The sequence below is a fragment of the Urocitellus parryii genome, chromosome 5 (assembly GCF_045843805.1).
Source record: "Urocitellus parryii isolate mUroPar1 chromosome 5, mUroPar1.hap1, whole genome shotgun sequence".
Classification (NCBI taxonomy): domain Eukaryota; kingdom Metazoa; phylum Chordata; class Mammalia; order Rodentia; family Sciuridae; genus Urocitellus; species Urocitellus parryii.
The window spans coordinates 127,382,774-127,443,721 of NC_135535.1; the positions used below are offsets into that span (position 1 = coordinate 127,382,774).

The window sequence follows — 60,948 nt, forward strand, 5'->3', positions numbered from 1 at the left end:
ATTCATTTCCAGGATTTCTGTTTGTTTTGTTTTGTATAACATCTGTCTCCCTGTAGAGTTGATCTTTTGCTTATTGGATTTGTTAACGTAATTCCTTGTCAAAATGATCTTTCATTGTCTTCTTTTGTTGTCTAATGTCTTCCCTGAGACTCCAGAACATCTGACCTATGTATATCCTGAAATCTTTATCTGACATTCTTTCTGCTGTAGATGTTACCTCTTCTAATGTTGTATTATCTTGCATTGTTTGTGGTCCTTTCTTTCCTTGTCTTTTCATGTTGCTCACTTTTCTTTCCAGCTCTGTTAGACTGTTGTGTTATTGTTTTTTCCCTATATATTTATATTGATCTTGTATATTTCCAAAATCTCTCCTTTGTGGGGAAAGACAATGATAACATTTCCCAATATCAACAATTCATCATCTATGAGCAAATTTTCATTATTAATACATTTATAGTTAGTCTCTATGTCTAGAAATGTTGTATTCAATTATTATTTAAAATATAGTCATTAGTTTCATAAAAGGCATACCGTTTCTATTGACATTTAGAGAACTGAGGATTGGGCGTAGGACATTATGTTAAGGGGAAAAGGTGTGAGGATATGGGGTTAGTCTATCTTAGCAACTTTGGAGGAGAACTCTAATGAATAAACAGAAGATATTTTATGAAAGAATGCATAAAATCAAACTCCTATATGTATTTAGAAAATTATCCAAAGTAAAAATAGTATAAGTTAGGAGGTTGAAAGTGGAAGGAAAAAAAATAAAAAGAAAAGAAAAGCAGAGAAAAAAGAGAGAGGGAGAAAGAGGGAAAAAAGGGGGAGGGGCATATGCAATTCCTCTATATTATATTATTCTGGTGATTCAGTTCTTAAAGTACGATTTCATGCAAAGTTCTTGGTTTCACATATGTTGGGGTTGTGAGGACCAGAGCGGGAAGGGTAGAGGAGAATGGATGAGAAAAGAGAGAGAGAGAGAGAGAGAGAGAGAGAGAGAGAGAGAGAGAGAGAGAAAAGTAAGTCTCTTAGAATTCTGTTTTCTTTTCTTTCAGTAGGTGGCATTGTCTATTCCAAGCTTGAGTCTCTGCGCTCAGGGTGGTGGAGGTAACCAGTGTGAGAGGGCCTGAGCTTCTGCCTGGAGCCTCCCTGCTCTTAGTCTCTCTGAGTTGGAAACCAGGTGCCTGAACAATTACAGCTCCACATTGATAGCCATGCCCCCCCACCCAATAAAAAAAGATTGTGAGAAAAGTTTTGAGTTATCACAGTTGGAGGTAGGGGAGATGGAAACCAGGTACCTGATCAGCCTCGGGAACCCACAGGTAGCCACATCCACCAATAGATGGCGAGTAAGGTTTTCTAAGATGGATTCTGTCGGGTGTTTGGTAAAGTAGGGGTGCTGGGGTGACCTTGTGCTGTGGCCAGAGCTTGGTCTGGTGACTGGCAAGCAAAGCCTCTGCATTCTGCACTGCCACCCTCAACTCTGCTGCTCACTCTTCCACTGATCAGTATTCTAATTTTCTATATAAGTATAATGAATCAGTTAGAAACTGCAAAAAAAAAAAAAAAAAAAAATATATATATATATATATATATATATATATATATATATATATCCAAGAGAAACATATATCCAAGAGAAACAAGATCAGGGAGAAGGAGGGAGGGAAGGATGGGGGAACTACTGGGGATTGAATTGGAGAAAACTGTGTTGCATGCATTTATGAATATGTCAAAATAAACCCCACTATTAGGTATATCACTAAAAATAATAACAATTTTAAAATTCACATCAAACCAAAAGGGACCATGAAAAACCAAGATAATCTCAAAAATTAACAAAACATCCTATTTCAAAGTATATTACAAAGTTTTGGTAATTAAATCATACAATACTGTAACTGAAAACTCGATCCTTGTCCCAGATGCCAATTCAATAGCAACAGCACAGTTTTGAGAATAAATAAAAAGAAGTTTTATTGCTTTACTAGCAAAGGAGAAACACAGGGGTCTCCTGTCCCAGGGGCTGTGATTCTGCTCATCAAGAGGTTCAGGGGGATTTTTAAAGAAGCTCTTCAAAGGCTACATTCCAGGTGTGCCCTGACAGGGAGTCCCAGGGTGCCCTGATGGTCCATTAGGATTCACTTGTTAATTTGGGAGATATTCACTTCCTAGATCCTCTGGCAGACATCTCCTTCTGGTGGAGCACAGATAACTCAAGGTAATTTTGATCACAGGTTGCGGGGCAGGAGAGGGAGAAGAGGCAAAGGAAAACATGTCCCTTTTAAAAGGAAGCCTCAGAGCTATATTCAAAAAACTCAAAAAATTAAACAATAAGATAACAAATAACCCAATCAACAAATGGGCCAAGGACCTGAACAGACACTTTTCAGAGGAGGACATACAATCAATCAACAAGTACATGAAAAAATGCTCACCATCTCTAGCAGTCAAAGAAATGCAAATCAAAACCACCCTAAGATACCATCTCACTCCAGTAAGATTGGCAGCCATTATGAAGTCAAACAACAACAAGTGCTGGCGAGGATGTGGGGAAAGGGTACACTTGTTCATTGCTGGTGGGACTGCAAATAGGTGCGGCCAATTTGGAAAGCAGTATGGAGATTCCTTGGAAAGCTGGGAATGGAACCACCATTTGACCCAGCTATTCCCCTTCTTGGACTATTCCCTAAAGACCTTAAAAGAGTGTACTATAGGGATACTGCTACAACGGTGTTCATAGCAGAACAATTCACAATAGGTAGACTGTGGAACCAACCTAGATGCCCTTCAATAGACGAATGGATAAAAAAAAAAAATGTGGCATTTATACACAATGGAGTATTACTCTGCACTAAAAATATGACAAAATCATGGAATTTGCAGGGAAATGGATGGCACTAGAGCAGATTATGCTAAGTGAAGCTAGCCAATCCCTAAAAAATAAATGCCAAATGTTATCTTTGATATAAGGAGAGCAACTAAGAACAGAATAGGGAGGAAGAGCATGAGAAGAAGATCACCACTAAACAGGGACGAGAGGGGGGAGGGAAAGAGAGAGAGAAGGGAAATTGCATGGTAAAGGAAGGAGACCCTCATTGTTATACAAAATTACATATAAGAGGAAGTGAGGGGAAAGGGGGAAAAAAACAAGAGAGAGAAATGAATTACAGTAGATGGGGTAGAGAGAGAAGAGGGGAGGGGAGGGGAGGGGAGGGAAGGGGAGGGGAGGGGGGATAGTAGAGGATAGGAAAGGCAGCAGAATACAACAGACACTAGTATGGCAGTAAGTAAAAAAGTGGATGTGTAACCGATGTGAGTCTGCAATATGTATATTGGGTAAAATTGGGAGTTCATAATCCGCTTGAATCAAATGTATGAAATATGATATGTCAAGAGCTTTGTAATGTTTTGAAAACTAATAATTAAAAAAGGTTAAGTGAACCACTGTTATAATACTATCAAAAAATTGAGATGTGTTACAGTAGCTGGTGCAAATCTCCACAAGATTTACAGTTCTGAATTCAAGTAAAGCCTTATCAACAGAGAATGTCTCCCGGGCTGTCTTCTGCAAGGCACAGCAGGGCTGCCTTCTGCAAGGCATAGCAGTCTGCTGGAAAAAACTTTTTAACTATATTTCTGGTCCTGTGATTATTATTTGGCTTCTTTGCTGTGGTTTTGTTAGTTAGGGACTGTTTTCAGGGCAGGCCTAATGCAAAGGTCATGCCTGGGTGGGCAGGTGCTGATTTTCAAAATGGAGTTACTTTGGCCTAAGGACCTAACAGTAAGAACCAATGCAGATGTAAAAACCAAAATACAGATGTAAAAATATAATGGGGAAACTCGAAATATGTAGCCAACTTATGTTAAAAAAAGGGTTCCCAAAACAATGGAGAAAATGTGAAGTCTTCAATGAATGGTGCTGGAAAACTGAATATCAACACAAAAGAATGAAATTGAACTTTTATATCAGATAAACTCAAGATGGATTCAAAACTTTAATGTAAGACCTAAAAAAATACTCCTAGAAGAAAACAGTGGAAATATCAACAACACTGGTGTTGGCAATGGTTTCTTGGATACGATAGCAAAAGCCCAAATAACAACAGAAAAAATAAAAAAAGAGGAATTACATTAAAACTAAAATTTTCTTCACAGTAAACAACAAAGTGAAAAGACAACATATATTATAGAAGAAAAATTTTCAAACTATCTGTATGATAAGGAGTTAATATACGACCTATTAAAAGAAATGCCTGAAAGTCAATAGCGAAATAAAAACTAAATTCATCCAAAAAACCAACACAAATAAGAAAAGGCCAGATTACTTAAAAAAAATCTCTAAGGAAGACATCAAATTGGTGAATGAGCTTAATATCTTCCAGGAAAATGAAAATCAAAACCACAATGAGATAATCATGTCACACCTGTTAGAATTGCTATGCTATTTTAAAAAACAAGTGTTAACAAGAATGTGGAAGAATTGCCACCACTGTTTACATTGTTGAAAGTAAAATGGCATAGCCACTAAGGAAAGTAGCATGATGATTTCTCAAGAAATACCAGATAATCTAAAAATCCCATCCTTGGGATTTATCCAAAATAATTTAAATAGGTTCTTGAAGAGATATTTGCCCTCTTATGTTCATGACAGTATTATTTACAGTAGCCAAGATAAGAAAACAACCTAAATATACATAAAAAGTTGAATGGATAAGAAAATACAGTATTTATATAATGGAATATTATGTAGCCTTAGAAAATAAGGAAATCTTGTAATATTTAACAATATAGGCAAAACGTGAAGATAATATACTAAATGAAATGAGCCAGGCACACAAGGACAAATAATGCGTGAATCCACTTTTTAGTTTCAACTCTGTTATAAACTCTACTGGTTGCCAAGGGTTAGAATGAAGGGGAAGTAAAAGATTGTTATTGTTCCAGTTATGTAAGATGATTAAGTCCTAGAGATTTGTTGTACAATATTGCACAGATACATAATATAACAACATTTTGGTTAACAATGAACTGCCTATACGACAATGATCCCATAAGATTACATTGCCTAGTGATAGCCTAGCTCAGTTGGACAGATAGATGCTATGATGTTTTCATAATGATGAAAATGTCTAACAAAACTTTTCTCAAAGAGTATCCTGATCATTGAGCTGGGAATGTGGTTTAGTAGTAAGGTGCTTTCCTAGTATGTGCAAGGTCTTGGGTTTGATCTCAAGCACTGGGAAAAAATATATCTGGATTATTAAATAGTATATAATGAAGCATGTATTAACAGTACCGTATCATACAATTCTGTATATTTTTGTAAGATATAAATTTATTTAAATCACTTGTCAAATCTTATGACAATTTAAAAAATTGAACCAATAAAGTAAGAAGAAACTTTTTCTGTGATTGAAATGTTCTAAATGTAGATTGTGATATTTGTACAGCTCTGTACATTGACAAAATATCAATGAGTTGAATATTATTTAAAAGGGTAAATTTTAGACATATCAAATATCTCAATAAAGCTGTTTCAAAAAGTGTTTAAATATATACCTGGAGAAAGTGCAGTATCTTGAACAGATGGTGCTGGATAAACTGGATTTCCACATGTAAAAGAATGGAATTCATTATCTAGGTACCAACACAGAACTTCTAGTTCCTGTGGCAGTAAAACACATTTATAGAAATAGAACATCATTATACAAAATACATGTATGAAGATGTGAAAAAAAATTAAAAATTTTTAAAAAAGGAATAGAACATGTGCATGAACATCTACATCTTTGGTCTTAATAGTGCACATTTAAACAATACAAATGTTCATCAATATATTTCATAATATATTCATTCCAATGCCAAATTACTCAATATCATCTTGCCAGATCTCAAAGTAAACATTGTGATTTATTTTATTTCTCTGCTATTCACAAAGCAGTGAAGATGATGTATGTAAATAGAAACAAAAATAGAGGCTGCATATGGTAGGTATTGATTGGAACTTATAGGGGATTCTTTTTTTTTTTGTCAATGGACATGATTTGTGTACTCATAGGGGTGTTAGAAGGTGAGGAGGGCATTGTTTTAAACATTTGTCAAGTCACAGACTTAAGATTAAGACATTTGCATTTTAATCTGAATAAGTTTTTATGTTGATGCAACAATAAAAAGGAGGAGATGAGTAAGAATCCGTGGCTCAATGGAGAGCAATTGCCTAGCATGTGTGAGGCACTGGGTTCGATCCCCAGCATCACATAAAAAACAACAACAAAAAACCACTAAATAAACAAAATAAATCTGTTGTGCCCATTTACAACTAAAAAAAAAAAAAAGATCATTAGTAATAGAAACAGGCATATTTTTCAAAATTTCCCCTATACCACCAATCAAGTAACTGACTAACCCAAGGTTCCAGTTTCTGGCTGGGTTTCCAGGTAGAATCTTGGAGTATTCTCCAGGTTCTATTGTAGCTCTGGATCCCTGGTTACTGGGCAGATGCCTGCTGTGGTGGCTGCAGCACCATGGAATGGGTCCGATCTTCTGTGGAGCTTGGCTTTATGCTTTTCCTGGAGAAGCTAAATAAGGTGGTGGTTGAGCTGTTGCCCAGTGACCTGAATCCACAACTCAAAAGTTCACAGCCTCCATGGAGAGATACTTGTATGTCTTCCCATCATTGTTTTAGTGGTGGGTCTCTTATTTTTATTCAGAGTTGTTCAGTTTGTTAAAAGTCGACTTTATGTCAGAATGTAAGGATCCAGCAAAACGTCGGAGTAAGAGACCGCAAGAGACTGTCTTATGCAAAAGCAGAAGGGTGGGTTTATTTGGAGACCAGCATGCTAGGGCTCCCTCTATAGCAAATAGAGATAGAGCCCTGAGAACAGCTTGAGCAGAGCTTATATACTTTCCCTGGAGAGGGTAGTGAGAGAAGTTACATTTTGTAGTTTGGCAGTTGGGGACAGCTCATTCTGGGAACAAGATTAGCAGACAGTCCACAGTTAGGGACAGCACATTCTGAGAACAAGATTAGCAAACAGTTCTTAAGATTTCAACAGTGTTTTGTTAAGCATATAGAGAAACGGAGTGACAAGTACCTATTTTATTAACCTTTCAAGATATGAAAAGCAACTGGCAGAAGCACTGGCTGCAAGTATAGAGGAGAGATGTCAACTCATTAACAAACTTAGTGCTGCTAAAAAGGAGCTTGCAGAGATTGAGTCATCCTTAGAGAAGACCAGGGCAGAGAAAGACTCTCAATATATCTAGCCTAATAGATGATTACAGGAAGGCAAAGAGTACCAACTTGAAGCTGATGGAAGAAGTAATTTTATTGGTTCAAGAGCTGAAGGAGGAAAGATCCAAACTCTCCAGAAATCAAAAGGAGATGATGGAGTTACAAAACAGGCTAGAGTTTCTGAAAAAGACCCTGAGAATCAGCAAGCACATCAAGGGACTTTTCCAAACTTGCCAGGGGGCCAGTCCCCCAAGAGTGGAACCAGGTCCTAAGGCAGCAGTGTTCCCTTCTGTCCACCCAGATCTCTCAAGCTGCCAGGCTACATTCATCCATTTGACTCTATCTGTGGATCATTGAGGCCAAAAAGTCCAAAGAAGCAATTTAGATCCTCCACCTTCACATGCTGGACACAACAGTCATACTTCAAAGTGAATTCCTCCAAATCTAAGGGGGGTATTGGACTTCCTGAAACACACTAAGAAATGTGGACTTCCTTTTTATAGAAAGTTTAGATTTTCTCTTACTACAAGTGAAATAAATGTTGTACTTATGATACTGACCTTTTTAAAAAAAATTTTATTGATGTATAATAATTATGCATAACAGTGGGATTGTGACCTGTTTAATATGGATATGATTTGGTCAAATTCACCCCCTAGTACTTCCCTCTTCTCATTCGTCCTCCTGTGCTTCTTTCCTTTCCATTCTAGTCTCTCTCCTATTTTTATGAGATCTCTTTTTTTTTTCCTTTACTTTCTCTGGCTTCTGCATATAAGAGAAATCATATGGGCCGGGGTTGTGGCTCAGTGGTAGAGCACTTGCCTTGCATGTGTGAGGCATGGGGTTCAATTTCTAGAACCACATAAAAATAAATAAAGGTGTTTTGTGTGTGTGTGTGTGTGTGTGTGTGTGTGTGTGTGTGTATATATACACACACACACATATATATATATCCCTTTACTTTCTGAGTCTGGCATATTTCACTTAATAAAATCTCTCCAGTTCCATCCATCTTTCTTCAACTGACATAATTTTGTTCTTTATTACTGAATAAAACTTCATTTTTTACATGTATTTGTACATATTATATATTATATATATTATATACACACATATTTTCTTTAACTTTTGACAGACACCTAGATTGGTTTCATAATTTGGCAATTGTAAATTGTGCTGCTATAAAAAGTGGTGTTCATGTATGAATATAATATGCTAACTTTAATTCTTTTGGATAAATGCTGAGGAGAGGTCTAGCAGGGTCATATCATAATTCCAATCCTAGTCTTTGGAGGATACTCCATACTGATTGATGTCCAGTGGTTGCCTTAATTTACAATCCCACCAATAGCATATAAGAGTTCCTTCTTCCCTACAACCTCACCAGTACTTATTTTTATTATTATATGTATTTTTGATGATTGTCATCCTAACTGGAATGAGAGAAAAACTCAATGCAGTTTTAATATGCATTTCCTGGATTGCTAAAGGTGTTGAACATTTTTAATATATTTGTTAACCAATTATGCTTTTTTTGAAGTGTCTGGTTTTTTTATTTGCCTATTTATTTAATACGGGTTTTTTTGTTTTAAATATTATATATATATATATATATGGGGGAAGAGAATAGCTGGCAAATATGTTCTCCAATTCATAGGCTCTCTCTTTATGCTGTTATTTCCTTTGCTATACAGATACTTTTTAATTTGATGCTATTCCATTTATTAATTCTTGGTATTATTTCCTGAGCCTTAAGAATCTTATCAAGGAAATTTTTGCTTACTTATGTATACATATTGGAGTGTTGACTATATGTTTTCTTGTAGCAGTTGAAAAGTTTCTGATCTAATTGCTGGCTACCACTGATCTACATCCCCAATACAATCTCTGCCTTTCAATTGGTAAATTTAGGCCATTTCTATTCAATGTGATCATTGACATACTTGCCTTTAGGTTTACAACTTTGTTAGTTCTTTAATGTGTCTTTGTTGTGGGTTTTTAAACTATATTTTCTTGTGTAGTTTTTTAACTAGTAACTTTGGAAAACCATATTTATATATTTATCTTTTCATAGTCTAGATAGAATCAATATTTTATCATTTAAATGGAGTAGAGAAAACTTCTGGATTTTCTATAGCACATGGGTATTTACGTTCTTCCCTTTATGCTATAGATATCTTATGTATTACATTTAAATACATGGAAAAACTACTTTCAGACAATGTATCATTTTTTACTTTCAACTATTAAATATATTTTTAAAAACACAAGAGGATAATACTAATCTATTATATTTACCAATATATTTGTCACTTTCATGCCTATTATCTCTGATATACCATTTTCTTCTGGTAGAATTTCCATTACATCTGAAAAACTTCATTTAGCAATTCATTTTCATCAGCTCTCTTAGCAAAAAATGCTCTTATTTTACTTACATCTTCATTCTTAATAGTTCTTCTAAATATCGGCAATTGAAAAATTTTATGCTATTTCCTTCTGAAGTTTCTGGCGAGAAATCTACAGTTATTAAAAATCTTTCATTACAAGCAATGTGCCCTTTTTGTGGGGGGGTTACTATCAATATTTTTCTTTGTTGTAAGCTTTAAAGAGTTTGATTATGATTTGAGCTTGAAATTTCTTTTTTACTCTGTTTGGTTTAATTCAGCTTCTTGAATCTGTAGGCTTGAATGGTTTGCCAAGTTTAGGAAGTTTTCTGCTATTATTTCTTAAATGTATTTTTTTTTAGTACCAAGTGCTTTCTGCTGTCTGAGATTGTGATGACAAGAAGGTTATATCTTTTTGTTATTTTCAAAAGCCCACAAAGCTATGTTACTTTGCATTAAATCTTTTTCCTTTTCTGATTTCCAAGTTGGATAATTTCTACTGATTTATTTTCAATTTCACTCATGTTTTAACATTATCTTCATTATGCTTTTGAGTGCATTCAGTGAGTCATTTCAGTCATTGTATCTTTCAGATCTGTCATTTATATCTCATTCTACTTTATATACCATGACTGAGACCTACATATTTTTTTAATAATTTTAAGAGTATTTTCAGTTGCTTGTCAAAAATTTTAAATATCTGATTCAAGATCTATGTCAGATAATTCCAACATCTGTGCATTTCAGTGTTTGTGTCTATTGATCATCTTTTGGTTTTCATTTCTAATGAATGTTTGGATTGGGATGCAATCTTTGAGACTTGGAATCTGTTTTAAATCTTTTGAAAAATTTTGGCAAAAATTTACCTGGTTAATGTCAGGTCATTGTTTTATCCCATCATCTCTAGAAAGAGGTTTCAACATCAGTTATCAGAATCTTTGCTTAGCTACGCAGATCTATCCTATGTGTGCATTACCCAGTGGCAGTCCAGTCTAGCCAGAAATTTTTTTGTTAGTTAAATTTTCCAAGTCTTTATTATGCCAATCAATATGAATTCTAATTCTGTGCAGTTTTACGGTAACCCTTTAGTTTATTTAATAATTTAATGGAATTTCTTTCCTGAGGTCCAGACTCATCAAAATTCCCCCTCAGCATATTTCATTTCCTGGGTGCTCCTATTTTAGGTACTATAGCCAGAGAAATGGGGCCTCAGTTACTATTTTCTGTAACTCAATTTTCTGATTGCACCTTACTCTTGGACCAAAGGATGAAAACCATGATTAACTGACCACTGATTTGGTGGTACTTTAGATTATGGTCTTTCAGTCACCTTGCTACTATTTTTTTTCAGACTTCAAATATTATGTTGCAGAGCTGTATGTATGATAGAGATAGGGTAGGATGTGTTTTTTCATATACCTGGAACTAATTTTATAATTACTTAGTTTTTATTTTCAAATAAAATATTTATTTTCAAATAACACATTTAGTTTACCCAATCTCATACCTCCATTTTTGAACATCTTCTGTGTTGCTTAACCTTCCATTTTCTCCGGTCATGGCCCAATACTCAGTTTATACTATGTATAGTGTTAGTAATAAATAGTATGATAATCGTGTGTGTGTGTGTGTGTGTGTGTGTGTGTGCACTATATAATATATATTGTTATTACTAATGCTTCTTATGGTGTGACTGCCTTGCATAATTCAAAGGCAGATTCCCTGAGACAGTTTAGGGAACACCTGATAACAACTGTACTGCAATAATTACTTAGTATATCAGCAAGATAATGAAAGCAAGCTCTATAATTCCCCAAAGGTATGTGTGTTTTACAGAAGACATTTTTCAAGTTGAACTAAACAATGGAGAAACTATTCCACAAAGGACTAATTATCTTCAAATTTATCCCCAGTGGAGTGATGAATAGGCTAGAAAATGAACTTATTACCTTCTACCTCAAGTCCAAATGTGCTGAAAAATTTTGTGTGGCAGACTCCTTTTAGGGTTCAGGGATGACAGGGGACTTAGGCAGCCCTAGAGAATTCTCTCACAGCCCTAAAAGTGTTCTATCACAATTACCACTAACTGACTTCAGAAGCCACTTCTGCTCAAAGCTTTCAGAGCCAATTGGCACAAAGTTGACAAAAATAAATCAGTTAACTCCTCACCTCTCTCTCCTGTCTTCCCTTCTTTCTATCCGATTTTCTACAAGCAGCTCAATTCTAATTAGCACCTCGTTTAAACCTATTACTTGCTATATGGATTTACTTATTTCCTGCATTGTTCCTAGATGTAAGACAGCTTAGTATCTCCTCAGCTTCATTTCCCTTACAGTTAATCTTGAAAGACTAATTTATACTTTAGATAAATAAGATGGATGTCAAAGCAATATATAATATGACACTGTTTTCAAAATGTGGTCCCTAGATCAGTACCAATTTGTCACTCAGGAGTTTGTTATATATGGAAACTCTCAGGTTCAACCTACAGAATAAGGAACTCTTGGAGAGCAACTCATCAATCTGTGATTTAACACACCCTCCAGGTGATGCAAGACCAAGACAAAGCTTGAGAACCATTGCATATAGGAAACTAATAATCATGTGACAGTGGAATAATGAGCAAGAAAAGTATGTTCTAGATATGGATTGCTTGTCAAATTTTTAGGACATATTTAACAATTTTTTTCTCCATGCTTAGAAAGCAAGCTGTCTTTAGCAACAAATGGTTGGGTAGAGTGGATAGAGCAGGTAAAACATACATGCTGGGTATGATAGGCTAATAAGGCCAAAACCTCCATTCTCTCTGTGCCTACTACTTCTATTATTTTTATCTCTTCAGTCTCCTGATAACACTTTGATAGTTATCCCCAGTGGCATTTTTGTAATAAGAATCCACTTATCCTTCTTCCTTATTTTATCCTCTTTCAGTAGGGCTAAGAACACTTGGAAAACACATTTTTAAAGATCAGATTTTACAAATAAGGTGCCACCCCGTTATCTCTGTATTATTTCAATAACTCACAGAGACTCCTTGCCTGCTTCTTTAATAGTTCTTATTGTTGTAAGATTCCATCCAAAATAGACATTGTTATTATAATATTGTCAGATTATTATAAATAATCTGAATCATTATGCTTTGTAATGGAAACAATTATAGGCTACACTATAATTTGTAATGAAACTAAGTTTGTTCTTATTTACAAAGCGCTATGGTTTGGATATGGTTGGGAGTGCACTTCACAAAGGTTTGTGTGTTGAAAGCTGGATTCCAAGTATGGCAATGTTGTCGGCTAATGGTACCAACTTAAGAGGCGGGGTCTACTGGAAGGCTGTTAGATCATTGGGGATGCTCCCCTCAGAATGGATTAAGACAGTTCTCGTGGGACCCCAGTTGGTTCTCACAAGGGTGGATCATTAGAGCAACTCTGCTGTGAAAAAAAGATCTGACAAGAGCAATTTTAGAGGAGGAAAAGCTTATTTGGTGCTCATGGTTTCAGAGATCTCATTCCATAGACAGTGGACTCCATTGGTCTAGACCCAGGATGAGCCACAATACCATGATGAAAGAATAAGGTGGAGGAAAACAGTTCAGGGCATGGCAATCAGGAAGCAATGTGAGTGTTCTGCTCACTAGGGACAGAATATATACCCCAAAGACATGTGTTCAATGACCTATCTCCTCCAGCCACATTCTACCTTCATTCAGTTAACCACCAGTTAATCCCTAGTGGATTAATACACTGATTAGATTTAGTTTCTCACAACACAAACATTTCACCTCTGAACTTTCTTGTACTGTTTCACACATGAGCTTTTGGGAAACACAGCTAAACTATAATGCTGAGGGCCATTGCCAAGTAGGAATGACGCATCGAAATTTCCTTGCCAGCGTACCCCATGTTAAATGGACTTGCCTTGGAAATTTGCTGTGACATTGCATGTGTGTTTGAGAAAGGTGACCCTGCTCAAGGACAAGGGTGGATCCAGGTTTAGGGTGTATCCTGTAGGTTTTAGGAAGTATCTCGGTTTAAGACAATTTGGGTTTAGGGCATTCCCGGTTTAAGACAATCTGGGTTTAGGGAAATTCCAGGTTTAAGGTTATTGCTGCTGGGAATAGGGCGTTCCTGCTGCCTGAGTTCCCGTTGAGTTCTCCTGGAATTGAGAATTGTGCGGGCAGAACTTGAATTTCCCCAGGACGTGTGTGTAAAGGCCGGTGTGAGTTCGGGAATAAAGAATTGCTGTTTGAATCTACTAAGTGTGGTGGCTCCTGATCTTGTGCCCAGCCAAGACTGCGGCACTATATTGGTATGACTCAATTTCTGAAGAATAAATCACTTGTAAAGTTCTTTGTTTTGAGAAAATTTTATCTTTCTAATTTATAATGATAATATTAGGTTGTATTTAATATTGATTTTTATCTATTTCTCTGTTTTAGGTGTGTGATTTATATTTAACAAGAAGCATAATTCATAAGTTTAAAGTATGAATAGTTTAATAAATGTATATTTTCAGGTAACTACTACCTTAATAAACACACATATCATTCTATAATTCCAAAATGTTCCCTTCTCTCTTTTCCCAATTATTGGTTTTTACCTTCCAGAATAAATCAGTTTTGTTTTCATTATCCTATAATTGTTTTTAGCTATTTTAAATTTTATGTAATGTAATCATGGAATAGATACATTTTGTATCTAGCTACTTCCTTCTGAATGTTTTTGAGATTTCTGCATATTGTTATCAATAGTTGGTTTCATTTAATCACCAAAAAGTAACTCAGTTCCATAATGACTAGTAATTTTGGCCATCTTTTTGCTTACTGGCCTTCCATATATCTTCTTCTTTTTTGGGGGGCGGGGAGGGTATCAGGGATTGAACTCAGGGGTACTTGACTACTGAGCCACTAGTGATCTTCCTATCTCAGCCTCCAGAGCTGCTGGGATTTTAGTTGTATGCCACCATGCCTCGCCATATATCTTCTTTAATGAAGAACTGATACAAATATTTTCCCATTTAAAAAAATAGATTGTCTTCTAATTAAATTGTATTTATGGGCCAGGCTATATGGGCAATGACCAAACAGACTCCATTTTACCCTGAGACTCCATATCATGTAAGAAATGCTTCTCCTGTGGGAAAACCTCACCTCTGTACCTGGCAACACAAAATAGCAATTCTTAGACAATGTAAAATTGTTCTCTTTGGTTTCCATTTTTCTTGGGTGATGTACCTTGTCAGAGACTGATTGTCTAGACGTTAGTAACCATTCTCTAACTTCTACTGAATTAGGATTATTTTGACTCATTTCCCTTCTGCTTGCTTGCTGTTATGCCAACCTGGAAAGTCCTGTGCAAAATACCAATGTACCCATTGTATTGTCTCACTAACTGCCCAGTCCAGCTTCTGTACCTGCTTGCTTATAGCTACATCAGCCCAGATGTAGTTTTTGCCTTTAAATATCCTAAAATGCTCAGGCTTGGGGCTGTTACTTGCAGAGACAGTTGTGGTCCTGTAGGGAGCATTCACCTGCTAAATAAAGACTCTTCAATTTGGACAAAATTGGGACTTAGAGTGTTTTCTGAGTGACCTTCCCCACAATGGTAAGCAGTCTTCATATATTTTGGATACAAGTCCTTTCACAGGTATGTGTTTTGAAGTATTTTTTCAATCTACATCTCATCTGTTTCTTCATCCTTCTTTCCTTCCTTCCTTCCTTCCTTCCTTCCTTCCTTCCTTCCTTCCTTCCTTCCTTCCTTCCTTCCTTCCTTCCTTCCTTCCCTCTTTCCTTTCCTTTCCCCTCCCTCCCCTCCCCTTCTCTTCTCTTCCCTTCCCTTCAGCTGTAGTAGGAATTGAACCCAGTGGTGCTTTCCACTGAGATATATCAGCGGCTCCTTTTTATTTATTATTTTGAAACAGGATCTCTCTAAGTTGCTTAGGGCCTTACTAAGTGCCTCAGACTGGCTTTGAACTTGCAATATTCCTGCCTCAGCCTCCCAGGCCTCTGGGATTACAGGCATATGCCACCATGTCTGACACATCTTTATTTTCTTAAGAAAATTTTAATACAGACTTAAGACAAGAAATATTTATTATTTATAATTAATTCTGTTGGTTTGCATTCTGGTTGGTTTTCTTGCTGGTCTTATCTGGGATTGTTCATATGGCTACAGGTAGGCATCTTTGGGTCTGACTGGAATTAGAAACCCCCAAATGACCTTACTTACATGTCTAGAAGTTGCTACTGGCTGTCATCTTGGAGTTTTCTTCCACTAGGAGGCCTCTCATCCCAAGTTAGCTGTTCTAGACTTCTTCACAACGTGGAGGCCTCCAGGTTCCTAGAGACTGACAACAGCAGTTCTGATGCCTTTTACATCAGAGTCTCAGAAAGAAGAGCTCAAGTCCATGTTTTTATTTTTTCATTGTTCTTTTTTCATTAATGATATCATTAATGGTATCATTTATCTTCTGTCTGAAGAAGTTCCTTTCACAATTTTTTTTAGAGTGTGTTAGCTGGTAATAAAAATCTCTTAGTTTTCCCTTAGTCAAGAACATCCTGATTTCATCTTTATATTAGAGGGTTATTTTTGATGGACATGGAATTCTGCATTGATGGCTCTTTTCTTGCAATACTTCAAAATGTTATAACACTTGATTCTGGATTCCATGGTTTCAATTGAGATGTCTGCTATTATTCCTTATAGGTAATGTATCATTTCTCTTTACCTGCTTCCAAAATTTTGTTTTTATCTTTAGTTTTTCTTAAGTTAACTTCTAATATGTATTGATGTGATTATTTTGTTTGAGGTTTATTATACTTCTCAAATCTTTAAATTTATGTATTTTGCTAATTTGCAGTGTTTTTACCATTATTTATTGTGAACTGTTTCATTCTGGCACACTTCTGTCTCCTCTATCTGAGAGTCTAATGATACAGATTTTCGTTACTTTCCTACAGGTTCTTAGGGTTCATTTCTTTTCAGTCTATTTTCTTTCTCTTATTCAGATTATGTTATTTTTATCTTTAAATATACCTATTATTTCTCTTATACTAGTTCTGTTCTTTATCACTTCTGGTGAGTTTTTTTTTTTAATATGGGTTGTTGTATTTTCTGGTTTTATAATTTCCATTCTTATATTTTCTATTTATTTGTTAAGATTTTGATGGAGTTAGAAAATCAGTATTTATGATAATTGACAATTGATTTAGCAAGAATCACAAGGAGATGTTAACACTAATTGGTAAATATTTGAAGTAACAAAATTTGTATTTAGTCTCAAAGTATGACTTATTAATTGATCATTAACCTGTAAATATTCTGCTATATTTTATTCTAGACACTTAACTATTATATTCATATTTAGAGTTAAAACTCATTTGGACTATTTTTCTTTCTGTTTTCTTTTTTGATATTTAATTAATAGCAAAGCACTAACATATATTTATAATATTTGCAAATCCTTAGTAATTAACTTTAATGTGGAGAAACTGGAATGATGCATTTTAGCCAAGAGAGAAAATAAATAACACCAATAATGGAATAAAACAATGTCATAGGCATTTGTTACACTGAAAAGATCATAGCCTAATTTCGCTAGTATTCTGGCCCAAAGTGCCTCAGATTAACTTAATCACAAGGCAAATTCTACAAGATATCTAATGTACACTTTCAAAACCTGAAGGTCATCAAATACAAGAATGATTCAGGAATTATTCTAGATTAAAGGAGGTTAAGAGACATAATAAGTCAATGTCAAATGGAATCCTAGATTGGATTCTAGATTAGAAATAAAAGTAAGAACAGGAAGCTCAGTTTTGTTTTGTTTCTTTGCCATAAAGAACATTTTTGAGACAACTGCTGGTGACCAACTGGTAACCAACTTTTTGATTTCTATCTCTGAGTTTGACTATTCTGGTTACCTCTTGTAAATGCAATTGTACTTGCACCATTTGTTCTTCCTTTCATCCTTCTTTATTTCTTTGTATACTTTTAAATAAAATTTTTATTGAAGTGTAAGATACATATTTTATAAAACTCCCACACATAAGTATATATTTTTTTCAAACTAAACATATATGAATAACTAGTAATTACCTACTCAAAAGTAACTACTGTGCTAATTAGTTTTGTCATTTAAAAAAAGGTGTAAGAGAAAGCCTACATAATAGCTTTTGTGTCTTGCTTATTTCATTCAACATTATGTTTGTATTTTATATACATGTTATTTCCTGAACACATGTTTTGTTTGGTACTGTCTGTATGAATGTACTATACTACAATTTATTTTTTAATCCTCATCTCAAAGAATATTTGCACTGTTATACATTTGGGGCTTTTACATTAGTGCTACACATTTTTATATATGTTTTTTTTTTAATTTTAAAAAGTTTCTGGGTCATAGGGAAAACATAAGTGTGTTCATCTTTGAAAGATTTCCAACATTTAACTTTCCAGCATCAGTGAATGAGAATTCCATTGATCTCATTAACATTTGCATTTTAGCATTCCAGGTTATGTAAAATATTATAGTTTCAATTTGCATTTCTCTGATAGTTAATTAAATTGTATGTTTTAACATAATATTGGCCAGTCATATAATATCTTCAGTGAAGTGAATCTTCAAGTCTTTTACACAGGTTTCTACTGTTCCATTGTCTTTTCATATTGCTTTGTGGGAAATCATTAGAATGAAAATATCTCGTCTCAGATGGTAATTTGCCTTTCCATTTTCTTAGGTTTTTCAAAGTGGGGTAGTGGGATTGAACTCGCACTCAACCACTGAGCCACATCCCGAGCCCCATTTTGTATTTTATTTTAGAAACAGGGTCTCATTGAATTGATTCGTGTCTCACCATTGTTGAGGCTGGCTTTGAACTCATGATCCTCCTGCCTCAGCCTCCCCAATAGCTAGGATTATAGGCATGCACCACTATGCTCAGCTGCCTTTCCATTTTCTTAATGGTATCTTTCCATAAGCTGGAAGTACTTAATTTAAATGTAACCCAGCTAATTGTTTGTAAAGTAAATTGCTTTGTCTTGTTCAAGAAAATTTTATCTTTCACCAAGGACATTAAAATATTCTGCTATATTTTCTTCTAGACACTTAACTATTATATTTATATTTAGAGTTAAAACTCATTTGGACTATTTTTCTTTCTGTTTTCTTTTTTTGATATTTGGAGAGAGATCAAGATATATTTTTCCATAAAAATGGCCATCTTACATAGCACCATTTATTAAAAAGACTGCAATTTCCCTACTGTATTTGTGGTTAGTATTTACAAGGTGGTTTTTTTTTTCATTCTTTTACTTTCAACATTTGAGTGTCTTTATTATTTTTATTTATTTATTTATTTATTTTTTATTGTTGGTTGTTCAAAACATTACATAGTTCTTGATATATCATATTTCACACTTTGTTTTTTTTTTTTTATTTTTTTATTTTTTTATTTTTTTATTTTTTTTTTTTTTATTGGTCGTTCATAACATTACATAGTTCTTAATACATCATATTACACGGTTTGATTCAAGTGGATTATGAACTCCCGCTTTTACCCCGTATATAAATTGCTGTATCACATCAGTTACCCTTCCATTGATTGACATATTGCCTTTCTAGTGTCTGATGTATTCTGCTGTCTGTCCTATTGTCTACTATCCCCCCTCCCCTCCCCTCCCCTCCCCTCCCCTTTTCTCTCTCTACCCCTTCTACTGTAAATCATGTCTTCCATTTGTATTCTCTTGACTTACCCCTCCTTACCTCTTATATGACATTTTGTATAACCCTGAGGATCGCCTTCCATTTCCATGCAATTTCCCTTCTCACTCCCTTTCCCTCCCACCTCTCATCCCTGTTTACTGTAAATATTCTTCTCAAGCTCTTCGTCCCTACCCTGTCCTTGTTTACACCCCTTATATCAAAGGAGTCATTTGGTATTTGTTTTTTAAAGATTGACTAGCTTCACTTAGCATAATCTGCTCTAATGCCATCCATTTCCCTCCAAATTCTATAATTTTGTCATTTTTTAATGCAGAGTAATACTCCATTGTGTATAAATGCCACATTTTTTTTTATCCATTCGTCTATTGAAGGGCATCTAGGTTGCTTCCACAGTCTACCTATTGTGAATTGTGCTGCTATGAACATCGATGTAGCAGTGTCCCTGTAGCATGCTCTTATTAGGTCTTTAGGGAATAGACCGAGAAGGGGAACAGCTGGGTCAAATGGTGGCTCCATTCCCAGCTTTCCAAGAAATCTCCATACTCCTTTCCAAATTGGCTGCACCAATTTGCAGTCCCACCAACAATGTACAATTGTAGACTTTTCCCCACATCCTCGCCAGCACTTGTTGTTGTTTGACTTCATAATGGCTGCCAATCTTACTGGAGTGAGATGGTATCTTAGGGTGGTTTTGATTTGCATTTCTCTGAGTGCTAGAGATGGTGAGCATTTTTCCATGTACTTGTTGATTGATTGTATGTCCTCCTCTGAGAAGTGTCTGTTCAGGTCCTTGGCCCATTTGTTGATTGGGTTATTTGTTATCTTATTGTCTAATTTTTTGAGTTCTTTGTATACTCTGGATATTAGGGCTCTATCTGAAGTATGAGGAGTAAAGATTTGTTCCCAGGATGTAGGCTCCCTATTTACCTCTCTTATTGTTTCTTTTGCTGAGAAAAACTTTTTAGTTTGAGTAAGTCCCATTTGTTGATTCTAGATATTAACTCTTGTGCTATGGGTGTCCTATTGAGGAAGTTGGAGCCCGACCCCACAGTATGTAGGTCATAGCCAACTTTTTCTTCTATCAGATGCCGTGTCTCTGATTTGATATCAAGCTCCTTGATCCATTTTGAGTTAACTTTTGTGCATGGTGAGAGAAAGGGATTCAGACTCATTTTGTTGCATATGGATTTCCAGTTTTCCCAGCACCATTTGTTGAAGATGCTATCCTTCCTCCATTGCATGCTTTTAGCCCCTTTATCAAATATAAGAAAGTTGTAGTTTTGTGGGTTGGTTTCTGTGTCCTCTATTCTGTACCATTGGTCCACCTGCCAGTTTTGGTACCAGCACCATGCTGTTTTTGTTATTATTGCTCTGTAGTATAGTTTGAAGTCTGGTATCACTATACCACCTGATTCACACTTCCTGCTTAGCATTGTTTTTGCTATTCTGGGTCTTTTATTTTTCCATATGAATTTCATGATTGCTTTCTCTATTTCTACAAGAAATACCATTGGGATTTTGATTGGCATTGCATTAAACCTATAGAGAACTTTTGGTAATATTGCCATTTTGATGATGTTAGTTCTGCCTATCCATGAACAGGGTATATTTTTCCATCTTCTAAGATCTTCTTCAATTTCTCTCTTTAGGGTTCTGTAGTTTTCATTGTATAAGTCTTTCACCTCTTTTGTTAGGTTGATTCCCAAGCATTTTATTTTTTTTTTTTTGAGGATACTGTGAATGGAGTGGTTGTCCTCATTTCCATTTCAGAGGATTTGTTGCTGATATACAGGAATGCCTTTGATTTATGCGTGTTGATTTTATATCCTGCCACTTTGCTGAATTCATTTATTAGCTCTAATAGTTTCTAATAGTTTCTTTGAAGACACTTTTGGGTCTGCTAGGTATAGAATCATGTCATCTGCAAATAGTGATAATTTAAGTTCTTCTTTTCCTATTTTTATGCCTTTAATTTATTTCGTCTGTCTAATTGCTCTGGCCAGTGTTTCGAGAACTATGTTGAACAGAATTGGTGAGAGAGGGCATTCCTGTCTTGTTCCAGATTTTAGAGGGAATGCCTTCAATTTTTCTCCATTCAGAATGATGCTAGCCTGAGGCTTAGCATAGATTGCTTTTACAATGTTGAGGTATGTTCCTGTTATCCCTAGTTTTTCTAGAGTTTTGATCATAAAGGGATGCTGTACTTTGTCGAATGCTTTTTCCACATCTATCGAGATGATCATATGGTTCTTATTTTTAAGTCTATTGATGTGGTGAACAACATTTATTGATTTCCGTATATTGAACCATTCTTGCATCCCAGGGATGAATCCTACTTGATCATGGTGCACAATTTTTTTGATATGTTTTTGTATCTGAATCGCCAGAATTTTATTGAGGATTTTTGCATCTAGGTTCATTAGAGTTATTGGTCTGTAGTTTTCTTTCTTTGAAGTGTCTTTGTCTGGTTTAGGAATCAGGGTGTTGTTGGCCTCGTAGAATGAATTTGGAAGTGCTCCCTCTTTTTCTATTTCCTGAAATAGATTGAAAAGTATTGGTATTAGTTCCACTTTAAAGGTTTTGTAAAACTCTGCTGTATACTCATCCAGTCCTGGGCTTTTCTTAGTTGGTAGTCTTTTGATGGTTTCTTCTATTTCCTCCATTGATATTGGTCTGTTTAGGTTGTCTATATCCTCCTGACTCAATCTGGGCAGATCATATGACTTAAGAAATTTATTGATGCCTTCACTATCTTCTATTTTATTGGAGTATAAGGATTCAAAATAATTTCTGATTATCTTCTGTATTTCTGAAGTGTCTGTTGTGATATTGCCTTTTTCATCCTGTATGCTAGTAATTTGAGTTCTCTCTGTTCTTCTCTTCGTTAGCGTGGCTAAGGGTCTGTTGATCTTATTTATTTTTTCAAAGAACCAACTTTTAGTTTTATCAATTTTTTCAATTGTTTCTTTTGTTTCGATTTCATTAATTTCAGCTCTGATTTTAATTATTTCTTGCCTTCTACTTCTTTTGCTGTTGTTTTGCTCTTATTTTTCTAGGATTTTGAGATGAAGTATGAGATCATTTATTTGTTGGTTTTTTCTTTTTTTAAGGAATGAACTCCAAGCAATGAATTTTCCTCTTAGAACTGCTTTCATTGTGTCCCATAGATTCCGATATGTTGTGTCTGTGTTTTCATTTATCTCTAAGAATTTTTAAATTTCCTCCTTGATGTCTTCTATAACCCATTGATCATTCAGTAACCTATTGTTCATTCTCCAAGTGATGGATGATTTTCCCTTCCTTCTTTTATCATTGATTTTCAGTTTCATTCCATTATGATCAGATAAGATGCATGGTATTATCTCTACTCCTTTATATTGTCTAAGAGTTGCCCTGTGACATAATATATGATCTATTTTTGAGAAGGATCCATGTGCTGCTGAGAAAAAAGTGTGACTGCTTGATGTTGGGTGGTATATCCTATATATGTCAATTAAGTCTAGGTTATTAATTGTGTTATTGAGTTCTATAGTTTCCTTATTCAACTTTTGTTTGGAAGATATGTCCAGTGGTGAGAGAGGTGTGTTGAAGTCTCCCATGATTATTGTATGGTGGTCTATTAGACTCTTGAACTTGAGAAGAGTTTGTTTGATGAACATAGCTGCACCATTGTTTGTGGCATATATATTTATGATTGTTATGTCTTGTTGGTGTATGGTTCCCTTGAGCAGTATGTAGTGTCCCTCTTTATCCCTTTTGATTAACTTTGGCTTGAAATCTATTTTATTTGATATGAGTATGGACACTCCTGCTTGTTTCCATAGTCCATATGAGTGATATGATTTTTCCCAACCTTTCACCTTCAGTCTATGTATGTCTTTTCCTATCAAATGCGTCTCCTGTAGGCAGCATATTGTTGGGTCATGTTTTGTGATCCATTCTACTAGCCTGTGTCTCTTAATTGGTGAGTTTAAACCATTAACATTTAGGGTTATTATTGAGATATGGGTTGTTCTTCCAGCCATATTTGTTTATTTATGTTACTAAACATGGTTTGTTTTCCTCTTTGATTATTTCCCCCCTTTACTGTCCTACCTCCCATTGTTGGTTTTCATTGTTATTTTCCATTTCCTCTTCCTGTAATGTTTTGCCGAGGATTTTTTGGAGAGATGGTTTTCTAGCTGCAAATTCTTTTAACTTTTGTTTATCATGGAAGGTTTTAATTTCATCTTCCATCTTGAAGCTTAATTTTGATGGATACACAATTCTTGGTTGGAACCCATTTTCTTTCAGTGTTTGAAATATGTTATTCCAGGATCTTCTAGTTTTCAGAGTCTGTGTTGAGAGATCAGCTGTTATCCTGATTGGTTTACCCCTAAATGTAATCTGCTTCCTTTCTCTTGTAGCTTTTAAAATTCTCTCCTTATTCTGTATGTTGGGCATCTTCATTATAATGTGTCTAGGTGTGGATCTCTTATGATTTTGCACATTCGGCTTCCTGTAGGCTTCTAGGACTTGGGATTCTGTCTCATTCTTCAAGTCTGGGAAGTTTTCTCGTATTATTTCATTGAATAGATTGCTCATTCCTTTGGTTTGGACCACTATACCTTCCTGTATCCCAATGACTCTTAAGTTTGGTCTCTTTATGTTATCCCATATTTCTTGGATGTTCTGCTCATGGTTTCTTAACAGTCTTGCTGAAAAAATATGGAATGCTTCACGAATTTGCGTGTCATCCTTGTGCAGGGGCCTTGGTAATCTTCTCTGTATCGTTCCAATTTTAGCATATGTGCTGCCGAAGCAAGCACCAATTTCTTACTTTCAAATTTTCTTGTTTAATTTCTTTTTTTTTTTGCCTCATTTGATTTATTAAACATATGGTCTTTGAAATTTTCTATTATGCAAGTGTGCTTTTTCTCCTCTGGGTGTGATTTTTAAACTTCTGTGCATAAGTGTCTTAAAATCTCAATAATAAAAACACTTTGAAAGTTTAGACTAAATTATAGAATGGACAGACATTTATTTAATCATAATTATAGACTCCACTAGAGAATTATAATTACATCTGTAGTTGAAACATTGTATCCACATATCCATTGTATCCAGTTCACATCATACTAGCTATAATTATAATTATTGATATTGTTATTACTATGTAAATAATCTCATTTATTTCATAGTGTCTGTGACTTCATAAATGAAAATAAATTACATTATATTGAAATAACCATGGCTTTACTCTTAGAATTCCATGATTTCCTGAACAATACATTCTACTTGAATTAACACTAAAATTATTCTAGTGTTAGAAAAGACAGGCAAATAGCTAATAGGTATATGGAAAACTTCTCAACCTCAACTAGTCATCAGGGAAATGCAAATCAAAAGCACAATGAAATATCACCTTACTCCTGTTAGAATGGCTAATTATTAAAAAGACAAAAATGATAAGTGCTATCAAGGATTATGGAGGGAAGGTAACACTAATATGTTGTTGGTTGGAATGTTAATTGGAATAGCTATTATGAAAAATCTTCCTCAAAAAATTAATAGAACTATCAAATGATCTACCAGAACCACTAGAATACCCAAAGGAAACAAAATCAGTATGTTTAAGAGGTATCTGCACTCTCATGTTTATTAGGGCAATATTTACAGTATCCAAGATATTAAATCATCCTGTGTCCATCAACAGAAGAATGAATACAGAAACTGTGGTACTTATATATGATGAAATAGTATTCACCACTTAAAAAGATAAAATCTGGCCATTTTCCACAATGTGATTAAAACTAGAGAACATTATATTATGTGAATAGGCCAGACACAGAAACCCTATGATTTCACTCATATATGGAATCTGAAAATGTTGATCTCATAGAAGTAGTGAATAGAATAGTGATTAGCAGAGCCCAGGGAGGGTAGGGGGAGTGGGAGGATCTAGAGACTGGTCAACAAGTACAAAGTTACAAGTAGATGGGAATAAAACTTCTGGCATTCTATTACAATAGAGTAACTGTATTGTTTATTTAAAGAACTAGAAGTGATAAAATTGGATGTTTCACCACAAATAAACAATGCTTGAGGTGATGGATATGCTTTAGCTTGATTTAATCATATATATATATGATTTATATATATATATATATATATATATATATATATATATATATATAAACATCACACTGTGTTCCATAATTTTGTACCATTATGTATTAAAAACAAATCTGAAGAAAATTTGTCTCTTAATGTACAATGTACAATTCAGTAGGTATATTTACACAGAAGTGCATCTAATTTCGGAATATTTTAACCCCCTACCCATCAACAGTCTTATCTTGTTCTTCTTTTCCCCCAAATCCTGAATCCAACAATCAATTTTCTCTTACTAAGGGTTTGCCTATTTGGGATGTTTCGGATAATGTGGATTTTTATTTTGTTGCTTTTACTTAGAATCAAATTTTCAAGTTTTATCAGTTTTAGACCTTCTTTCTGTGTGTTCTTTCTTATGCTGCTGTTGTCATGTCTTATGCAATGAAGTGGTACCTTTTATTCATTGTCTTATCCACAGAGCCTGACACAGCCTGGTACAATTTCTGACACTTAATAAATGCTTAATAAATGTCCGTTTATTTATAAAATTAATGTATGATTTTTATTGAGGCAAAATTCATATGACAACCATTTTGAAGTGTACATTTCAGTGGCATTTAGCATATTAGATGTTTTATAATGATCTCTCTTAGTTTCAAAACCTTTCATCACCCCAGAAGAACAGCTGTGTCCTTTAAACATTCTTGGCCTAGTCCTCCATCTCCTAAAACACACTAACCTGCTTTCTGTCTCCATAGATTTGTCTTTTCAGGGTGTTTCATATAAAAGGAGTTGTATAATATGTGTCCCTGATCTGTATGGATTCTTTCAAACTAGCATATTTTTAAGGTCTATTGAAGTTGTAACATGTATCATTACTTTTTCCTTTTTATGACTAACCTATATTCCACTAGATAGAAATGCCTTACTTTGGCTATTCATTTATCCATCAATATTTGGGTGGTTTCTCCTCTTTGACTCTTATGCACAATACTTCTATGAACAACCATATAGATATATGTTTACATTTCTCTTGGCTGTATACTTAGATGTAGAATTGATGTTAACTATGTTAACTTATATTTAACTATTTACCTATTTTTAGAACTGCTAAACTGTTTTCCAAAGTAGCTGGACCATTTTGTGTTTCCATCAAGAAGTACAGGAGTGTTCCAATTCTGATACATCCTAGCAACACTTGCTATTTTCCATTTGTCTGATTGCAGCCATCCTAGTGGGTGAGAAAGGATATCACATTGTGGTTAACTTTCATTCACTAATGACTAGTAAGTTTGAGCACCTTTCATTTGTTTATTGGTCTTTTGTACATCTTCAGAAAAATATTGATTTAAGTTCTTTAATCCTGTTTTTATTCTAATTTGTTATATATGACAGCAGAATGTATTGCAATTCCTATTACACATATAGAGTACAATTTTTCATATCTCTGGTTGTATACAAAGTATATTCACACCATTTATGTCTTATACATGTACTTAGGGTAATGATGTCCACCTTATTCCAACATCTTTTTTTTTTTAAGAGAGAGAGAGAGAGAGAGAGGGACAGAGAGAGAGAGAGAATTTTAACATTTATTTATTTTTTCTTAGTTCTCGGCAGACACAACATCTTCATTTGTATGTGGTGCTGAGGATCGAACCCGGGCCGCAAGCACGCTAGGCGAGCGCGCTACAGCTTGAGCCACATCCCTAGCCCCCAACATCTTTTTTACTCTCATGCCCCATCCCTTCCCATCCCACTCCTTTGCCCTAGAGTTCCTCTAATCCTCCCATACTCCCCCTCCCCACTATGAGTCAGCCTCCTTATATCAGAGAAAACATTCGGCATTTGTTTTCTGGGGATTGGCTAACTTCACTTAGCATTATCTTCTCCAACTTCATCCATTTACCTGCAAATGTCATGTTTTCATTCTCTTTTATTGCTGAATAATATTCCGTTATGTATATATGCCACATTATCTTTACCCATTCATCTATTTGAAAGGCATCTAGGTTGGTTCCAGAGTTTAGTTATTGTGAATTGTGCTGCTATAAACATTGCTGTGGCTCTGTCCCTGTAGTATGCTTCTTTTAAGTTCTTTGGGTATAGACCAAGGAGTGGGATAGCTGAGTCAAATGGTGGTTCCATTCCCAGTTTTCTAAGGAATTACATACTGCTTTTCAGATTGGCTGCACCAATTTGCAGTCCTACCAGCAATGATGAATGTGCCTTTCCCCCCACATCCTTGCCAACACTTATTGTTGTTTGTTTTCTTAGTAGCTGCCATTCAGACTGGAGTGAGATGAAATCTTAGAGAATTCATTTGCATTTCTCTGATTGTTAGAGGTGTTGAACTATTTTTTTTTTATATATTTGTTAATTGATTATATATAATATTATGAGAGGTGTCTGTTCAATTCCTTGAACCATTTATTGATTTGGTTATTTTGGGGTGGGGGACTGTTTAGCTTTTTGAGTTCTTTATATACCCTAGAGATTAGTGCTCTATCTGATTCAAGAGTGGTAAAAATTTGCTCCCACTCTGTAGGCTCTCTCTTCATATCATTGATTGTTTCTTTTGCTGAGAAGAAGCGTTTTAGTTTTAATCCATCCCATTTATTGATTCTTGATATTTTTGTGCTATAGGAGTCTTATTAAGGAAACTGGGGCCTAATATGACATGATGGAGATTGGGGCCTACTTTTTCTTTTAATGGGTGCAGTGTCTCTGGCCTCATTCCTACGTCCTTGAACCACTTTGAGTTGAGTTTTGTGCATGGTGAGAGATAGGGGGTTTAATTTCATTTTGTTGCATATGAATTTCCAGTTTTCCCAGCACCATTTATTGAAGAGGCTATCTTTTCTTTAATGTATGTTTTTGGCACCTTTGTGTGATATAAGATAACTATAATTATGTGGGTTAGTTTCTGTGTCCTCTATTCTGTACCATTGGTCTACCAGTCTATTTTGATGCCAATACCATGCTGTTTTTGTTACTATTGCACTGTAGTATAGTTTAAGGTCTGGTATAGTGATGTCACTTCTTTACTCTTCCTGCTAAGAATTGCTTTAGCTAGTCTGGGTCTCTTATTTTTCCAGATGAATTTCATGACTATTTTTTTATTGCTATGAGGAATGTCATTGGGATTTTAATTGGAATTGCATCAAATCTGTATAGTGCTTTTGGTAGTATAGTCATTTTGACAATATTAATTCTGCCTATCCAAGAACAAGAGAGATATTTCCATCTTCTAAAATATTCTTTAATTTCTTTCTTTAGCATTCTACAGTTTTCCTTGTAGAGGTCTTTCACCTCTTTTGTTAGATTGATTTCCAAGTATTTTATTTAAATCCTCTGAAAGGGAAATGAGGAAAACTACCCCGTTTACAATAGCCCCCCCCCAAAAAAAAATTCTCAATCATTTAAATTTGGTTATTTTTCTTTTTGTTTTTATTTGTAAATGTTTAAAGAACTTTTATCATAAATCTGGCAAGAAACTTTTATCTAAAGAATATATAAAGTATAATGGTGTATAGGCAAAAATTTCTTTTTAGATTCATGATTTGCAAATATTTCCTCACATTTTATAAGATGTATGTTCACTGTCTTTTGTCCTTTGAAACACAATTAAAAAATTTTTAATAACGTTTAATGTGTCTGTTTTTCTTTTATTGCTTGCTCTGTTAGTCTCTTGCTCTGTTAGGAAATGTTTCTACTGTGATTGACCAGTACTACACCTAGTGTTTGCCCAGTCCTTTGGACAAGCCAAAGTTTCAGAGGCCTATAAAGTAGAGTAAAGCCTGACTAATATTTGGTCAAATCAGGACTATCACAAATTGGTGGATAAGTAATGGTCAATTGTGACTATGGCCAGTAGTAAACCTCTTTTCTTTGGACCCTCCTTGAGACAGATTCAGAGAGAGGATCCTTTCCATTGACTGACATCCAGTCAATACTGTTCCACTAGGATATATTCAGGGTACTAATTTGCTAGTTAATCCCTGATTCTCTAAATGGAAAAAGATTATCAGACTGTGGTCAGAAATGAAAGGTCAACATGGATGTGGTGTTGAACACCTGTAATCCCAGTTACTTGTGAAACTGAGGCAGGAGGATTGCAAGTTGGAGACCAGCCTGGGCAATTTAGTGAGACCATGTCTTAAAACTAAAGAAATAAATTTTAAAAAGGTTTGGATGGGAATAGGAAAGACAATAAAATGAATTGGACATTAATCTCCTATGTTCTTATATGAATACATGACCAATGTAACTCCATATCATGTACAATCAGAAAAATGGGAAGTTATACTCCATGTATGCATGATATGTCAAATATATTCTACTGTCATGTATAACTAAAAAGAACAAACAAAAATATATTTTTTTTAAAGTTTTTGGGGTGTAGTGTTAGACCAGGATGCAAGAAAAGACCACTGACTCCAATTAAAATCAAATTAAAGCAAGCTTATTATTTCGACCGACCGGGCTGCCTCTCCCTCCCAAAACAGCAGGAACAAGACAGCACCCCATCTTTCCTGCAGCCCAGCTTTATAGCCCAGAAAGTTACACAAAAGGGGGGTTACAGATAACAGAATTCTGACAAGCATCACACTAATGGTAGTTTACAGTTTTTTTGTTTTTTTTTTTGCTGGCCCCAACATCAGAATTTATGAGGACCATTAGAGCCTCAGAGAGGGTCGTTGTCTGGCCAGGAAAGGCCAAGATTTGTGAGGCGTCACTAAAGTTTCAGAGAGGGCTGCTATCTGGTCAGAAAGCCAGGCATGGGTGAGTTCAAGGCATGGGCAGGCATTCCAAGCAGGTTCAGAATTTGCAGTAATTTATAGTAAAGCCGAAATTATCTTTTCATGGCTTTGTGACGAGATGACTCCCAATTTTAATAAAAGATCAGGTTGGATCTATCAGTAGCCCAGTGGTAGAATGACCCTGAGTTGGTCTGTAGTACTGAAAAAAATGTTTAGACTTTTAACAAATTAAAAAATTAAAGATCAATAAAATCAACAAACTTTTAGTTAGACTGAGAGAAATAGCCAAAACTCAGAATCAGCCTATATGTTCTTTAACCTGTGAATGTTAAATGCAAGCATGATGCTTAAACAGAAAAATTGGTAAATTTGATGTTATCAAAATTAAAATCTTTTCTCTGTGAGAGTCCTTTTATTTAAGTCAATCTCAAAATTTACATATTAATTACATTGTATAACAATTTTAAAATGAAAATATATCTGAATTGTGATATTAAATTACAGCTTTTAATAGGTGGAATACATTCAGATCTATCTTTCACAACTGCTTGTGAAAATTTTATTTCAATAAAATTTTTAATTATAGAAAAATGATAGTTTGGAAATTTTGTCATGATATTTTATACAAAGTATTGTACTTATTACTACAAAATGGACATTTAATATTAAATCATAGTGAACAAAAAATAGTAATGTCAAATGTTTACAGGAATACAAAAAAAATGAATTTCTCATGTATTCACTGGTGAGAAAAATGACACAGTTGCTCTGGAAAACAACTTGTTAGTTAACAATTTGTTAGAAAACAGCTAGTTAGTTAAACATACAACTGTCGTATGACCCAATAATTACATTCCTAGGCATTTATCCCAGAGCAATGAAATTTTATGTTGGTACAAAAAGTTGTACACAAACCTTTACAGAACTTTACTTGGAAGAACTAAAAACTGAAAGTAGCCCATATGTTCTTCTACAGGCAAACTTTTTAAAAAATATGGTACATACATACTGCAAGATAATCATCAGCAATAAAAAGGAATGAACTATTGATAACATAATAATTTGCATGAATCTCTAGATTATTATGCTAAGTGGAAAAATCCAGCCCCAAAGACTACTTCTCATATGTGTATACATACATATATGTGCACACATACACATTAATATATACATTTTATTTAATATATAAATATACATATCTATTTCTTAAAATGGAAAAGTTACAGAAATGGTAAACAGTAGTTGCAGCAGGAGATAAGTGGCATAACCATAAAAGGCTATAAAAGATCAACAGGAGGCATCTTTGTCATGTTGGAAATGTTCTAGTCTTGACATTATCAGTGTCAATATCCTGGCTAGGATATTTTATTATACGTTGTAAGTTGTTCCCATTGAAGGAAATTAGGTAAAGGTAACTTGAGATCTCTATATTGTTTCTTAAAACTGTATGTGTATTTACGGTTATCCTAAAATTAAACATTTAATTTTGTTTAGGGCAAATTAGGGAAAACTCACCCTTTGAGAAACAAGTTATTCACTGGGATACTCTCTATGGGTTACACTCAGAATTCTGTCTAGCCTTTCACAACATTTCACAAAGAAGAGTGTGATCTAGTATGTATGATCTTTGTGACCCAGAGTGATACTCAGGTAAAGGTGGCCCTACTTTGTGAAGATAGTGTTACTGGCGTTTACCGTGAGGAGTCCTTGCTTCCTGGAATGCTGAAGTATAACACCAGAGAAGCTTGCCAAGGCAGTAGAGTGGAAAGTGGAAGGTTTTATTAAAGGATAGCAGAAAAGACACCCCCACCACCAGGAAGAAGGGGACCTGAAAGGGGAATTGTGGAAAGGGGAAGTCTTCTCTCTTTTGTATCTAAGATCTTCTTTTGTTCTTCGAGTTCCTGTCCTTTATTTCCCTCTATCTTGCAAAGTGATGGGGGATGTGGGCGGGAAGGCCAAAAGGCTGGAAACAATGGGACCAGGAGGAGCCTTCTGGGCAGGAAGGGTCTGGGGTGGTTTGATTAGCATCTGGCAGTTTTACTGGGAGCTGCTTCATTAACAGTCCTTTAGCATGGCCTAGGGCCTTAGGGACATTAACATTTCAATTTCCCAGGTGTTGTTCTAGTTTCCCTGGACTCAGGACTCCATTTTCTTTATTAGACTCCATTTGCCTAACTACACTAACTACCTAACTTTAAATCTGTCTTCAATAGTTTAATAACAAGTGCACACTGCAAGGTTTAAATGAGTGACCCTCCGCATGGGTTCTTATGGCAACTTTCTCTAGTTGGATTGTTAGTCTATTAGATTGCTGCTCAGAGTTCTGAAGTAAACATTTAAATCAGTCAACAGATGGATTGTTTTGGTAGTTCTGGGGATTGAACCCAGCACCTCATGTACGCTAAGAAAGCACTCTATAATTGGAACACCTTCTCAGCCCAGCCAACAATCTTTAAAATCTAAAATTCTTGTCAGGTTATGCTTTAATATAATTAATTGTGAAATCAAGCTGCAAAAGAAAATATACACCAAAATCAGACACACAGAAAATCAAATACATAACATGAACATGGGGAATCAGAAGTGAAAAGAACCACTTCTTCAATGAAAGTGCAAACAGTACTTGACTCAGTTTAACTCAACATTATCAGTGCACACATTTTCTTGTACACATTTTTAAATATGAGTTCTTTTAGTATTGGCTATAAAATATCAACCAGGATTTAGCTTAGCCTGAAAGATACCGGAAGACACCTCTAAAATCTTGTTAGGAGAAAATATCTCTAAGAAGAAAAGAGAGTTACTGAGACCACCTATCTTCCAATCAACTGAAACATCAATTACCAGCAAAAGCACAAATTAAAAGATTTTTTCATTTTGTTCATTATTAAAACGTGCTAAAGAAATTTCATTAATAACATTTGCTAAAGGTGAAAGATGATAAAGTAAAAGTGCCAGTCACAACCAACTGAAATATACTGAGCTATTTATATCTCTAAAACCAACAGACCCAAAAAATTAATAAGCTTACAGTGATTAATTTATGTAAACAGAAATATTGAATTGCCATAATTTTCATAAGGCTATTATATTATGATTTTCATAAGCAATTTTCTTCTAAATTCAAAACTTGCTTTGAATAAATAAAGTGGTAAAGAAGGGTGTCTATTTTTGGGGGGACGTTAAAAAATTCAAGGTTGAGTCATGAATATCAATTGTTAAATCTGATGACACTTTTATTCTTAGCTTAAGGGGTTTGTATTAAAATATCCCTCAGTATCTATGGAGAATTGTTTTCAGCAACTCTGTCAATATCACAATCCATGGATGCTCAAGTCCCTTAGTAAAACAGCATAGTATTTGTTTATAACCTGCTCACATATTCCATATACTTTAAATCATTTCTAGATAATTTATACTATTTATTTATATTGTGTATTATATACTACAATATAAATAACATACAAGTAGTGTTATACTGTATTAAGGGAAAAAATGACAAAAGGATGTACATATTCAATACACAACATGCAATTTTTTCCAAATATTTTCCATCTACAATGAGTTGAATTAGAGAACACACAGATGTGGAAGATCAGTGATTTGATTTGTACATGTTAGCCTCACCGTAAATGTTGTCTGACTTGAGCTTACTTAAGACAAATGGGAAGAACAGTAAGGAACATACTTTTCAGCACAATATAGGGAACTAATGTTATACAATCAAAGAAGTTGCAAGATCAGGCAGCATCCATCTAGGTGAAAGTTCACATAAGCTAGATTACTACATGTAGGAATTCTAGTAGAGGAGACTTACACCATAGTGGGAAGTTGAAGTAGATGAACAAGATTTAGCTTCCCCACAAAGCTCTCTGATCCTATTTCTACAATTTCACCCTGGACAGAGCATCCCTCAGAGCCTGGTGGACCTGTTTGTTGCGCAGGGTATAAATTATAGGGTTCAGTAGTGGGGTCACCACTGTGTTCACAAGAGCAGCCTCCCTGTTGGAGTCCAGCCTGCTCGCTTGCTTTGGTTTTATATATATGAAGACACAACTGCCGTACATCAGTGAGAGGACCAAGAGGTGAGAAGAGCAGGTGGAGAAAGCTCTTTGTCGCTCCTTGGCTGATGGAAGATGCATGATTGTGACTACTATGTTGCTGTATGCAATGATGGTTATAATGAGGGATGTTAAAAGGATAAACAAAGCTATACCAAAGGCCAGCATTTCAATAGATCTGGTCTCAGAACAGGAAAGATGGATTAAGGAGCCTAAGTCACAGAAGAAATGAGATATGATGTTGGAGCCACAAAAGGATAACTGGGAAACCTTCAGGATCACACCAGTGATAAAAATGAAGGACAAAGTGTAGCAGAAAAACACCAGAAAGAAACAAACCTTCAGGCTCATGATAGTTGGGTAGTGTAGAGGCTTGCAAATGGCCAGGTATCGATCCAAGGACATCACAGTCATGAGGAAGAAAATTGTTGACCCAAGAAATAAAAAAGAAAAGGCTTGTGTGAGACAAGGTGTAAATTTAATTGTTTGCTGTCCTAAAAGAAAGATGGACAGCAATTTAGGAATAACAGTGGTGATGAAACAGAATTCACAGAAAGAGAAACTGCTGAGGAAGAAGTACATAGGTGTTTGAAGGCGATGGTCAGTCCAGGTGATAGTGATTATAAACATGTTTCCTGTGATTGAGGCTAGGTATGCCAGCAGGTGCACCAGGAAGAGGACCTTTCCCAGATGCTGGACTGCAGGAAACCCCAACAAGGTGAACTCTGACATGGTTGTCTCATTTCTAAACCCCATGGTTATCTCCAATTTTCTGTCTGTCATCAATCTTCTTTGACCTGTTAAACAGAAAATACTACCACCCAACAAGAAAGAATTTAATTGACAGCCACTGTTAAAACAAAACAAAAACAAAAACCAAACAAACACAAACTGCTTGTGGTTACTATTCTGAATGAGGTCTTGTTTTCTATTTTTTAAATAGTTTATTACAAATTATATTGAACTTTTCCCATTGATAAATTGTAGATCTTCAAAATTTATTCTGGGGGCATTTTCATTTTAGTTTTGTTGTTTTGGGGAATAAGTTTGATAAACAACGTAACTTTTCTGGAAAACAGTATTTTTTGGAAATACTTTATAAGATAACAAAAGGCAACATGAAAATCATTATTTTTGTGTGTGACAAAATATATGACTAATAGATAACATCAAAGGCAAATACCCCACAGAAAATATTCTTTCAGGGTGTTACAATATTAGTTTCTATATTTCATTTGGGATATGCATTCTATGAAGTTCTATGCAATGACGGCAGTACTCCAAAATTGGATAAAAATCTAGGTTCTGTTGCCATGTTCCTATCCAGTTATTTTTCTGAAATCTGATTAGCCTGAGTTCTTTAACCAAGACCCATGAGTGTGTGAGAAAGCTCACAAGTATAGAATCTCATAATTACCCTGTACACAGATTTTTAAATACTATGTCTAAAGATGGGGGAAATGTTTGTATAACCTTATCGTTAAAGCTCAATGAATAATATAGGAGGCAAATCAGTGTTCCTCTCATCCTACCAACCTCATAGAATGGAAGTATTTCCTTCTGCTATCAGTCAAGGCATTTATTAACTTGCCCTTAAACATTTCTTTTTCTGTGAACATCATTGTTACAATGGAGGATTCTTGTATATATGGAATTACACCTAGATGCTCATAGCAATCAGGAGAGGAACATTAATATTTTTAAGCCACTACTTAGCTAGAGAGCAGATGAAGTGATATCTAATATAGTGAAATGGGTCCAGACAACTGTTGTAAATTAGGATCTGATGAATAAGTCACTATAATTAAATCATGTTTGATATAATTCTTTGATTTGTCCAAACCTGTTGCTTTAATTATGTATGGCCCACAATAGTAGCTTAATCATTACTAGTCACTGGTTTAAATATTTGATACATTAGATTGTAAATCATCCCCATGGTCAATACTCACCAACAAGTAGCTCACTGGAAACACAGCTTCTTCAATGATGAGCTGCTTTTATCTTCCAACAAACCAGGATCTTTTTCCTAGGCTAAAGGAAAGGAAAAGGAGGGAAAAATACTCTCAAGTGAGATCTACCCATTCTTGACCTATAAAACAATCAATGGATCACTTATGTCTCAATCAATTCAAAATTATCAAGGCTAATTAATTTAAAGGAAGACAGAAATTACCATCAGTGGAACATTGTTACAGTTTTCCCTATGGCAACCTGGCTGATAAATCCTAGAGCATGAAGACAGTAATAAATGCCTAGAATCTGTACAAGTATTTGTGAGTACAGCTATTTAGAATTCTTGAACATATTTATATTCATTCTATGGTGCATATTCAGTCACTCTGGGACATATTTATTTTGTATGGGGCATGATGACATAGTCCATCAATAACATCTAACTTGGTTCATTGTGTGTCCATACCAAAAGAGACTCAGGAGAAGACAACCAAGGTCAAATTTCTTTGCTCATGGACCCTTTTGGCTAGTTTCCTGTCAACTAGAGTGGCTCACCCTCTGGGTTGGTGAAAATCATTGCAGTCATAAATGAATACACTTAAATGACCCTATGCCATATTACCAGAGGATTATTTCAAATTATCAGTTAGGTCACATGAATTCCAAAAGGACAAACCCCTGGAACACTCATTAGAAGATTATGAAAAAGGATGTAGGACCTAAAATCACAATTGATTCCCAGGGGACATTTAATTGCTCATTGTCAGAAATAGAAAACTTCAGTAAAAATATATTGTTAATTATATTTTACTGCATATGGAAACATACCGTCATTCTCAATAATCTACATGATTCTCTGTGAAAGTCTTTAGAGGTAGATTTGGCATAACTGCCCCAGGGGCATAAAACTTGTAAAATCATGAATTATGTATGTAAAGAAAGACAGGCTTAAACAACTGAAATACCTTTCTACAGTAAATGGATGGCATTGGAGAAGATAATGCTAAGTGAAGTTAGCCAATCCCAAAAAAACAAATGTTTTCTCTGATATAAGGAGGCTGATTCATAGTGGGGTATGGAGAGGGAGCATGGGAGGAATAGAGGAACTCTACAAGGGAAGAGGGGTTGAAAGGGAAGGGAGTGGGCAGGGGTTTAGCAATGATGATGGAATGTGATGGACATCATTATCCAAAGTACATGTATGAAGTCACGAATTGGTGTGAACATACTTTATATACAACCAGAGATATGAAAAATTGTATAATAAGAATTATAATGCATTCCACTGTCATTTATTTTTAAAAAATTAAAAAATTTTAAAAAATACCTTTTTACAATTAAGTTGTCCTTTTTTGACCCTTTAATCTGGTATTTTATTTATTGAGATATAATTTGAATATTATAAAATGCGCCAATCTTAACTGTGTAGATCAATGTTTTTTTTACACATATAAACAGCCATCTCATCACTCTAATAAAACTATAAAACAACTATTTCACCTTAAATTTCCTTGTGCCCTTCTCAGTAACACACAAAGGAAATAATTTCAATCAACAAAAATTACTTTTGTTTGTTCTTGAATAGAATGCAGCGTTTGTTTCTTGTTTGGCTTTTTTTTTTTTGGACATATTTCTGAGATTCATCTATATTCTTTCTTATGGCAGTGATCTATTATTGTTGTGGTCTGTAGCAATATAGCCAATCCCAAAAAACCAAATATATCAGCAATATATCAGTTTTTAGCAATATATCAGTTTTCCATTCTTCCTTTGGAGTATATTTTTTCTTCCCATTTTGGCAGCTATTATGAATAAAGGTGCAATGAATATTCTTGAACAATCTTTTGAAAGTATGAGCATTCAATTCTCTTAGGTAGGAAACTTGGAGTGAAAGTGCTGAATAATAGGATAGGTCTTAACAATCTTAAAAAATCATGAAACAGTTTCCAAAATGGATTTAGGCTCTCATCAGCAATGATGAGAAATTTAATGTTCACCATATTCTCACAAACACTCTTGGAAGCATTCTGGTTGATGTCTAGTAGTGTCCTATTTTTTTCTTTTAATAGCTATGTAATTATTGAACACAAGTCTACCTACATGCTAAGCACATACTCTACCATTGAGTTATACCTCCCAGCTCTTTAGTAGAATGTTATTCTGGTTATACTTTGCATTTTCCTGGTACTGCTAATGTCAAACTCCTTTTCATATATTTATTAACATTTGAAATTTCTTTTGTGAAGTGCCTGTGAAAGTCTTTTACTCATTTTTAATTGTCCTGCCCCCCTCTTTACCCTTAGACTTCTTTATCTATTCTGGATACTTGCCTATGTTAAAATTCTACTAGGCGCATACTGGAAAAAAATTAATGAAGTATTAGAATGGGCAGAATTCTTTTCTAATTGAATGAAATCCAATATCCAAGTGTTTTTCTTTTGTGGTTAGTACTTCCGTCTCCTTTCCCAGAAATTCTCACCTTCCCCAAGGTAAGATAAACATTCTGTGTTTTCTTTCAGAAACTCTAACATATGTCTATAATCTATCCCAAACTAACGTTATATGCACCACCTGAAGTAGAGGTTAAATTTTCTATGTGGATATCTAGGCTCTTTGGAAACATTCTGAAAAGCTCTTTTCCTACTATCAAAGTACATAGATGCCAAGGTCAAAATTAATCTACACATATTGGATGATTTCTGTACTTACTATTCTGTTCCTTCTGTGTCTTTTTCCATCCTAACAAAAATACTGCATTGTCTCAGAGCTGGGCGAAGTGGCACATGCCTGCAATCCCAGCTGCTCTGGAGGCTGAGACAGAAGGATTGTGAGTTCAAAACCAGCCTCTACAAAAGCAAGGCGCTAAGCAACTCAGTGAGACCCTGCCTCTAAATAAAATACAAAATAGGGCTGGGGATGTGGCTCAGTGGTCCAGTGCCCCTGCGTTCAATTGCCAGTACAAAAATAAATAAACAAACAAATAAGCAAACAAACAAACAAATAAATACTAAACTGTCATAATTCATGTAGTTCAGAAGCATTTCTTCCTGTTGTATTTCTATTATTATTTTTAATACTTAGCAAATATTTTTTTAATATAATGTTTAGCAGTCACATCTGGAATTCTTTGCAAGTAGGTATTTTTCCTTCAATAATTTTTAATTGGTGCATTATAGTTGTACATATTAATGGAATTTGTTGTTACATATTCATGCATGCACATGATATAACAATATAATTTGGCCAATATCACTTCCAAGCAATTTCCCAATCCCTCATTGATACCCACTTCTTGATCTCTTTTCTCCACTTGTCTCAATTTGATCCACCCACTATGGTTTTCCTTTTTTCTCTGTCGTTTCCATTTATGAGAGAAAACATATGGCCTTTAAATTTCTGAGTTTGACTAATTTGGATTAATGTGCTGGTCTCCAGTTCCATCCATTGTCCTGCAAATGCCATATTTTCATTGCTTTTATGGCTAAATAAAGCTCCATTGTGTATATATATATATATATATATATATATATATATATATATATATATATATATCTCACTTTTTTTTTTATCCATTCATCCAGTGATGGACACCTAGTCTGGTTCTATTGTTTGATTACTGTGAACTCTGTTGCTATAAACATGGATATGCGTGTATCACTGTAGTATGGTGACTTTAAATCTTCAGGATGAATACCAAGGACTGGTATAGGTGGGTCATAAGATGGTTCAATACCTAGTCTTTTTGAGGAGCCTCCATACTGATTTCCATAGTTGTTTGACTAAATTGCAGTCCCACCAATAGTGTGAAAGTATTCCTTTTCCTACACATCCTCTCCAACATTTATTAGTATCTGTATTCTCAATGACTGCCATTCTTACTTGTATGAGATGAAATCTAAGTGTCATTTGGATTTGCACTTCCCTAACTACTAATGATATTGAACTTTTTTTCATGTATTTGTTAGCCATTTCTATGACTTATTTTCAGAATAGTCTATTTAATTCATTTGCCTATTATTAATTGCGTTATTTGAATTTTTGGTGTAAAGTTTTTTGAGCTTTTTATATATTCTCAATATTTAATCCTCTGTGGAAAAAGTAGTTGGCAAAGACTTTCTCCCATTTCTTGTTTTCTTTCCACATTTCCAATTGTTTTCTTTGCTGTGGATGAGATTTTTAATTTAATTGTGTCCCATTTGTTAATTCTTAGAATTATTTAGTGAGCTTTAGGGGTCCTATTTAGATGGTTGTTGCCTGTGCCTAAAAGCTGGAGCATTGACCCCACGTTTTCTTCTAGAAGTTGCATAGTTTCTGGTTTATGCCAAGGTCTTGGATCCATTTGAGTTGATTTTTGTGCAGGATGAGAGACAAGGTTCTAGTTTTATTCTTCTACATCTGGACAACCAGTTGTCCCAGCACCATTTGTTTAGAAGGCTGTCTTTTCTCCAAAGTATGTTTTTGGGACCTTTGTCAAGGATCAGATGACTGTGTATGTGTGGGTCTGTCTCTGTGTCTTCAGTATGGTTGGTCAATGTGTCTGTTTTTATGCCAGTAGCATGCACATAGTTTTTGTTACTCTAGCTCTGTTAAATAATTTGAAGATAGGTACTTTGATGCCTCTAGCTTTGCTTTTTTTGGCTTAATATTGCTTTGGGTATTCTGTGCTTTTATTCTTCCAAATGAACTTTAAGTCAGTTTTTTCCTAGTTCTCTGAAGAATGTTTTTTGTATTTTTTACAAGGATTGCATTAAATCCAAAATTTGCTTTTAGTAGTATGACCATTTAAAAAATATTAATTTTGCCTACTCATGAACATCATGAACATGTCATCCGCAAATAGTGATAATTTAAGTTCTTCTTTTCCTGTTTTTATGCCTTTAATTTCTTTCGTCTGTCTAATTGCTCTGGCCAGTGTTTCGAGAACTATATTGAATAGAAGTGGTGATAGAGGGCATCCCTGTCTTGTTCCAGATTTTAGAGGGAATGCCTTCAATTTTTCTCCATTCAGAATGATGCTAGCCTGAGGCTTAGCATAGATAGCTTTTACAATGTCGAGGTAAGTTCCTGTTATCCCTAGATTTTCTAATGTTTTGAACATAAAGAGATGCTGTACTTTGTCGAATGCTTTTTCTGCGTCTAACGAGATGATCATATGGTTCTTATCTTTAAGTCTATTAATGTGGTGAATAACATTTATTGATTTCCGTATATTGAACCAGCCTTGCATCCCAGGGATGAATCCTACTTGATCATGGTGCACAATTTTTTTGATGTGCCTTTGTATCCGATTCGCCAGAATTTTATTGAGGATTTTTGCATCTAGGTTCATCACAAATATTGGAACTGAAAAATATAATAAATGAGAGTTTGATACTCAATTGATAGGCTCAACAATGGAGTTAAGGAAATGGGAAAATAAATAAACTAGAAGGTAGAACCATGGAACCTAAACTCAACAAAAGGAACATAAGACACTATAAAAAGTAAATAATCTCATGGATCTAGACACAAAATGTCCAACATTGATGTTACTGGAGTCCTGAACACAGGAGAAACAGGTCAAAGTTTTTCCCAAATTTTACATATGACATAACCCATTCAAGGAGGTACATGAACCCCAAATAGAATAAAACCAAAGTATCCAAACTAAGACAAAATGCAAACATTTGATGATCAAAGACAAAAATATTTTAATGCTGAAAAAGGGAAACAACATACTTCCTAAGTGGAAAAGAAATTCAAATGATGATGGATTTCTCATCAAAAACCATGGAATTTAGAAAAAAAGTCACAATGTTGCTCAACTACTGAAGAAAGAACTTTCTCTTATATAGACTCCTGCTTCTAGAATCTTATATTCCGTGAAAACATTCTTCAGGAATGAAGTATAAATTAAGACATTCTCAGATAACAGAAAAATAAGAATCTGTCACCAGCATGTTTAACCAAATAAGAATGGCCAGTATGTAAAAAAAGTGGATGTGGAACTGATGTGAATCTGCCATATGTATACGGGGTAAAAATGGGAGTTCATAATCTGCTTGAATCAAATGTATGAAATATGATATGTTAAGAGCTTTGTAATGTTTTGAACAACTAATAATAATAATAAAAAAGAATGGCCAAAGGAAGTACTCTAAACAAAAATAAATAATGTTAAAAAAATCACTAGCCATACAAAGTGACACACTCAAAATACTATAGATAAATTAAAATAGATAACTAGAAAAAAATAAAACGAGAAGATTGCCAGGCATGATGGCAAACACTTTTAATCCCAGTGACTGGTGAGGATGAGGTATGAGGATCATAAGTTCAAAGCCAGCCTCTGAAATGTCACTCAATAATCAACTCAGTGAGACCCTGTTTCTAAATAAAATACAAAAGAGAGCCAGGGATGTGGCTCAGTTGTTGAATGCCCCAGGGTTCAATCCCCAGTACCAGAAAAAGAAAAAAAAAATCCTACACTGTCTCAATTAATGTAGTTCATAAACATTTCTTCCTGCTGTATTTCTGTCTATTGTTATTTTTAATACTTACCAAATATTTTCTTACAGTGATCACATCTGGAATTTTCTTTGCAGGACAGCATTTTTCCTTCAATAGTTTTTAATTGGTGCATTATAGTTGAACATATTAATATATTTTTTTACATATTCACACATGCACATAATATAACAATATAATTTGAAGCCCAGACCGCCCACACCAGCCAGCGGAACCCAGGCTCTCCATAGACCCTTTACATTCCTTCCCCAGCTGGCAGACACCTGTCAGAGCCTAGATTTGGGTGCAGGACCGCCCTTTCTGACCAGCAGTCTCCGAAGGGCGGCCAAGCTCAGGAGTCTAGATTGACCCACACCAACTTGCTCAGGACCTAGATCCTAGGTTCAGTATCATTCATTGAGGGACACCAGCAGAGTCTGTAAGCCCAACATTAAGGTGAGGTACAGACAATCTGCACAGGTACTACATGAATATAGGGAAGAATCTGTAATATCTCAGATCCATAATGCAAGAAAGGAAGACACATATACAACATGAAAAAACAAGGGAGGAAAGTGCCCCAAACAAACCAGGACATTATAATAACAGAACCTATGGACAGCGAAGTTGATGAAATGTCAGAGAAGAAGTTCAGAAGGTTTACATTTAAAATGATCTGTCAATTAAAGAATAACCCAAATGAGCAAATACAAGCAAAAATTGATCACTCACACAATGCAAATAAATACCAAGATTTCATCTCACTCCAGTCAGAATGGCAACTATTATGAAGAAAAACAACAATAAGTGGTGAGGATGGTGAGGTTGGTGAGGATGTAGGGAAAAGATACTCTCATACATTGCTGGTGGAACTGCAAATTGGTACATCCAATATGGAAAGCAATATGAAAATTTCTTGGAAAGTTGGGAATGGAACCACCATTTGACCCAGCTATTTCTCTCCTCACTCTATACTCAAAGGACTTAAAAACAGCATACTGCAGGGACACAGCCACATCAATGTTTATAGCAGCACAATTCACAATAGCTAAACTGTGGAACCAACCTAGATGCCCTTCAATAGATAAATGGATAAAAATGTGGCATATATACATAATGGAATATTACTCATCAATAAAAGAGAATAAAATCATGGCATTTGCAGGTAAATGGAAGGAGTTAGAGAAGATAATGCTAAATGAAATTAGCCAATTGCAAAAAAACAAATGCCTCCTTATATCTTATAAGGAGGCTGATTCATAGTGGGATAGGGAGGGGGAGCATGGGAGGATTGGAAGAACTCTAGATAGGGCAGAGGGGTTGGACGGGAAGGGAGGGGGAAGGGTGGAATGTGATGATTTGCCCATTTATTAATTGGGCAGGGTAGAAAGTGATGATCATTATTATTCAAAGTACATGTATGAAGACACGAAGTGGTGTGAATATACTTTGTATATAACCAGAAATATGAAAAATTGTGCTCTATATGTGTAATAGAAATTGAAATGCATTCCTCTGTCATATATAAGTAAAAATAAATTTTAAATGTAAGTTGGCCAATATCACTTCCCAGCACTTTCCCCTTCCCTCATTGATACCCACTCCTGGATCTCTTTTGTCCACTGATCTCCCTTTGATCCACCCCCCTATAGTTTTCCTTTTTACTCTGTAGTTTCCACATATGAGATAAAACATATGAGGTTTAAATTTCTGAGTTTGACTTATTTTGATTAATGTGATGATCTCTAGTTCCATCCTTAGTCCTGCAAATGCCATCATTTTTTTAAGGCTGAATAAAGCTCCATTGTGCATATATACCATATTTTCATTATCCATTCAACCAATGATGGATATCTAGTCTGGTTCTAGAATTTTTCTACTGTGAACTCTCTATTGCTATAAACATGAGTATGCATGTATCACTGTAGTATGCTGAGTTAAAATATTTGGGGAAAACACCAAGGAGTGGTATAGCTGGTTATTAGATGGTTCAATGCCTAGTCTTTGAGGAGCCTCCATACTGATTTCCATATTTGTTGTACTAATTTGCCATCCCACCAACAGTGTGAAAGTATTCCTTTTCCTGCACATCCTCTCCAACATCCATCATCCTTTATTAGTATCTGTATTCTCAATGATTGCCATTCTGACTGGTGTGAGATGAAATCTCAGTGTTGTTTGGATTTGCTAACTACTAATGATGTTGAACATTTTTTCATGTATGTGTTAGCCATTTGTATGCCTTGTTTTGAGAAGCGTCTATTCAGTTTATTTGCCCATTTATTAATTGGGTTATCTGATTTATTGATGTAAGTTTTTTTGAGCATTTTATGTATTCTAGATATTTAATCCTCTGTGAGAAGAGTAGCTGGCAGACTTTCTCCCATTCCTTGGGTTCTCTATTCACGTTTCTAATTGTTTTCTTTGCTATGGATGAGATTTTTAATTTAATTGTGTTCCATTTATTAATTCTTAGAATTATTTAGTGAGCTTTAGGGTCCTATTGAGATAGTTGTTGCCTGTGCCTAAAAGCTGGAGCATTGACCCTATATTTTCTCCTAGAAGTTGCATAGTTTATGGTCTATGCCAAGGTCCTGGATCCATTTGGAGTTGATTTTTGTGCAGGATGAGAGACAAGGTTCTAGTTTTATTCTTCTACATCTGGACAACTAGTTGACCCAGCATCATTTATTTAAAAGGCTGTCTTTTCTCCAAAGTATGTTTTAGGGACCTTTGTCAAGGATCAGATGACTGTGTATGTGTGGGTTTGTCTCTGTGTCTTCAGTATGGCTGGTCAATGTGTCTGTTTTTATGCCAGAAGCATGCACATAGTTTTTGTTACTCTAGCTCTGTTAAATAATTTAAAGATAGATACTTTGATGCCTCTGGCATTGCGTTTTGGGGTTAATATTGCTTTGTCACAATCAGGTAGGGTGCACTAGAAAAGAATAGCAATACCATAGATTAGGTAGAGGGATGTGTTGGGAGAGAAGAGGAGGAGCTTTGGGGATAGGAAAGATAGTAGAAGGAAACAGACATTATTACTATATGAATATATGTGACTGCATGAGCAATATGACTCTGCAACCTGTACACTCAGAAAAATGAGAAATTACATCCCATCTATGTGTGATACATCAAAGTGCATAAATGCATTCTACTGTTATGTATAACTAATTAAAACAAATTAAAAAACAAAAACATATTGCAATGGCAATTCTGTGTCTTTTATTCTTCCAAATGAATTTTACTCAGGTTTTTCTAGTTCTCTGAAGAATGTTATTGGTATTTTTATAGGGATTGCATTGAATGCAAAATTTGCTTTTAGTAGTATGACCATTTTAAAATATTAATTTTGCCTATTCATGAACATCATGAACATGGGTGGTCTTTCTATTGTCTGAAGTTTTCCTCAATGATTTGTAGTTTGCATTGTATAGACCTTTCATCTCTTAGCTTAAATACATTCTCAGGTATCTTATTCATCTTCCTTTTGAAGTTATTTTGAATGGAAGTGTTTTTCTGATTTTTTTCTCAGCATATTTGTTGATGGTATAGAGGAGAGCTATTGATTTTGGTGTGTTGATTTTGTACCATGATACTTTACCACATTTGTTTATTAACTCTAGCAGTCTTTTGGATTCTTTAAGTATAGGAACTTATCATCTGCAAACAGTAATATTTTGACTTTTTCCTTTCCAATTTTTATCCCTTTTATTTCCTTCTCTTGCCTAATTTCTTGCACTAGAATTTCTAGCACTATATTAAGCAGGAGTGGTGAGAGTAGTTTCCTGTGTCTTGTCTCAAAAACTGTTTCAATCTGTTTCTTCTTCTTGTGTTTAGTCAGTTGTACCTTTGAAGGCAATAGTCCATTTCATCTTACTTACCAAAATCATTAGCTTTAAGTTGATCATAATATTACATTATTATCATTTTAGTATCTATACAGTTTGTAGTGATGTGCCCTATCTTTCTTGACACAATAATCAATTTTTTCCATTGCATTTTCTCTAGTGAGTTCTACTAAAAGTTTGATAAAATTTAATAATCATTTAAAAGAATGAATTTTTTTCCTTTTTGTTTTCTATTTAATTATTTAATTTACAAGTTTATGTTTATACAAGCTTCCATGCCTACTTTGTATTTAACTTCCTTTTCTTATTTTAAAAGTTAAAAGCATAAATAGTTCATTTTATACTTTCTTCTTTTTAAATAACTATTACTTTAAATTATAGTCCAGATATATTTGTAAGTTCTCCTGTAATTTTTTGCAACATATTTTTTAATGAAATTTAGACAGTTGTTAATATCCAAATATTGATAACCCACTAGATTAATTGTTGTTATTGATTTCTTATTTAATTTAGTTGTGATTGGAGAACATATTCTGCATATTTTCAAGATTTATTTTATAACCCACTATCTCACCCCAGTAAGATTGGCAGCCATTAGAAAGTCAAACAACAATAAGTGCTGGAGAGGATGCAGGGAAAAGGGCACTCTTGTTCATTGCTGGTGGGACTGCAAATTGGTGCAGCCAATTTGGAAAGCAGTATGGAGATTTCTTGGAAAGCTGGGAATGGAACCACCATTTGACCCAGCTATTCCCCTTCTCGGTCTATTCCCCAAAGACCTAATAAGAGCATGCTACAGGGACACTGCTACATCGATGTTCATAGCAGCACAATTCACGATAGCAAGATTGTGGAATCAGCCTAGATGCCCTTCAATAGATGAATGGATAAAAAAATGTGGCATTTATACACAATGGAGTATTACTCTGCATTAAGAAATGACAAAATCATAGAATTTGGAGGGAAATGGATGGCATTAGAGCAGATTATGCTAAGTGAAGCTAGTCAATCTTTAAAAAATAAATACCAAATGACCCCTTTGATATAAGGGGAGTAAACAAGGACAGGGTAGGGACGAAAGTTTGAGAAGAAGATTTACATTAAACAGGGATGAGAGGTGGGAGGGAAAGGGAGTGAGAAGGGAAACCGCATGGAAATGGAAGGTGATCCTCAGGGTTATACAAAATGACATATAAGAGGAAAGGAGGGGTAAGACAAGATAATACAAATCGAAGAAATGATTTACAGTAGAAGGGGTAGAGAGAGAAAAGGGGAGGGGAGGGGAGGGGAGGGGGGATAGTAGAGAATAGGACAGCAGAATACATCAGACACTAGAAAGGCAATTTGTCAATCAATGGAAGGGTAACTGATGTGATACAGCAATCTGTATACGGGGTAAAATTGGGAGTTCATAACCCACTTGAATCAAACTGTGAAATATGATGTATTAAGAACCATGTAATGTTTTGAACGACCAACAATAAAAAAAAAAGAAAAAGAAAAAAAAATAAAATATATCTTGGTGACATTCCCATAAGCCCATAAAACAATGTGTATTCAGCAATGTGAAATATAATTGTGATTATCAATTAAATCCACTTAGTCAAGAGAGTTGTACAAATATTCGATACTCTTACTAATGTTCTTGTGCTGGGGAATTGAACACAGTGCCTTTTACATGGTAAGCAAATGCTCTATAACTGATATAACTGAGTTGTATGCCAATCTTTATTGTTTTGGAGACAGATTCTCCTTAAGTTGCTCAGGCTAAACTTAATTTCTGATCCTCCCACCTCAACCTCCCAAGAAACTGGGGTTATAGGTGTGCACTACCCAGCCTGATGTACCCTTAATTATTTAATTCCTTTATTTTATAAATTAACTTACTAACCCGTTTAAAAACACCTTGTTATGAATTCTCTTTTATTTGATATTACTATACTCACATAAGTTTTCTTTTGACTAGTTTTTGTGTTCCTTTCATTGTAACCTCTGTCTCACTACATGTTTCGAATTTATGCTTTTAATCAATACTGAAGTTTTCCTTTACACCCAATTTGTAACCTCTGCCTTTTAATTGGTGTGCTTAATCCATTTACACATAATGCCATTGTCATAAAAGTAGCTTTAACTCTATTATCTACATGTTTCCACTTGGACCCTCTATTTTATAGTCATTCTATTCTTCTTTCCGATCTTATTTTAAATTGAGAATTTTGATATTCCATTCTAATCAGCTTGATTGCCTTTTAAAATATTGTGTCGAGGTCTCCTTGGTAAATAATGAACTCTACTCATCTATTATATTTTGACATCTTTGAGGTCCAATTTTCTTGGTGAACAGATTTAAATCCCTGTGAAATTACCACCACAATAAATATAATGAAAATGTATGTCTACCCCCAAATTTACTAGTGTCTTGTTATGATTATTTCATTTTCTTTGTTGGTTCTTTGTCTATAACAAACTACATTTTGTCACTCCAATTTGCTTCTTCTACAGAGACAGAGTTTATTTAAATTGCATTAGGGGGCACCAGATAATGGGGCACCAGATATTGTCCTTCATCTTTAAGTCTTCAGGTACTGAAATCAGTCTTGAAAAACATCAAAGTCAATGGGAACTTTCACTTCTAGCTAGAGATGTTTATGTGCCTTCATCACAGTGGGAACTGGAACTATGATTACTTCTATGTATATACAGAATAGTCAGTATTAAAAACAATTGTATGAATATTTTATGTAATTTATTGCTAGCACTCCAGCTATGTAGATATAAATTTCCTTTAAAATACATGTCACATCTGTCCTTGAATCATTTCGATATTCTTAATACTAATGATTTTCCTTCTGTCCACTTGTTCTTACCGCAATTACATGCTTGAAACCACATCTTTCCACTTTTAAGATTTCTCATGCAACAAATAAAGTTATGCGTATGTGGTTGTCCATTAAAACTCTTTATGTTCTACTGATTTAAAACTGATAAAAAGGTTTAGGAAGATACTGTCATTTCAATTTAAGGACTCTTAGAGCTTTCAGACTGAATTATTGGATAAATTAGCCCTTATTTTAAAAATAAAAAAGTAGAACGTGAAAAACTGACATATTAGGAGGTTTGTGTAGAAGACATGAATTAGAATTTATGTTCAAAGTAGAAGGGATTCCCCCTCTGAGATTGTGGTTCTATTTCTGCAATTTCACCCTGGACAGAGCATCCCTCAGAGCCTGGTGGACCTGCTTGTTGTGCAGGGTGTAAATCACAGGGTTCAGCAATGGGGTCACCACTGTGTTCACAAGAGCAGCCTCTTTGTTGGAGTCCAGCCTGCTCGCTTGGTTTGGTTTTATATATATGAAGACACAACTGACATACATCAGTGAGAGGACCAAGAGGTGAGAAGAGCAGGTGGAGAAAGCTCTTTGTCGCTCCTTGGCTGATGGAAGACTCATGATTGTGACTACTATGTTGCTATATGCAATGATGGTTATCAGCAGGGATGAGCCAAGGACGAAAAAAGCAAGGTTGAAGAACAATATTTCAATAGATCTGGTGTCAGAACAGGAGAGATTTGTCAGAGGTCCAAAATCACAGAAAAAGTGGGGGATGACATTGGGGCCACAGAAGGTTAACTGGGAAAGCATTGCAACTGGGACCACCATGAAGAAGAACCCCAAAGCTAAGCAGGAAGCGACCAGAAGGTAACACATCCTTGGGCTCATGATAGTGGGATAATGCAAAGGTTTGCAAATAGCCAGGTATCGGTCCAGGGATAACACAGACAGAAGAAAGAATACGGTTGCTCCAAGGAAAAGACAGATGAAATCTTGTGTGAAGCAGGCAGCAAAGGAAATTGTTTGTCTCCCTGACAGAAAGATGGTCAGCAATTTTGGAATAACTGAGGTTATAGAGCAGCACTCTATAAAGGAGTAATTGCTGAGGAAGAAGTACATAGGTGTCTGGAGACGATGGTCTGCCCAGATTATTGTGATTATGAGCATGTTTCCCATGATGGAGGTCAGATATGCAAGCAAGTGCACCAGGAAGAAGAGGTGACCCAGGTGCTGGACTGCAGGAAACCCCTCCAGAATGAACTCATACACTGTTGTCCTGTTCCTTTGTTCCCCCTCCACCAGCTTTTCCATTTCTTCAATCACCTGTTGTTGTTGAGCTATTTTGCATTGTCATGAAGAACATGTAAAATAACCAGGCATGGCAATTAGGCTTATTAATTATTTTAAAACATTGTAATTAATATGTTGATTTTTGTCCATTGTTATGCAAAAATAAGTTAATCTCTGACAATCTTTATATGCATGCATCCTTCCTGACCAAGTAAGAACTGTTCATGTAGCTCCCCATTCTCTAAAGAATAGTGTTTTACTAACAATATTAGTATTTTTCTACATAGTTAATAGCTGAGTTGGAAAAAAGTTCATCTCTTTAGTTATATACTTGATCATGCAATATATTTCTGGTAAGATAGCACATCATGCAGCCCCCAAATCAACATCATGAAAGGAAAATTATAACTTAAAACGAACTGAGGCAATGAGTATAGTTCTATGGTAGAAGGTTATTCTACCATGTGTGAAGCCCTGGGTTTGATGTCTAGCACCACAGAGAACAAACAGTATGCAATCATGGTCATGGAAATCTGCCATCACCCTAAAATATTGCTTTATTCCATCTTACTGTTTGTTTATTTTCATATTAGGGGGCCATAATATTGTTAATAGAAGAACTTTCTGAGTTTCCAACTGTAGCCCTCTGAAAATTTAGTTTCAGAAGTCACATACCTTCTCTAATCAGATTGTTGGGGATTCAACCCAAGCCATTTGTTTTAGATCCTTCAATACATCAGTAAAAGCTAAGTATTTTATCCTTACCTCAGTCTACAGGAGAATTTCTATCTTCTGATTTTTCCAGTTCATGTATTTATGAAATACCTACCCCCCAAACAATTAAGTAAATAAAAAACCCACAAAGAATTACATGACTCGACTCCAGCAATTATTCTCAGACGTCTTCTTCCTCATGTTATTTACACAGTACAATAAATAATCCCTCAGTTTTTAATATATATATATATATAGTTAATTTTGTGTATATATATATATATATATATACACACATATACACACACATATATTAGTTGTAGGTAGACACAATACCTTTGTTTAAATTATACTTAGTCCTGAGAATCAAACTGAGGAACTCACTCATGTTAGGTGTAACGTGCTCTCTACTGCTGAGCCACAATCCCAGCCCCAATTTTTGCCTTTAAAATTCATAAAATTCTCTTTTGTGAGCCTTTGTCATTCTGGTCAGCTAGTATTCCCAGATCTCAGAACTAGCTGGCTGACTTAACCAAATGAAATACTTCCACATTTTTAGTGTGAGAAAAAAACTACTTCAGTTAACAAGGAATGAATGGCAAGATTCTCCAATACACAAAATCCACATACTCACCACAGGAAGCTCACAGTAAACAGACCTATATTCTGCTCTTTTTTTTTGCTCTTCCAAAGAAACTAAAATGCTGATTTCAGCAGATGAAATGTAAATGAATAAACATTTGAATTTTACATGTCCTTAATTTGCCTCAGTGAAAATTCAACATGTGGATCACCTCTGCTGATCATCTTTCACTGAATTCACTTTCCAAGACTGGGATCAACCATAGTGATGGCTCAGGGGAAACCTTGCCTGATGAGATCCTGAAGAGGAAAGAAAAACACATATTTCCTAAATGTTCTGCTGGAACTTGGGAGCGAGTTTGTTTGGAAATCCAAAAGCTTTCATACCCTCCTTGCATCCTCAGTCCCCCCAGCCTTCCATCCTGTTCCTGCTCTTGCATCAGTTTCCCAGGCAGGACATCCTACTTTGGGGGCATATGAATACTCAAGGACAGGATGGAGACAACAGATTCCTCATATAGTGTTTCTCTAACATGCAATAGGTTTGCCAGTCCTCCACTTCTCCAGACTGGGCAGGATACCTGCACACACTGGGAGCAGAATGAAAAGGGTAGGAATTCACCCCAACATATGTGTAGCCTTGTACTGTCTCTTGACACCAGTCAGGATCCACTAGGAACAGTGGGCAGTGCCAAGACACAACAGACATCATTAGGAGAAGATGGAACAAACACACCTAGAGACCAATGTCCCTGGAAGATCCCTGGTGGGTGGGAGAGATCCCTAACAGGCATGTTGTGAATAGTCCATTATTACTACTACTCTCTCATCATTTCGCATGAAATTAATATGGACCAAATATTTGTCTGAGTTGATCTTTATGAAAATCTTTAAAAGTGGGATACATCTAATCTCCCCAGGGTTTATAAAGTCCCAAACTTCACCATGTTGCTAAGGTGAGGATAAAAGTTCAAGTGTGGAAACTGAACCCCTGCACAGCAGTAATGAAGTGGAGTTCCCCCTACTCTGCCAAAGCAATGTCAATGAAAGTCAGATAAAGCATGAGGTTTCATTGGGTGTCAGAGTGTCAGAATACCCCAAATGCCTAATTTCAGTTGAAAATCATTTTCCATACCAAGAACCTGGAGGATCTCATATTTAATTTAGAAAGATAATCAATAGACACCAACATCGATATGACAGGAGTAATTTGAAGCAAGAATTTGAAGCGACCATCTTAAAAATGCCTCATTGAATTACAAACAGAATGAAACAATTTTTTTTAAATAGAAACTCTCAGGAAGCAAATAGTTTCAGTTAAGGATCAGAAGCAATAAAAAGAATCAAATAAAAATTCTGAAATTGAAAAATATATTAAATGAGAGTTTAAAATTCAACTGATAGGCTCAACAATGGAGTTGAGGAAATGGGAAAATAAATGAACTAGAAGGTAGAACCATGGAACCTAAACTCAACAAAAGGAACATAAGACACACACACACAAAAAAAGAAAAGTAAATAATCTCATGTATCTAGGGACAAAATGTCCAACATTGATGTTGCTGGAGTCTGGAGTCCTGAACACAGGAAAAACAGGTGGAAGTTTTTCCCAAATTTTGCATATGACATAACCCATTCAAGGAGGTACATGAACCCCAAATAGAATAAAACCAAAGTATCCAAACTAAGACAAAATGCAAACATTTGATGATCAAAGACAACAATATTTTAATGTTGCAAAAGGAAACAGCACACTTTCTAAGTGGAAAAGAAATTCAAATTGTGATGGATTTCTCATCAAAAACCATGGAGTTCAGAAAGAAATTTCTGTATATAGACTCCTGTGTCCAGAATCTTATATAAAGTGAAAACATTCTCCAGGAATGAAGTATAAATTAAGATATTCTCAGATAAAGGAAAAATAAGAATCTATCACTAGCATGCTTAACCAAAAAGAATGGCCAAAGGAAGTTCCCTAAACAAAAATAAATAATATGTAAAAAAAATCACTAAACTAGCTATACAAAATGATACACTTAAAAGTGCTATAGATAAATAAAAATACAAATCTAGGAAAAAAGAAAAGAAAACAAGGAAATTTCCAGGCATGGTGGCACACATCTGTAATCTCAGTGGCTGGGGAAGATGAGGCATGAGGATCATGAGTTCAAAGCTAGCCTCAGCAATGTTGAGTCAATAATCAATTAAGTGAGACACCGTTAAATAAAATAAAAAATAGGGCTGGGGATGTGACTCAGTGGTTGAGTGCCCCTGGGTTCAATTTCCAGTGTCAAAAAAAGAAAAAAAAATCCTACACTGTCTCAATTAATGTAATTCATAAACATTTATTCCTGCTGTATTTCTATTATTATTTTTAATACTTACCAAATATTTTCTTAATATGATATACAGTAGTCACATCTGGAATTTTCTTTGCAGGAAGGTATTTTTTCTTTAATAATTTTTAATTGGTGCATTATAGTTGGACATATTGATGGGACTTGTTGTTACATATTCACACATGCACATAACAACAATATAATTTGGACAATATCACTTCCAGCACTTTCTGCATCCCTCATTGAAACTCACTCCTTGATCTCTTTTCTCCACTAATCCCTTTGATCCACCCCGCTTTGTTTTTTCTTTTTTCTCTGTTGTTTTCACATCTGAGAGAAAACATATGACCTTTAAATTTCTGAGTTTGACTTATTTCGATTAATGTGATGATATCTAGTCCCATCATTCATCCTGCAAATGCCATTATTTGTTTTTTTTTTTTTAAGTCCGTATAAAGCTCCATTGTGTAGACATACCACATTCTCTTTATCCATTTATCCAATGATGGTCATCTAATCTGGTTCCAGAATTTTTCTACTGTGCTATAAACATGGGTATGTATATATCACTGTAGTATGCTGACTGTAAATCTTTAGGATGAATACCAAGGAGTTATATGGCTGGGTCATAAGATGGTTCCATGCCTAGTCTTTGATGAGACTCCATACTGATTTCCTAGTTGTTGTAATAATTTACTGTCCCACCAACAGTGTGAAAATATTTCTTTTCCTGCACATCCTCTCCATCATTTATTAGTATCTGTATTCTCAATGACTGCTATTCTGACTGGTGTGAGATGAAATCTCAGTGTTGTTTTGATTTGCATTTCTCTAACTATTAATGATGTTGAGCTATTTTTCATGTATTTGTTTACCATTTGTATGCCTTATTTTGAGAAGTAGATGTTCAATTCATTTGCCCATTTATTAATTGTGTTATTTGAATTTTTGTTGTAAAGGTTTTTGAGCTCTTTATGTATTCTAGATATTTAATCCTCTGTGAGAAGAGTAGCTGGCTAAGACTTTCTCCCATTCCTTGGGTTCTCTTTTCATGTTTCTAATTGTTTTCTTTGCTGTGGACGAGATTTTTAATTTAATTGTATATAATTTATTAACTCTTAGCATTATTTAGTGAGCTTTTGGGGCCCTATTAAGATGGTTGTTGTTTGTATCTAAAAGTTGGAGCATTGACCTCACATTTTCTTCTAGAAGTTGCATAGTTTCTGGTCTATGCCAAGGTCCTGGATCCATTTTGAGTTGATTTTTGTGCAGGATGAGAGACAAGGTTCTAGTTTCATTCTTCTATATATGGACAACCAGTTGTCCCAGCACCATTTGTTTAAAAGGCTGTCTTTTCTCCAAAGTATGTTTTTGGGAACTTTGTCAAGGATCAGATGACTGTGTATGTGTGGGTTTTGTCTCTGTGTCTTCAGTATGGTTGGTCAATGTGTCTGTTTTTATGCCAGAAGCATGCATGCGCTTTTTGTTACTCTAGCTGTGTTAAATAATTTAAAGATATTCATTGCTTTTCTGGCTTAATATTGTTTAGCCCATGACCAGCACTGGCTTCATAAATGAAGGTTTGAAACATGAGAAATCTCTAGGGAGTTTTGAATTAAAGAGACAAGACTCTAATTACCTTGAAACCAGCTCCAGGACAGCTCCTCCTAGCTCCAGCCTCCAGCCACCTATTATGGTAGCTAGTTTACTGAAAAAGCTAGCAATAGAGAGAGAAATCGCCAGGGAGTGGACTTTTATTGGGAAACAAAAAATTCTGGGGAAATTCCATGCCTACTTTGTATTTACCTTCCTTTTCTTACCTTTAAAAGTTAAAAACATAAATAATATATCTTATACTTTCTTCTTTTTAAATAACTATTACTTTAAATTATAGTCCAGAAAATCGGTAAGTTCTACTGTAATTTTTTTTTGCAGCATATTTTCCAATGAAATTTAGAGGGTTGTTAATATCCAAATATTGATAATCCTCTAGATTAATTATTGTTATTAATTTCTTATTTAATTTAGTTGTGATTGGAGAACATATTCTCCATATTTTCAGGCCTTCAAAATATTTCAAGATACCCACTATGAAATATATCTTGGTGACATTCCCATATCCCATAAAAATAATGTGTATTCTGCAATGTGAAATATAATTGTGATTATCAATTAAATCCTCTTAGTCAAGAGAGTTGTACAAATCTTCAATACCTTTACTAATATTTTTGTGGTTTTCACTATAAATTACTGAATCAGTGATGTTAACACCTCTATCAATGGCTATGGATATTTTTTATTTCTACTTTTAATTCTTCCAATTTCTCTTTCAAGTATATTTAAGCTGTATCATTATGTACATGTGTGTGTGTGTGTGTGTGTGTGTGTGAGAGAGAGAGAGAGAGAGAGAGAGAGAGAGAGAGAGAGATTGATTTTGTATCCTGTGTTTTTTGAACACAGAGACATGTACATGTTAAGCAAATGCTCTATAACTCAGTTGTAGGCCAATATTTATTATTTTAGTTTTTTTTTTATTTTTTATTTTTCGACAGACACAACTTCTTTGTTTGTATGTGGCCCCACGCATGCCAGGCGAGCGTGCTACCACTTGAACCACATCCCCAGCCCCTATTATTTTACTTTTGAGACAAATTCTCCTTAAGTTGCTCAGGCTAGTCTTAATTTCTGATCCTTCAACCTCAACCTCCCAAGAAGCTGGGGTGATAGGTGTGCACCACCCAGCCTGGCTCATTATTATGTACCCTTGGTTATTTAACTCCTTTATTTTATATATTAACCTACTAACCTGTATAAAAAGCCCTTGTTATGAATTTTCTTTTATTTGTTATTACTATACTCATATCAGGTTTCTTTTGACTGGTTTTGTGTTCCTTTCATTTTAACCTCTGTCTCATACATATTTCAATATTATGCTTTTAATCAATACTGAAGTTCTCCTTTACACCCAGTATTATAACCTCTGCCTTTTAATTGGTGTGCTTAATCCATTTACACTTAATGCCATTGTCATAAAAGTAGCTTTAACTCTATTATCTACATGTTTCCACTTGTACTCTCTATTTTGCAGTCATTTGATTCTTCTTTCCTATCTTATTTTGAATTGAGAATTTTGATATTCCATTCTAATCAGCTTGAGTGCCTTTTAAAATATTTTGTTGAGGTCTCCTAGGTAAATAATGAACTCTACTCATCTATTATATTTTGACATCCTTGAGGCCCAGGTGTCTAGGTGAACAGATTTAAACCCCTGTGAAATTACCACCACAATAAATATAATGAAAATATATGTCAACCCCAAAATTCACTAATATCTCATTGTGAGGATTCCATTTTCTTTGTTGGTTCTCTGTCTATAACAAACTACATTTTGCTTCTTCTGCAGAGTTTTTCTAAATTGCATTACTAGGCACCAGATATTGTCCTTCATCTTTAAGTCTTAGGTACTGAAATCAGTCTTGAAAAACAACAAAATCGATGGGAACTTTCAGGTCAAGCTAGAGACATTTATATGCCTTCATCACTTGGGAACTGGAACTGTGATAATTTCTATGTATATACAGAATAGTTAGTATTGAAAACAATTGTATGAGTATTTTATGTAATTTATTGCTAGCGCGAAAGTTATGCAGGTATAAATTTCCTTCAAAATACATGTTACATCTGTCCTTGAATCATTTCGATATTCTTAATACTAATGATTTTCCTTCTGTCCACTTGTTCTTACCACAATTACATACTTGAAACCACATCTTTCCACTTTTAAGATTTCTCATGCAACAAATAAAGTCATGCATATGTGGTTGTCCATTAAAACTCTTTAAGTTCTACTGATTTAAAACTGATAAAAAGGTTTAGGAAGATACTGTCATTTCAATGTAAGGACTATTAGAGCTTTCAGACTGGATTATTGGATAAATTAGCCCTTCCTTTAAAAATAAAGAAGTAGAACGTAACAAACTGACATATTAGGAGATTTGTGTAGAAGACATGAATTAGAATTTATGTTCGAAGTAGAAGGGATTCCCCCTCTGAGATTGTGGTTCTATTTCTGCAATTTCACCCTGGACAGAGCATCCCTCAGAGCCTGGTGTACCTGCTTGTTGCGCAGGGTGTAAATCAAAGGATTCAGCAATGGGGTCACCACTGTGTTCACAAGAGCAGCCTCCCTGTTGGAGTCCAGCCTGCTTGCTTGGTTTGGTTTCACATATATGAAGACACAACTGACATACATCAGTGAGAGGACCAAGAGGTGAGAAGAGCAGGTGGAGAAAGCTCTTTGTCGCTCCTTGACTGATGGAAGACGCATGATTGTGACTACTATGTTGCTGTATGCAATGATGGTTATCACCAGGGATGAGCCAAGGACGAAAAAAGCAAGGTTGAAGAACAATATTTCAATAGATCTGGTGTCAGAACAGGAGAGATTTGTCAGAGGTCCAAAATCACAGAAAAAGTGGGGGATGACATTGGGGCCACAGAAGGTTAACTGGGAAAGCATTGCAACTGGGACCACCATGAAGAAGAACCCCAAAGCTAAGCAGGAAGCGACCAGAAGGTAACACATCCTTGGGTTCATGATAGTGGGATAATGCAAAGGTTTGCAAATGGCCAGGTATCTGTCCAGGGATAACACAGACAGAAGGAAGAATACAGTTGCTCCCAGGAAAAGAAAGATGAAGTCTTGTGTGAAGCAGGCAGCAAAGGAAATTGTTTGTCTCCCTGACAGAAAGATGGTCAGCAATTTTGGAATAACTGTGGTTATAAAGCAGCACTCTATAAAGGAGAAATTGCTGAGGAAGAAGTACATAGGTGTCTGGAGACGATGGTCTGCCCAGATTATTGTGATTATGAGCATGTTTCCCATGATGGAGATCAGATAAGCAAGTAAGTGCACCAGGAAGAAGAGGTGACCCAGGTGTTGCACTGCAGGAAACCCCTCCAGAATGAACTCATGCACTGTTGTCCTGTTCCTTTGTTCCCCCTCCACCAGCTTTTCCATTTCTTCAATCACCTGTTGTTGAGCTATTTTGCAGTGTCATGACTGAAGAATGAAGAACAAGTAAAATAACCAGGCATGGCAATTAGGCTTATGAATTCTTTTAAAACATTGTATTTAATATGGTGATGTTTGCCCTCTGTGAAGTAAAAATAAGTTATTTTAATCTCTGACTATCTTTATATACATGCATCCTTCCTGGACAAGTTAGAACTGTTCATGTAGCTCCCCATTTTCATAAAGAATAGTGTGCTTCTAATAATATTTGTATTTTTCTACATAGTTTATAGCTGAGTGGGAAAAAGTACATCTCTTTAGTTATATAGGTGATCATGCAAAATATTTCTGATAAGATAGCACATCATGTAGCCACAAAATCAACATTGTGAAAGGAAAATTATAATTTAAAATGAACTGAGGCGAGAGTGTAGTTTTATGGTAGAAGGTTTTTCTAGCACGTGTGAAGCCCTGGGTTTGATGTCCAGCACCATAGCAAGCGAACATTATGCACTCATGGTCATGGAAGTCTGCCATCACCCTAAAATATAGCTTTATCCTATCTTACTGTTTATTTTCATATTAGGGCCCATGATATTGTTAGTAGGACAACTTTCTGAGATTCCAACTGTAGTCCTCTGGAGTAATTTAGTTTAAAGGAGTCACATACCTTCTCTAATCAGATTGTTGAGGATTCAACCCAGGTCATTTTGATTTAGATCCTTCAGGCTAAATCAAATTAAATCCTTGTCAGTCTACAGGAGAATTTCTATCTTCTGATTTTTCCAGTTCATATATTTATGGAATACCTACCCCCAAATAAATAAATAAATAAATAAGCTACAAAGAAGGATTGCATGACTCCACTTCAGCAATTATTTTCTGACTCATTCTTCCTCCTGGTATTTACAAAGTAAAATAAATATCCCCCATCTTAAAAAAGTATATATATTTTAGTTGTAGTTGGACACAATAGCTTTATTTAATTTATAGGTAGTGTAGAGCTGAGGACCAAACTGAGGGAATCATTTTAAGCATGATTGAGCCACAATCCCAGCCCCTATTTTTTCCCCTTTAAAATTCATAAAATTTTCTTTTTGTGAGCCTTTGTCATTCTGGTTAACTAGTATTGTCAAATAAGAGAACTACCTATCTGATTTAACCAAATGAAATGCTTCCACATTTTTAGTGTGAGAGATCAGCTTAAGGAGAAATAAACTACTTCAGTTAACAAGGAATGAATGGCAAGATTCTCCAATACACAAAATCTACATACTCACCCACAGGAAGCTCACAGTAAACAGACCTATATTCTGCTCTTTTACTCTTCCAAAGAAACCAAAATGCTAATCTCAGCAGATGAAATTTAAATGAAAAAACACTTGAATTTTACATGTCCTTAATTTGCCTCAGTGAAAATTCAACATGTGGATCACCTCTGCTGATCATCTTTCACTGAATTCACTTTCCAAGACTGGGATCAACCATAGTGATGGCTCAGGGGAAATCTTGCCTGATGAGATCCTGAAGAGGAAAGAAAAACACATATTTCCTAAATGTTCTGCTGGAACTTGGGAGCGAGTTTGTTTGGAAATCCAAAAGCTTTCATACCCTCCTTGCA

General features: G+C 35.1%; 3 protein-coding genes and 1 non-coding gene across 4 annotated transcripts; all 4 read right to left on the reverse strand.

The window, feature by feature from the left end:
- Positions 1-24,045: 24,045 nt before the first annotated feature.
- On the reverse strand, positions 24,046-24,152 carry LOC113190347 (U6 spliceosomal RNA). The gene has a single exon (XR_003301770.2). It is a non-coding gene; the product is annotated as a U6 spliceosomal RNA (small nuclear RNA).
- Positions 24,153-34,084: 9,932 nt separating this feature from the next.
- On the reverse strand, positions 34,085-35,029 carry LOC144255146 (olfactory receptor 6C74-like). The gene has a single exon (XM_077799250.1). It carries the CDS (start codon positions 35,015-35,017, stop codon positions 34,085-34,087), a length of 933 nt encoding a protein of 310 aa, XP_077655376.1. The 5' UTR covers positions 35,018-35,029.
- A 14,713-nt stretch (positions 35,030-49,742) lies between these two features.
- Positions 49,743-50,699, reverse strand: LOC113190331 (olfactory receptor 6C4-like). Its single transcript, XM_026399549.2, has one exon. The coding sequence runs from the start codon at positions 50,697-50,699 to the stop codon at positions 49,743-49,745; it is 957 nt and encodes a 318-aa protein (XP_026255334.2).
- A 7,677-nt stretch (positions 50,700-58,376) lies between these two features.
- LOC113190332 (olfactory receptor 6C4-like) lies at positions 58,377-59,333 on the reverse strand. The gene has a single exon (XM_026399550.2). The coding sequence runs from the start codon at positions 59,331-59,333 to the stop codon at positions 58,377-58,379; it is 957 nt and encodes a 318-aa protein (XP_026255335.2).
- Between the last annotated feature and the right edge of the window lie 1,615 nt (positions 59,334-60,948).

What these genes read in the sequence shown, in the direction of transcription:
- LOC144255146 (XM_077799250.1), bottom strand. Translation starts at nt 35,017, where the DNA reads ATGGGGTTTAGAAATGAGACAACCATGTCAGAGTTCACCTTGTTGGGG.
- LOC113190331 (XM_026399549.2), bottom strand. Translation starts at nt 50,699, where the DNA reads ATGGAAAAGCTGGTGGAGGGGGAACAAAGGAACAGGACAACAGTGTAT.
- LOC113190332 (XM_026399550.2), bottom strand. Translation starts at nt 59,333, where the DNA reads ATGGAAAAGCTGGTGGAGGGGGAACAAAGGAACAGGACAACAGTGCAT.